Source organism: Humulus lupulus, chromosome 4 (genome assembly GCF_963169125.1).
Source record: "Humulus lupulus chromosome 4, drHumLupu1.1, whole genome shotgun sequence".
In the NCBI taxonomy this organism is placed as follows: domain Eukaryota; kingdom Viridiplantae; phylum Streptophyta; class Magnoliopsida; order Rosales; family Cannabaceae; genus Humulus; species Humulus lupulus.
In genome coordinates this window covers 222,711,044-222,783,132 of record NC_084796.1, presented here as the reverse complement: position 1 = coordinate 222,783,132, position 72,089 = coordinate 222,711,044, and the positions used below count along the sequence as shown (strand labels likewise).

At 34.7% G+C, this 72,089-nt stretch overlaps 2 protein-coding genes and 1 pseudogene across 2 annotated transcripts; all 3 read right to left on the bottom strand.

Moving 5' to 3' along the window:
• Positions 1 to 46,016: 46,016 nt before the first annotated feature.
• Positions 46,017 to 48,148, bottom strand: LOC133831244 (late embryogenesis abundant protein At3g53040-like). The gene is made up of 3 exons (XM_062261481.1): positions 46,855 to 48,148; positions 46,648 to 46,760; positions 46,017 to 46,425 (listed from the first exon to the last, which is right to left on the bottom strand). Exons 1-3 carry the CDS (start codon positions 48,109 to 48,111, stop codon positions 46,209 to 46,211), a joined length of 1,587 nt encoding a protein of 528 aa, XP_062117465.1. The 5' UTR covers positions 48,112 to 48,148; the 3' UTR covers positions 46,017 to 46,208.
• Positions 48,149 to 49,767: 1,619 nt separating this feature from the next.
• Positions 49,768 to 50,682, bottom strand: LOC133832931 (uncharacterized; annotated as a pseudogene).
• A 208-nt stretch (positions 50,683 to 50,890) lies between these two features.
• Positions 50,891 to 51,836, bottom strand: LOC133832930 (protein ALP1-like). The gene is made up of 3 exons (XM_062263205.1): positions 51,753 to 51,836; positions 51,447 to 51,672; positions 50,891 to 51,348 (listed from the first exon to the last, which is right to left on the bottom strand). The coding sequence occupies exons 1-3, from the start codon at positions 51,834 to 51,836 to the stop codon at positions 50,891 to 50,893; spliced, it is 768 nt and encodes a 255-aa protein (XP_062119189.1).
• Positions 51,837 to 72,089: the final 20,253 nt, after the last annotated feature.

Here is a 72,089-nt window from a genome sequence, read left to right as displayed (position 1 = left end):
TTGCAGGAGTCCTTGGGCTAAACTGGGGAGGTCCATATCAAATTGAATAAATTTTTCAACAAGGAATGTATAAACTTGCTCGCTTAAACAGAGATCTCATTCCCCGCTATTGGAATGGAGAAAACATGTGCAAGTATTATCAATGAACATTTCTTTTTTAAAGAATGGGTTGTATTAATTAGTTTTTATTTTTACAAGTTTTTGAACAAAGGCTGGCCAGTTGTTTGGTTGGTCGCATATAAGTATAAGATCGTTTGATTACTCCTACAAACACGAATATTTCCATTTTTTAACGAGAAATAAAAGGAATTGTGCGCAGCCAGTTATTCTTGCCAGTTATTGTATTTTTTACAAGTATTTTATTATTATGTGTGTTGTTTTGCTATATTTTTATAGTTATTTATAAGTGCGAGAGCAGTAATGTTCAAACAGATATTGGTCTACGGCAAGTGCCCGAGAACCTTAAGCTACTCAACCACTTGGGGGGGCATATAAGATACTAAGGCAAGCAAAGCATATAAAAATATTTAAACACATGAGCAAAATAAGGGAAAGAATGCAACAACACTTAGAATATTTTTCAAATTTTTTTAGAGTTTGCACAAAAATATAAACTGTTATGATGAGTTCGGTCATGCAAGCAGATGCTATAATAACAATTATAATGTCAAAATAGAGATGTATTTACACCACGAGTAGTACTGCTCGGATGTAATTAAAAAACTAGCATAAAAGTAAAACTGTCTTGGGTAGTAAATGGTTTCAACACCACAAATAGGTTGTTCGAGTGTTATAATTAGAAAATAAAAGGAAAGAAATAAATTCACTGAGCAGGAGGGTCTTGATGAGGCTCTTGGTCGACGGTCGCTCCATCCGCCTTCTCTCCATCGATCCCCGTGGCCAGAGAAATCTCAGAATATGCAGGGGCATTCTTTTCCTCCTCCAATCGAGTAGCACATCAAATAAGCTCAGACTCCCTTATCTGTTCGAGAAGATAATCAAAATTTTCACCTTGATTGTTCTTCCATAACATGTAGAAGCATGTATAGGTTGTGCCTTGAAACCGTTTATTTTTTATCATGTGATTGACAGTGCAGCAGAAGCATGGGATAATATTCTAATGTAATAATAACTATTATTAAAACATAAGAACGAATCACTCTAGTAACCATAACTAGAATGAGATCTTTCTCATACGCATGAATCTGAATTAAATAGAAACTTATAAATACCTTTTCTAGATGTAGAACACATGTTGATCAAATAGCGTCTTAGCCTCCTAACCCACTATCTTCCATACTATAGCTCGCACAAAGAGAATGAGATAGGTGGATGTCTATGCTATTTGGTAGGATACACAAGAACACACTTTTGAATCTCAACACATGAGAGAGTTTTCTTCTCACAACACAGAGAGAACAAAGTCTCTATTTTCTCTCTTGGCAAAATAACGTGAAATTGCATATGATGTCTCTTTCTCATGATGTTATGTTATATTAATATAACAATCAAAAGAAAACCTAGCTCTAATCACATTGGATCTCTGCGTGGGCCACATTCCATTTTGACTGTGCTTGGTGCCAACTACAGGGCTTTTGGCCCTGTGGTATTTTATCTCTATAAAATGCTATTTGTTGGGTCTTTTATCATATTAATTTATGTAGTATACAATTATACTATAAAATTAAATATGATTAAATTAATTTTCAATAAAAATTGATTTCACAAAATTATTAATATAATTTTACTTGCCATTAAATATTATTTATTTCACAAATAATATTAATTTGTGAGATTAAAAATATTACTTTATTATTTCCTTTTAATACTGAAATCCTACCTCTGTGTCATCGAGCTAGTATGGGGACACTATGGAACTGTAGTTCTAAACTCCAATAATTTAATTAATTTCACTAATTCTTAGTTCCATTAATTAATATATTAACTAAGAATTATTCCACTAGAAAATTCATAGTTGAACTCTCAAAACTACAGTTTTATATTATTATAAGTTACAACTATAAAGTCGTCCATTGATTTAGTCATTACATGAGTTATGACCCTCTGCTAGTTGTTTATAATTAATGCTAGGTCTTGATGTTCGTTAACCTCTTTAATTATGTCTTTATCAATTAGTTCCATTGATCCTCTAATGAACATTATTCTGCTCTCTAACAGAATTTGAGCGCTCTATGTTCAAGCCTTGAATCAACACTAAAAGGAACAACTAATATGCTTTCATTTAATTAAGGAGCGAATTCCATATCTATGAAGTATGTTCCTAGCCACTTGTAGTTCTATGACTCCAAGATATCAGGAATTCGATCGTAGGAATATTGAACCTTACCCGATAAGTCAAAAGTCTTAAAAGCACAAATAGGAGTTTATTACTCACTTTAGGATTGAGGTCAAGTCTCAAACTACCATCGATTGATGAATCTTGAACTTCTATATTTTAACAGAGATTATCAGAAGTTCTTTCTTTCATCTTGTCCCAGTCCAATACAATCTATATTGTATATGGTACATCTATCTCTCTGTGTCGCTACACTTAACAGTCTGGATAAACTGTTATGTCATAAACAGAAAATAGATCGTACTCATAATCTTTATTAAATAAAGCTCCCACTTTATTTAGCAATTATGGACAATTTTTATATTATATAAATCATTATACATACACTTAATTCAAGACTACATCAACAATATTAGATCTTCATGATAAATGACATGTATAATTAAATACAAATATTAGTGCAAAATATTAACTTTATTTAATTAACAGTAATCGTTCATACAGAATTATGCTTTAAGGGCACAAATCCCATTGAGAGCCTTGATCTAGTCCTCTACTAATTCTTGCTCCTCAGCAAATTTGGAGCAGCCTTCTTCAACACGATGCCACCCGTTATTCATAATTAGGATGGACTGCGAGCAGTATAAAAATTAAAGTGATTAGTGAAAGAAAAGACAATAGTATTGACCAGAAAAACAAAAAAAATTAGAAAAAAGACTTACGTCGAGCATGTCGTTGAAACCGCTAGCAATAACCTCTTTGCTTATTTGCTACGTCAGTTTTCAGCAAAGGAAGAGAGGCGAAAGCCTCTTTGCTGAGTCAATGCTTGGCCACTTTTTGCAGCTTGTCTATGGTGGAGCTGGAGGTGTTGATGAGCATCTCGTTTACAGAGGGATCTCCTACATGCTTGGTGGAAGATTTAGGTTGAGGAAAGGGAGGAGGAGTAGTGGTCTTTGAAGGAAGATGAGTTTTTGTTGATCGAGACTTCTTACTCGGAAGTGCCCCACTGGTACCACTGGCTTCTCTCTTGCTCGACTTTCTTGAGCTAGCAGTTTTGCCCCCCGAAGTGTAGATGTCAAAGGCGTTGTTGGCTTGCATGACTGAAAAAGGGGCGAAGAGATTAGTTAATGTGTCCATAAGAATTCATAAAGATCAACAAGAAAAAATTCTAAGTATTATACCCGAACTACAGTTATTCGTCGCTATGTTATCTAAGTTACTACTGCTACAAACATTATCATCCTCAAAGAAATCTGAATTAAAGCTACTTGTGGGAAAAATAAAGTTTCCATTCCTATCGAACAGACTATTAGGAATGAGCAACATATTTAAAAGAGTTGTGAAATCCATACCATTTCTGTCCTCAAACGACTCATATACCCGACCAGGGTACTCGGGTAGTTTTTGTTTCCCCTTCCTGTGGGAAGGAGGAATTGGTTCTGGTCAGGGATTGGAGCTTGGCTCCCTAATATTGACCCCTACCGATCAACGCCTGGGGGCTTGGGAGACATCTTGTGGCTAGTCGGAAGAAATTTTCTCCTCAGTGCCTTCTCCTGTGGCACTCCCAATAGTCGATTCCCTCACATCTTGATGAGGCTTCAAAATGCTGACTAGCCTTGGATTATTTTTGATTACCAACTCCTTGACACTCTTCTTAACAGAGGTCTTCCTGGCCAGGGCCACGACCCTCTCTACCATTCCTTGGGTAGGCTCTGGTCGGAACCATGGGCCTATATTCGACAAAACAGACTAAGACAAAGAAGAACGAAATGACTGAAACTTTGAACAAATTTTGGAAGAAAAAATTACCTCATCAGGTGAAAGACAAGTTGTCCGCGATGAGATCGGTGGTGAGGAAATACTCTTGGAAGTAACTACCCACATAGAACTTGTAGGTTATATCGTTCAGGAATGTGCTGGCAGATTATTTGATGGCAGAAATGGAAGAACCCCGTATTATTTTGGTTAGGGTTGGGTTTGAGATCGAACAAGTAGTTTATCTCGTGCAGAGTGGGCTCAGGCCATTTTTTATGATGGTAAAGAATATAGAGTGCATACAATACTCTGTACCCGTTTGGGGTTATTTGGAATGGAGCAATGTCAAAATAATTCGCCACCCCTCAGAAAAAATTGTGTCGAGGCAAAGTTGCCCTTGCCTCGATATGGTACCTCGACCAGGTGCTGTAAGCGCCACTAGGCACGTTTTCCCTTTGGTCGGGTGTTGGCTTGTATAAAGTAATCCTAGAAAGGTCATACTTCTTAAAATATTTGGCCACCATCTTGCTCGATATGACACTAGGAGAGGCAATGTACGAGGGTACATCCTTTTTTATGCCCTCTTTTACAAGGGCATGGGTAAGGAGCAACTCAAGAGGCTGCTCGGTTCTTAGGGGTTGACGGATGGTCGAAGGACCCTCCACATATGTCGTGTGCTGACCAATGTGAGGATCGGGGATCTTTTTCTTTCCCTGGGCCACATGCTTTACACGAGCCATGGGTGGTTTGGCTCTTTGTGAATTTCTTCTGGTTCGGTTAGAAGAAGGATTTGGTTTGGGATAACTGGTCGGTGGTATTGGCTATGGTGGAGCTTGTTACATGAACAAAGTAGGTTGCTCGGAGTCTACGACAGTAAAGTTATGAGATCTTCGTCTATTGGCCTCTCACCTCCCAGGGTTCGTGCATGAATATCTGAGAAGAAGAAGGGGAAGTGAGAATCTACGACCAATAAAGTAAGGACTAAGAAAAATAAATATTGCTCGTGGAAAATAATTCAGTCTTTAGTCGACCAATAGTATTTAACAGCAAAGAAATTCTAGTATGCGAGCAGTGAATGTAACATATCAAAAAGTGAAAATGAATTTTTTTTTCAAGAAAACTTTTCGCCTTCGTTACAGGCGGAAAAACCGAGATTTCTTCCAAGACCTAAATATCATATTTTTACTTCGATTTCAGACCCAAAATTAGTAATTATACCATGATAAAGCCTTCCTAAATGTCTTTACACTCCTAAATATTACCTAAAACACTCATTTAAACCCAAAATCATACACATTCCTACCTATAACTGATTATCCTCAAGAACATACCATGAACTTCAATATGACAGTTACGAAAAAGAGATTATTTCTAGTCAAGATGCAAGAAAATTACCAAAAAATAGAAGGGAGTATGTCAAAAACTTACTTGAAGTGAATTGTTGAAGAAATGTCGTTGAAACTGCTTGGAAATGCTTGAAAATTCCTCTCGAATTGCTTGGGAGAGTGCTTGAAACTTTGAAGTTCATGAAAAGAGAGAAAGTTGAGGTAAAAAATGAAGGAAAAGGAAGAAGCATATTTATACTGATAGTTGTAGTTGAAAAGTCATGAGTGAAAATAGGGATTTGGAGCATTGGAAAACGCAAAGTCGTCAAATCCTTCCTTGGAAATCGTAAAATCATGATTATTTACCTTTTCGAGGCATTAAAAGTACGGTTGGGCATGACAGGTCGATGATTATGGTCGAGTAAGTTTATTTCATGTTGATCGCATCATAATAAACTTGGGAGGAAAATATTTCCCTAAAAATTATCATGATGACGTGGCATAAACATAAGGCATGTGAAAGGCACATGACAAGTCATTTATGGAAAATTGGTCGACCCACAACCAGCCAGGAGAAAAAAACATGCTATCAATGGAACATAGTTAAAGCTCAAAATTAACTAAATGTATAGATATTTGTGGAATATCTGTTATTTCAAATGTAAAGTGCATTATTTACATATTATTTTATTATTATAGATACCCAAGTTACGCAAGGCCCAAGGCCCATCTGTGTGCGTCATTGAGTCTATAAATAGATACCCAAGGATTCATTATTCTAGAGGCTATAATTCTTTACTTTCGGAGAATTCTAAGAATCTAGTATTCTTATACATCTTCTTGTATCATCTCTCTTAGCTTGTGAAACTTGGTTGACTTTAGTCATTTGATCGCAGGTTTTGGGAATTTACATAAATAAGAGTACGTAGACGTAGGTCATTACCGAGTAGAAGGGCCGAACCACTATAATTTTGTTTGTCGTTTATTAATCTTAAGTTCAATTCTTACTTTATATCATTTATTTGACTTTGTGTCGTTGGCCAATTTGTGATCAACACTTAGGTCGATTATTTTTGTAATGTTTAATTAACTATATCTTGTTTATAAACTTTTGGGATCCCATGTATATATTCAAATAATTTGATGAAAAGTTTAATTTTATTGACGAAAATTTTTGGTACCTAAACCATCGTTCAATTTTAATTACACTTTTGAGTCTAAGTGACTCACTTATCGAATTAAGCACTATTTTAAACACACAATGTCGTGATCTTAGATTAGTAGGACGTTGCAGTATGAGTGTTTTGCAGTTGCTTAAGTCGTAGTCTCTAGGTTCCTTGGCTGACGTATTGGTGTTCTTATTTTATAATTGTGATGAGTCTACGTTTTAGTTGGTTGATGTTACTTTATGGTGGATTTGAGGCGATAAGAATGTTGTTTTGTTTGGTGGGGCTATGTCTAGGATTGATTGTGTGGACGTGTTAGCTCGAAATGCTCTAGAGGAATTTTAAGGATTGCATCGGCGGGGTCTGTTGGGTTCTCTTCTAATTCATGTTGCCACTGCTCCTCACGCTTGGCTGAGTGGGGATTCTTTTATTAGAGTGGGTGGAATGATTAGAGGTGATGAGGGTTTTGTTTGGGCAGCCCTGGTTGCTGGAATTTTTTTATTAATGTCGTTGAGTTGTTGGCATTACGACAGGGCCTACGAGTTGCATTTTATCTTGGGATAATATATTCAAGTAGCTCAATGTGATTCTACTATAATGGTTGCATGGCTTGCTAAAGGACACGTGCTAGTTGTTTTAGTTTTGTTGTGGTTGATGTTTATTTGTTGAGTGTTGTAGGTGGTGATTCTTGTCCCTCTATTCGCATGTTGCCAATAGAGTAGCACATGAGTTGTTACTTCTGTTAGTAATTCTAGAGGTGAATATCTTTGGACAAAGTTATGTCATCGGATGTTATGTTCACCTGATTTTGTTTTTTAATATACGGATCTTTTCTCAAAATATATATAAACTGTTTAGGAAGAAAAATCTTAAGATTGATAAATAATAATAATAATAATAATAATCTAACACTATATTGGCAAGAAGAATTTTGGATATGGATGACCAAAATGAGGTACGTGGTTAGAAGTGATTGCTTGGAGAGTCAAATTCATTGGTGGTCCTTACGTATAAATTGCATATGCAACCATCAACATTGAATATAAAAGATATTTGTTTATTTATTATTCTATCTTCAATTAAGTTAAATATTTACTTTTGAGTGTCGAATAAATAAATGGTCCGTTATTAAAATTTATAATATTTTAACTAGTTTCTAGTTTTATGTAACTATTGAAAACAATATTATGGCATTTATATTCTACATAAATACTGTTGTTCTGTTATTATTTATTAAATATATTATGTGTTTATTTTTCTTTATTTCAATATATAATGTTATACGTTACGTTCTCACGTTTGTTCTTGTAATACTATTTTATGTACGCACGTCACGGAAATAGAAACAAATATAAAAAAAAATCCAATGTTATTATAATTTATAAATCTCTTTTCGCAAAACTTGACTAATTTTTTAAATCTTATTTTTATTGGTTCAATCATTGATATTATTATTTAGGCTCTTTGTATAATATGCACATTAGATTTTTGTACCCAAAAAAGAAGAAGCAAGAAGCTAATCTTGTTATCACCTTTTCAAATAAGTTTTACCAGTGACAGAGCCAAACTAACATATAGACGAATTTTTTAAAAAAATTTAGAGAATACTTATATACATTGTTTACATATATTTATAATATTTTTTTAATAAATATATGATAAAAAGATATATATTAAAAAAAAATAGAAGGACTGGAATGCTCTGTCATTAGGTTTTACATTAAAAAGATGTAAAACTCACTTCATATTTTATTTTTAATTGTATAAAATATTTAAGGGTTTTTTTTTTAAATACATATTCTTTTACTTTTCTTAATTTTTTTTCCTTTAAAAATACGTACTCAAGTTTTAACGAATACGGTCTTAAGAAAAACAACAAAAAAATAACTTGTAAACAACTGAAAAATAATTCACTGTATCAATCAGAAATAAACTTTAAAAAAATACAAAAAACAATATATATGAGATGAACTGAACATCAAATAATAATAAAAAAAACTTATTAAAATAGCTTGAAAACAACAACAACAACAACAAAAAAATACAAAACCTTAAAAATGTAAAAATTTCCTTAAAACTATCAAATTAAAAAAAAAAGATATCACTGTGAAAATGTAATTTCTTTTATAAAAAATAAGTATTTTATGTAAAAACAAATCCGTTACAAAGAAAAGTACAATATCTTATTTTCATACAAACAATAGCACATACCAAACATTTATGAATGTCTTAATCATAAACAATTTAATTTTTTTAATAGACGAGAAAAATAAGATTGTCTTGTGTGCTGGAAGTAAAAAAAAAAAAGTTTTATGTGCTGAAGAACATAACTCACCAAAAATAGTCCAATGGATCACGGATACGCTAACATGAGTGTGTGCTTGCAAATAATTTATAAGAACATTTATTGGAAAGTTTATGGTCCTTTCTTCCCAGCCTATATCAGCCAGAAAAAAAATCTAAGAATATAATGAGTTAGAATTTATAATTCATATTCAGGACAATTTTTTGACACACTCTACAAAAATAACAGTCTCTAGTGACTACACCTCTAGCGACAGCATGGAATAAGTCGTCACTAGAGGTTATTTCAGACACGTGGCACAGTTGTCCTCTCGTTTCGCGTGAAACCAACCCCCCAAATTTTTTCATTTCCCTCTCTGTCTCTCACTTTTTGTCTCTCTCCCTTCACTTTCAGACCCAAACACCAAACATAGAAACCCCCAAACCCTAAACGGAGAGACCCAAACCCAAACGCTGAAACCCCACCAAATCGGAAACCAGTGTTCAGCTCCCACTCCCTTTTCTCCCTCCCTCAGTTAACGTAAGGTATATTCTCCCTCCCTCATCTCTTATTTTTAATTTTTTTTTCTCAGTTACTTCTTCTTCTTCTTCTTCCTCAATCATCTTGTTCTTCTTGGGCAGCAAGGTCATTTGGTTCAGCCATCTGCGGCTCTTCCGAGCTCTATCGGATACGACTCCTCCCTTCTCCTTATGCATTTGCACGACTATTCAGGTATATATATTTAGTTTGATTTATTATTAATATTATTAACTTAATTTATTTATATACTAATTTATTTAGGTAAAAGTGTCGTCGCTAAAATCCTTCTTTTTTGTAGTGACATTATAAATTATATACATTGTTTGTATAATTATATTCACAAATTAATTAAATTATTTATATTATGTGTTAGTAGACATAGGATAATGATATTACAATCCTTATCACAAGTAAGAAATTCGAAGTTCAAATTTCCTTTCCTTAATATGAAAAAGAAAATAATTATTAATATTATGCAATAAATATATTTGTGGTGTTATATTATTTCATATAATATAATGTTAGATTAAATAATGTGACAAAATATGAATTGTCGTATCTTATAATATATTATTGAGAGTCACAAAATCAGTTACAAATTTGTAACTCTCAAATATCACCCAATAATGTGTAGATTGTATGTTACACATTTGAGATTGGATTATACAAACTCATTATGAAATATGGTTGTTGGAGATATATTTTTAACTTCCATTAGGTGTTTGAAGGTTACAAAATCATATGAGAAATGATTTGAGACGTTTTGGAAAAATGACATTTTGTGCTAAAAATAGCCCGTGGCCGCGGCCACTGACATTCCCTGGCCGCGGCCTGGGGGACAGAGGCCAGTGGTCGTGGCCACTAATAGTCCTGGGCGCGGCCAATGAGGTTGACAACCATTTTGTTTTTTCAATTTTTTCCAATTTGAACAGTTCTAACATCTCAAGTTACTCCAAAATCTCCATTTTAATTCCATAAACATTCAATTAAACATTGGTAACAGCCATGGGGTTGGTGGAATTTGAAACTCAAAGGTTATCTCAAACTCTATAAATAGGAGTCTAATGCTCACTTGTATGACACACCATTTTCTATCTACAAAGCACTTGGCTGGAAAATACACCATAGAGGCTTGATAATTCTAGAGAGCTATTTCCTTGAGAGATCCCTTAGTGCTTAGAGAATAGGAGGAAATAAACTTTTGGACAAAGGTTTTGAACCTTGTGTCAAGTTAGTGATCCCACTATTTTACACTTTGGTTGTGTGAGAGTTTATGTTTTTCATTGCTCTTTTCATTCTATTGTTCTTCTTGTTCTTATTTACTTATATTATCATTGTTTTGAGTTTGTAATCTTCTTCTTCTACATCTTTCTATTTACTTGTATTTTGAGCAATAGAGTTGTAACACTTGTTCTTTCTATCATCTTGACTTTTGTATTATTTTGGTTAGAGTTGTATTTTGGTTTTACCATTTCCATTGAGTAAAATATAATATATTCTCTAACATGTGGTAATAATAATAAAGCAAATTTTTTTATAGTAATAATACTAAATCTTTACTTAAATACCAACCCATTTTTTTTATAAGTCGCCCACAACATCCAACATCACCTAATATTGATTGGTGTAATTTAGTTTCGGGCCCGACATTTAAAATACGTGGGGTCAAATGCTAAATTACACTAAGGGAGTGTTTGATATGAGAGTTTGGTTTGGTGGGAATGAGAATAATAATGTTAAATCTATCTCATATTTGGTAAATTTATTTTTAATGGTTTGGAGGTTTATATTTCAAAGTGGGTCTCAATTTTTAACTTGATTTGAGAGTAATCTTAACCCATTGAAACACTTGAGTTTCACATTTTCTTAATCTAAATCATCTCAAACTCTAATCCTACAAACTCAAATCTCATAATAAACACCCCTAATAGCTATTTCTCTTGTTTGGTGGTGTAGTGCCTCTTACTATACTCCTAGTATATTTGTAGTGTTGTATATGCAATATTTTCTTTTTCTTTATGTGTCCTAGTGAAAATAAGTACTGTTAAAGTGGACACAGTACTCACATTAATTGGATAAATAATTATAAATTAAGTTAGATTGAAGTTGATTGTTCCAATGTGAATAATGTTCAAGACAAAGTGTCATGGACTATTAATGACATAATTGTCTAATGACTAGAGCTAACCTAACAATTAAAAAATATATAGATTGTGTTTGTGATGAAACAATTGACAATATTGATTTCTTTTTCATGTTAAATATGTTAAATCAATTATAATTGCAATAACAATAGATCAATGGCTCTTACTAAACTAATTGGTAGCCAAATAAATTAATGACTAATTATGGAAGAGAGAAAGAGAAGAAAGTGGAAAACTTTTGGAAAATAATTCATATAAAAAATCTGAAAAATCCAGAAAATGAAAGGGATAGAGTAAGAACAAAAATAATTACAAATGTGGGAAATGTTATAATAACTTATAAAAGTGGTGGGTGGGCCGTGGATGTTCATGGCCATTAAATAATATGATCAAACAATAAAGTATACGATTGTGGTGAGACTAAAATTATATCTAAAGAAATAGTCAAAATGCACCATATTGACTGTGACATATGACATTAAATTTTTGGTTATTGAAAGATTGAACCCAATAGCTGGGAATATTGGGATCTCTTTTACGATGTGTTTTTTATGGATTCAAATTTGCTGTTAAAAATGAGTATTTTAATCTGTATTTTTATTCTCTATCTGACCTATTAGATATTACCACATCAATTTAACTGCTCTTGTTTTTTAGAGTTGATTACAAATGTTGATTTACTTTTTTTTTTTTTTTTTTAAATTATTTAAAATACAATGAAAAAACAAACACAATGACCCATAACCTAATAGATTTTTATTTTGAAAAAACGACTATCTATAAGAGTTGCCACCATAAAACTGATAAAAGAAAGAAATTAGAACAACCCACTAGAGGAAATGGAACAACTTCATATAATCTATTAATGAGAAAAATAAAAAATAAAGCACCCCATTACATAAAGATAATTAAACACACAAATATATATATATATATATATATATATTTTATAAGCAAGTTAGACTAAAGAGATAAATCAATTATTATTACAGAAAAAATAGTAAAACTAAGAAATAATTTAGAAATTTAAATTTAGTAAATCAATGAAATAGTATATTTTCATCATAATTTCAAAATATGCCCTGTTGTGTTGTATAGTTGTCACGGGGCAAAATCTATTTAATATAATCTCAAATTTATTTATTTATTATAAGGTAGGTAACTATTGGTATCACAACAACAAAAGGTAGTATTACCGGCGGAGGTTTCCGCCGGTAATGAATATTACCGGCAGAAGTCCGTCGGTCCCCGTCGGTATTATATATTAATACCGGCAGATTAATAAAGGCGGGACTCCACCGGTGTAAAATACCATAGTCAACCTCGTTTACCACATTTAATACCAACGGATCTCGCCTCTATTAATCTGCCGGTAATAAATTAATAATATTAAAATATAATGATTTGTTTGATTTTATTTCATAATAAATATACATATAATACTTATTTAAAGATAATAATATTTAACATAAATTAAAATTAATAACACAATTAATATTAATCAAACAAAATAGCATTATTATTAATCATAAAATTAACATAATAAAAATATCAATTATCTCATTTTAATTACATATAAACTAATTATAAAATAAACATAATAAAATGTCAATTTTCTTAATATAATTAAAAAACATAAACTAATTATTATTGTTTGGATCGAGCCAACTAGGTGTAAAATGTTCATTATTATTCAGGTCAATATCTTGATCACCAATGTTAGGGCACGGCAATGGTGGTGAAGTAAACTGTGGTGCTGGTGGTGGAGGGTAATATGCTTGTGGAGAGTGTTGCTGCGAAGATGATCCAAATTGTCGAGTATGTGGTCGCGTCGAGGGAGACTGATGCAATAAACTCTCAAACTGACCATACATCTGCTGCTGCGACGAACTCACAATTGACCATATATTTGCTGTGGTTGTTGCTGCTGCGATGAATCTCCAAAGTCACGACGCCTAGGATGTGACGTCTGAGATCCTATAGGGACGTCGGGGTAATAAAAGGAGGGGACTGGGAGGAACGTCCATACATGTTTGGATAATTCTGTTGAGGTGGATGAAAATGTTGTTGTTGTTGTGGCATCGACCAAGGAGGTGGACTTTGAGAAGATATAACACCTTCAGGTTGTGATGGTAAATATCGTTGCGGAAGGCTGTCAAACCGCGACTCAGTTTCTGTACTGGTATGTTGAGGATTACCAGATGGACCTTGTTGAGATTTCAACATCCGGATCTCTTCACGCATTGACTTCATCATCTCCGCCATAGTAGTCATGTCTTCTTGAGGCGTATGAGCAGGTTGGGCTTGTGATTGACTTTGACTTGTGGAGCTGGAAGCTGATTTTTTTCCCTTCGCCTTTGCTGTAACCTACTCCTCTTTGAAAGTCAGACCTCTCCCCAAGTACTTTGCTCATAATCTCGTACTGATCGATTGACGAGGAATCAGCAGCAAATCCAGTTTCAGATCCCTCCATAGGTCCTTGAGACTGGCTTTGAAGTCGTGCCCTCTCAAGCTCTTCCGTCATTTTTTCCTGTTCATAAAAAGTGTTAGAAACACAACAGTAACATAGTTTAATGAAAATAATAACACAAAAGTTTCTCGAGCTGCGTCGTTGACAAAAACTTTTGTAGATTTTCTCAAATGGCTATCTTTCCAAGTATCAATAACATGTTCATCAGGGTTCGCCTATACAAATGTAGAGATATGAAGTTAGAATGTAAAATTTTGTTAAATTAAATTAATATTTTTACAAACAAATCGGTGACGCTTAGCTGCCAACGATTTTGTGCCTTGCGTCGATGTATACATCATTTCTTTTCTGTTTTGGTTGGATCGTGCAATAAATTTTGTGCTAAAAAACAACTGAACAATATATTTCCAACTCTCCTTGGTGCAATGGTCAGGTGGGGCAATGAGAACACTCTCCAAATCTTTCGGCTTAGAGTAATATTTTTTGAAGTGAGTATGTCTGATGTTCTTTCTCTCAGAATATCTTTTGTGCATCTCTGTGTAGATAGTTTTCATAAATCTCTCGGGTTTTGGATGACCATCAACATTATAAAAATGCTACATTAAAAAAATAACACGTTAGTTTAGTTTGTAAATGATTTTAATAAAATATTTATACCACAAGACTTGTTCTAAATTTTTACCTTCATCTTTTGTACGACTTGCTCCTTAAATTGTTGAGGTACATCAGCAAAATCCAAGTAATGTCATGGCAGCAACGAGGTGACTTGGAGGCCTATCTCGTGGACAAAAGCTTGGTCCTCTAAGCCAACCACTTTGTCTGTCCTAGGATCAAGCTGAAGATCTAGTGGTTTCCCGGCATTCTGCCTTCGAATTTCAAATGGTATGTTATTAGTGTTAGGAAAAATTATTTTATACTCAATGGAAATATGGATAAACCAAATACAACTCTATGCAAAAATACAATGGACAAGATAATATTGATTAAAGAAATATTACAACTCAATTGCTCAAAATACAAGTAAATAGAAAGATGTAGAAGAAGAAGAAGATTACAAACTCAAAACAATAATAATACAAGTAAATAAGAACAACAAGATCAAAAGAATGAAAAGAACAATAAAAAGAACACAAACTCTCACACAACCAAAGTGTAAAGTAGTGGGGATCACCAACTTGAACAAGGTTCAAGACCTTTGTCCAAAATCTTATTTCCCCCTATTCTCTAAGCACTAAGGGATCTCCCTAGGAAATAGCTCTTTGGAATTATCTAGCCTCTATGGTGTATTTTCCAGCCAAGTGCTTTGTGGATAGAAAATTGTGTGTCTTACAAGTGAGCATTAGGCTCCTATTTATAGAGTTTTGAGACACTCTTTGAATTTCAAATTCCACCAACCCCCATGGCTGTTACCAATGATTAATTGAATGTTTATGGAATTAAAATAGAGATTTGGGAGTTACTTGGCTCTTGGAAACGTTCAAAATTGGATAAAACTGAAGTTTGGAAAATGTTTTCAGTCGCTCAGGTCGCGCCCAAAAAAACATGAGCCGCGGCCCACGATGTTTTTTGCCTCTTGGGCCGCGGCCTGAAAAACATAGGCAGCGGCCTAAGACATTTTTTCAAAAACCAATTTTCCAAATTTGCCAAAACGTTCCAAATTCATTCCCACTTGATTTTGTAACTTCCATACACATTATGGGAGTTAAAATCACATCTCTAACAGCCATATCTCTTATGGCTTTTGAGAAATTCAAATCAAAATGTGTAATATCATATCTACACATTATTGGGTAATATTTGAGAGTTACAAGTTTATTTTTTTGTAACTCCAAAATATGTCACATTTGCCACACACATGTATCTAATTTTTGTGACTCTCAATAATATGTTACAAGGTGTGACAAATCACATTATGTCACATTATTTAATCTAACATTATATTATTTAAAATAATATAACATTCCCCCACTTATATTAAATAATCACTTTTTGTAACACTTATTTAATCAATCAAAGCATTATATTAAAATATAATATTCCCCCACTTGATTAAATAACTACTCTCTATAAAAACATTTGCATTGGTGCATAAAGTAAAATGTCTTTCGACTTGAATTTTACCTTAGTGTAACTATCACAAAATTTGTTGAAATTTTGGTTTTCGAAGCATTGAACCACTATCCCTTGATAACAAATTGGTGATAACACACACTCCTTTGCTATGTTCACTTGAGACCTCATTGTCTCGTTTTTGCACCGTTAATGGCCATGTGCACATTCCATTCATAGACTTTTCTTGAGAATGACTCTCAATTCTCATGAGGGGCGGCACTACCCCTAGGTCTATATAGGTAGAACTTTTACAGTATTTTGTTACCCTAAAATACTTGTCTTTTCAAGACCGATTTCTATTAAAAAACTTTTCGGTTTTAACCCTCATTTTGGTAACACACTAGTACTCATATCTCAGATGGGACAAAATTTGAGTACTACTACTATTCACTTGATTGATTTGTTATTACCTATTGAACCTAATACTAGTTTGGTTACTAGTATTAAGATATGTTACCATCAACTGTGAATCTCTTTAGGGAGTCTAAGTCTCATCCCTTGAGATGTAGAAATGATTCATTTGAATCATTTTTCTCATGTATGCATACTTAGACACTCTTCATTATTTTATTCAAACTTTGTTGCTAGCCATAGTTTGATTAAAATAGTTACCCCTTTAAAATAGTGATTTTGACCATAGTCAACACCCCCACTATTTTATAGTTTAGTATCCAAGATAAATATTTGAATATTAATTCTAGAAATCTCTTTGTTTCTATAATTTATGTTTTAAATTGATTCATTCTTGAATCAAAATATTACAAACAATAACTTTAGACACCAAGCATATCTAGATTTGTTCATTCTATACACATATAGCCAATGTGATTTAGAATATGGAATTCCAAATCACCTATTATATAGGATGACCGAATTAATCAATTATTATCAACAAAATAAATTGATTAACTTTTGGAGCTTCACCCCTACATTTCTCTCATAGTGATAATCACTTTTAAGAAGAAATTTCTTCATTTTTATTAAGTCATTTATCCTCCAAGATAAATCTAGACTTATCATTCTCAAAGTTCATCATGAGTCCTCTAAGACACATGATAAACTCTCAATAGATCAAGATAGAAACCCCAATGTTTATCTTGATTTATTTACTTGCTAAAGCAAGGCACATCTCTTTCAAAGCATCTTTCACTTAGTTTCTTTATGTATTTCACAAAATAAAATATGTGAATACATATGTCATGTGAAAATTTCTCAAACAAATAATCACTAATTTCACTTTTAGTTGTCTAAATAATCTCAAAATCACTTAAACAACTTTTGTGTATTTCTTAAGAGTGTCTTTGAGATTCTTTTGAAAACACTAATTTTACATCCATTGATTTTCTCATCAAAAAAAAATTGAAGATTTCAATTTTTTAAACACTTTAAATCAAAGAAAATAAACCCTCATTGATTTATTTAAGCACTTTAATTTCTTATGTTTTAGTTTAAAATTATCTCCTCTTTGAGATTAATTTAAACACATCACCATCTTTAACCAAAATGAATAAAGTTTACTTTAATCTATTCACTATTGGTGTAAAGATTCAAATTGTTTCTCCAATTTTACAATGTCTCCTCATTGATACATTGAATATTTAAGAATTATTGTCACTAAATAATTCTCAAATATATTTCATTTGACCACACTCAAGACTTCAAGTTTATTGATTCAATATGTCATCCCACAATTTTTTAATCCACCTTGATCCATTTTTCTTGCAATAGCAAGACACAACAATTAAAAGATGTAACTCCCTTAGGTTCATCTTTTCTTATCTCATAAAATGAGATGCTCATCTTTTAAATGAGAAAATTTTAAATTCTCAAATAATTATTTTATTCACAAATCACATACTAACAATAATATAGGATAAAACCTATTGACATCTTACAAATGTTTGCATGATTATAATTTCACATAGTTGTCAACATATATGACTTATATCATACTCACATGACTCTTTATTAATAGGGTTTATACCTTTTTGGATCCTGTGTTTTGACAAATTACTTTTTGGACCTTATGTTTTGTAAAAGGGTTAAAATAGAACCCTAAACTCAATTTTGATGAAGAAAAAATTGAATATAACAACACAGTTTTTAAGCAGAATGATTATATTTTTCTTCTGAATTGTTAGTTTGATCAATTATTTGTGATTTTAGTTGAGAAAACATTAACCGAAATTGGGTTTAGGGTTCTATTTTAACCATTTTACAAAACATAGGGTCCAAAAAGTAATTTGTCAAAACATAAGGTCCAAACAGGTAATGGGAAAAAACACAGGGTCCAAAAAGATATAAACTCTTATTAATATGTAAACATAAATTACAAATATCATACACATATGATTTCATATTTTTTATTGATTCACAAAATCAATATAGTTATGCATGTCATATAAAACTCATAAAATTTTCATTATAATAATATCTCATTATCTCAAAATAAGACAACTATATAACATACTAGCATATTGCCCAATAATCTACTAGATTATTTACACAATATGTTAATTAATCACATATAACAACAACTCAAGATGTTGAATTATCTTCTAATCTAACCACTATATTTGAAAAAACAAAGGAGATTAGAAAACAATGAACCTCATTTATAAAATTTTCTTTTTCTCATTTCTATCACTATATGAAAACCATTAGATCTTCTAAGAAAACTAAAGAAGAACATTACCTTATCTTACCATCTTTTCAAAGTTGGATCCTCACAAGATCTCTATGGTTTCTCCTTCCATTGAAAAGGAAGATAAGCTTTTGATTGTTAGGAAAAATTATTTTATACTCAATGGAAATATGGAAAAACCAAATACAACTCTATGCAAAAATACAATGGACAAAATAATATTGATTAAATAAATATTACAACTCAATTGCTCAAAATACAAGTAAATAGAAAGATGTAGAAGAAGAAGATTACAAACTCAAAACAATAATAATACAAGTAAATAAGAACAACAAGATCAAAAGAATGAAAAGAACAATAAAAAGAACACAAACTCTCACACAACCAAAGTGTAGAGTAGTGGGGATTACCAACTTGAACAAGGTTCAAGACCTTTGTCCAAAATCTTATTTCCCCCTATTCTCTAAGCACTAAGGGATCTCCCTAGGAAATAGCTCTCTGAAATTATCTAGCCTCTATGGTGTATTTTCCAGCCAAGTGCTTTGTGGATGGAAAATTGTGTGTCTTACAAGTGAGCATTAGGCTCCTATTTATAGAGTTTTGAGACACCCTTTGAATTTCAAATTCCATCAACCCCCATGGCTGTTACCAATGATTAATTGAATGTTTATGGAATTAAAATAGAGATTTGGGAGTTACTTGGCTCTTGGAAACATTCAAAATTGGATAAAACCGAAGTTTGGGAAATGTTGTCAGCCGCTCAGGCCGCGGCATGAAAAACATGAGCCGCGGCCCACTATGTTTTTTTCCTCTTGGGTCGCGGCTTGAAAAACATAGGCAGTGGCCTAAGACATTTTTTCAGCAACCAATTTTCCAAATTTGCCAAAACGTTCCAAATTCATTCCCACTTGATTTTGTAACTTCCATACACATTATGGGAGTTAAAATCACATCTCTAACAGCCATATCTCTTATGGCTTTTGAGAAATTCAAATCAAAATGTGTAATATCATATCTACACATTATTGGGTAATATTTGAGTTACAAGTTTGTTTTTTTGTAACTCCAAAATATGTCACATTTGCCACACACATGTATCTAATTTTTGTGACTCTCAATAATATGTTACAAGGTGTGACAAATCACATTATGTCACATTATTTAATATAACATTATATTATTTAAAATAATATAACATTCCCCCACTTATATTAAATACTCACTTTTTGTAACACTTATTTAATCAATCAAAACATTATATTAAAATATAATAATTAGCTAGGCCACGACCCTTTCTTCTCGGCACTTTAGCTATCCACATTTTCAACAATCACCAAAATTTGAAATATTAATATATATTAAACATTCATTGAGCTTGACTTTCAAGCTATGAACAAAATTTGAAAATTATCATTATCCTGACTCGCAGGAAGATGGTACTCTACTAGGATTTGACGGGTCTAGACCACCATCATCTCCTCCGTGAGAGGTGGCTATATCCGCTGACATTGTACTTAGGAACAAAAGTTATTAGTTAGTATTAAATTATTAGTTGGTATCAAATATCACCAATGGAAATGAACAAAATGATTACAAGTCTCATCTATTATATTTTAAACGATTGTCTTTATTACAAAAATATAAAAACTATGTAGAATAATCACTATCATTTTCATCATTAATTAAATTAACATCAATCGGAGACACATGATTAACATCATCTTCACAAATATAAACTAGCAATTCATCTTCTTCATTGACTTCTTCTTTGCCTAAGTCCTCATTTATGAAATTATCATCCAATTGATCACTAGGTGAATTTTGTATAGTGCCAATATATGTTGCAGGTTCATGAGATTCCATAACTAACTGACCGAGATCCACGGTCAACACAAAATTTGATGAGCTTTTATCATGTACAACATCAACATCTGCATCAGCTTCATCGTCCTCGATGTCCTAAATTTGACGATGATTAACATCCTCAACAATTTTCCAGTGTCAACCTCTAAGTAGATCATCAAGATAGAATACTTGCTTAGCTTGGCTAGCAAGTATATACGGCTCATCTTTGTACCATTCGGTACTGACGTTTATACTAGTGATATTATTTTCAATGATTGTTTTCTTCTTGCTTGGATCAGTGTTAAACCATTTGCACCGAAACAATGAAACTGAATATGCACTAGTGGAAGATAACACCAGTACTTCTTGAAGCGTGCCATAATAGTTAAAACCTTCAGTTCCCACAACAGACACTCCACTATTCTGTGTAGTGCGCTTTTGATCTCGGTCGTAAGCGATAAATCAAACACCGTTAACTATACAACCTTCGTAGTAGGTTGCCAAGTGATCTGACCCAGATGCTAAAGCTAGCAACTCATCACCATTCTCTAAAGATCCAAGCTTGTGCAAATCATATATCTAAATAAATTAATAAACATATATTAGAATGACAAAAATATCATTACAACAATAAATGTTTAAAAATAATCTCAGTTTTACCTTCTTATGAAACCATCGGTGAAAATTTTTCTTGTGTAAAAAATTATGATCACCATCTGGGTATTTCAGTTTGATCTCTACTAGGTGTTCGCTGTAAATTTGAATGATTTGACTATAGTAGATAAAATAATTTGGAATGAACATAAATTTCACTTTAAAGGGAATAAACTTACTCTAAGTAATCCTGAATTTTGGGAGAATTGTCAAGTATGAACCATTCAGCCATTTCACGAGTCGCAAGGTTGAGAGGCTTGAGAGTTCCCTTTGTCAGGGACATACACCTCATCTTTATTGCGATCAAGACGGTTAAATTTTATTTCAACCCCTTTGAAATACATCGAACAAAATGTCAAAGCCTCATCAACAACATAGCCTTCAGCTATCGACCCTTCAGGACAAGCATTATTTCTCACGTAGTTCTTCAAATTTTTCATGTACATTTCAAAAGGATACATCCACCTCATAAATACCAGTCCACCCAAAATCGCTTCTTCCGGCAAATGTAAGACCAAATGAATCATTATATCAAAAAAATCCGGAGGAAAAATCAACTCCATCTTGCACAATATCATAACAAGGTCTTTTTGTGCTTCCTCCATATCTGTAACATTTATAGTCCTTGAACATACTTGCCTGAAAAAATCACACAGTTCAGAAATGGTGGTCGATATATCTTTTGGGAGAAACTTGCGAAGACCCACTGACAGTAATCGTTGCATTATAACATGACAGTCGTGGGATTTCAACCCAATGATATTTGTTTCATTCTCGATTACTTTTTTCTTCAAATTTGAACAAAATCCATATGAAAATCTCACTTCTTTAATAAATTGACAAAATTGTTGTCTCTGAGCAGGAGTTAACACATAAGAAGCATGCGGCTTCATCAACTTTCCATTCTTATCTTCATAAGTCCACAACGATTCCCTTACTCCCATCTTCTTCAAATCATATCTTGCATTAGTGGTGTCCGTAGACTTGCCATTGTCCAAGATTGTGTCGAGGAGACTATCACACACATTTTTTTTCAACATGCATGACATCAATGTTATGTTTTAAAATGTTTGTACACCAATAATCAAGCTCGTAGAAGATGCTTTTTTTCCTCCAATTTATGTCTTCCGCAACTCTTCTACGTTTCACACCTCCAAACTGCAAGTGTTTTCCCAGAACTTGGGGTGGAAGGTTGGTCACTTGTTCTAATATTTCCTCACAAGTAAATCGTCTCGGAGGACGTCTTCTCTCAATTTGGCCGTCGAACTCAGTGTCCTTTCTGATTCGATGTGTACTGGGCAAGAATCTTCTGTGACCAACATAAGATGTCTTACTGATCACTCGAATGGAAGATGTGTCTTCATTACATGTGGGACAAACTTTGTATCCCTGACCACTCCATCCAGACAAACTACTTCGAGCTGGAAAATCATTGACTGTCCATAAAAAGGATGTGCGCAGCTTGAACATAGTGTTGGTCGTACTATCTCTCGTAATAACTTCGTTAACCCACAACTCCTTCAACTCATCCACCAATGGTCTTAGAAATACATCTATGTCCTTACCCGGTGATTTTTGACTAGGAATAAGGATGGTCAACATCAAATTATTGTCTTTCATACATAACCAAGGAGGAAGATTATAGCTCGCCAACACCACAGGCCACATGTTGTATGCTAGGTTCATGTTGCCAAATGGATTAAATCTATCGACGGCTAAGCCTAAACGAACATTCCTAGGATCACTTGCAAAATTAGGATGATTGGCATCAAAGTTCTTCCACGTCGTCCCATCCACCGGGTGTCGCATCACCCCATCATCTTTCGATCTCCCAGTGTGGTGCCATAGCATGTCCTTCGCTGTAAGCCTTGAGCTGTATAGTCTTTTCAACCGGGGTGTCAATGGAAAGTAACGCATCACCTTATGCGGCATCTTATTTCCTTTAGTTTTTTCAAAAGTAACCCATCGACTACTTCCGCAAACTAGACTTTCCTCTTTGTTTGCATGCTCTTTGTAAAATAAACAGCAATCATATTGGCACACATGAATCAACTCGTATCCCAACCCTAATTTCTTCATTCTCTTTTTAGCCTCGTAGTACGTTGATGGAATTTTATTTTCCTTTGGAAAGGAAAGCTTTAACAACTTCAATATTTCATCGAATATGTTGTTAGGAATCTTCCCTCTAACTTTCAAATGTAATAGCTTAGCTAAAAAGTTAAGGGAAGAAATCCAATCACATATAGGATACAACTCAGCTTCAATCTCCTCAAACAACTCGTCGTAATACTGACTCGCACTGTAATTATTGTCTACTTGCTCAGTTGTCATTAAGAGGAAGTCCTTCACTATGGGAATCATCTCATCAACTTCATCATCATCAACCACCTCATCAACAACATCGAGTTCCGCTTCCCCATGATAAATCCACCTCTCATAACCTTGATAAAATCCCCTATCGAATACATGTGCTTCGACAACGGGTAAAATTTCAAGCCTATTATTTATGCATTTGATACACGGACAACTAATTCTTCCATCAGAATCCTTATGTTCTGAGGCCATCGTCAAAAAAGATTGTAGACCATTCCAATATTCTTGACAAGCACGATTTCTCAATATTGTCCAAGTCTTGTCAATCTCCACTAAGAGTCTGTGAGTTTTAGTAATGTGAATAGGAATGGATAACAAAAAAAAATTGTTATCATTTTTGAAATCTTATGCAATATTATAATATCTTATGTTATTTTATGATGTTTTATTAGATAATGTTATTCAAATTAAAACAATTTCATTCATTATTTTATTATTAATATTTTAAGCTTATCATTTCTGCACAGATATCCCTGTAATTGATAGTTGTAGTCAACAACCTTCAATCACAAGCATACCGGGACAGAAAAAATAAATTAACTTCTAATTAAATACTAATTAATTTTTTTAATAAGTTTCAATTAATTATAAAAATAATAATTAACTAAATTAAATAATATTCATTACAATTCCCATTAAATTAAATTATTTAATTAAATAATGTTATTTAATAAAAAATAAAATAAAATAATTTAATTAAATAATGTTGTATAAAACTTTTATTATTTAATTAATTAAATTAATTAAAAATAATTTTAAAAATAAATTATTATAAGATATATAGTATTTTTTAATTAATCATTATTAATTTTAAAAACTTTTATTAGATAAAATTTTCAATTTCTATATTCAAATAATTTAATACTAGTTACTATTAGATAATAATATTTAATAAACAAATTAAAAAAAAATTCTTAAAATAATTTATTATTTATTTAATTAATCATTATTAATTTTTAAAACTTTTATTAAATTAAATTAAATTATTTAATTAGATAATGTTATTTAATAAAAAAAATTATTTAATTAGATAATTTTGAATCAAACTTTTATTATTTAATTAATTAAAAATATTTAAAAAAATTAAAAAATAATTTATTATAAGATATATAGTATTTTTTAATTAATCATTATTAATTTTAAATACTTTTATTAAATAAAATTTTCAATTTTTATATTCAAATAATTTAATACTAGTTAATATTAGATAATAATATTTAATAAACAATGTTGACGCCGTTTTTCATCAACAGTAAAATAAGAGCACGAAAACTATAAGTAATTATGGCCAAGAAAATATGATAAAACAAATGGGATTTTTTACGTGGTTCAGCAGTTAACTCTGCCTAGTCCACGAGTCTTTGTTATTAAAACTTAAGATGATCTTTGGAAATTCTTCAAGAATGAATTCTCCAAAGTTTTCTCTCAAGATTACAAAAATTTGGTCATTTTTCATGGTGCATGACCTCTCTATTTATAGAGGAAATTTCATAATACTATCCCACATATTTCGGGAAATTATTCTATATATGTAAATAAATTTAATGGCATTAAAAGCCTGTAATCCTATATACAAGGAAACGTCCCTTGAAGATCAGGGGGCGTATAACTGAATAATAAATATCCCTTTATTATAGGGGATTTACAACAATCAATGTAGACCGCGTCTCTTCAAAATGACTCACTAGGATATTCAGAGTTATCAATCTACATTGTCAGTGCTGTTCCCACCCAGGTCTCTTACTGACTTTCGAGCTATGACATTTCCCGGAGATCATGCGACTTCGAGCTCATACTTATGTCAGGCTCGGAGCCCCTGATTCGAGGCCATCCGAGAACAGACGTGTTTTGATGTCTGTCTTTCGAGCTTGTAATGGTTTCGAGGCTACCATCTTCGAGGCTGCCCGCTGCTTGTAGTTCCGGTGCCTAGGTTGCGAACACGAGTTCTAGACATTACGAGCCCATTCCTAACAAATCCAGCTTTCGAGATCACAATTCTTAAGGCTCGAAATCTGGGTGTAACATTTTGCCCCCTCAAAAGTATTTGTTCGAATCCTATGAGAAGGGAAATTTTTGAACTACTTTCTTCGGGGAACCGCACCGTCACACACTTGAGAGTGGACACGTGTTAGTTGGGTATTGCTCATTCAAGGTACTTGAGTACCTTGGAAATCCGCCCACGATCGTTCGCCTGCCACCTTTTCGGTGCCATCATGTCATTAGTCCCTGACCGTCGGATTTTATAAGGATTCTGGCCAATGGCTCAGATTAATCCCTTTTTTACCACTTTTTACCATCTATATATAAGGCCCTAGTCATCGTCTTCCTCTTATTTTACACTCATCAGAAGAAGAAAAAAAAGAGGCAAAACCATAAGCCATCTCAGAGAGCTTTTTGCTTTTGCATGTTCTCCTTGCCAAAGAAACAAAGAACTGCCAGTTTGTTCGAGACCGTAAGGTTAAACGTGCAGCCTCTCCTTCAATCAACGATTTCTCTGCAATCGCCATCATTGTGTAAGTATCTGATGATCTTTTCGTTTTCCTTTATGTCGGTTTCTGTCTGTGTTGTTCTTTTATTTATGGGAATGCACTGGTTTGTTTTCTTAGTTTGACACGCTAGGAAGCTCTGACCGATAGGCTTTCACGTTTAAGTCTCCATGCTAGGTTTAAGTCACTGGTCCCAAATCCATTTTTGATGTAGAACAAGGTCTCTTTTTTCTGGGTTTTCAAAATTTAAAAGACATATCTTGCACACCAAGATATCGGGTACAAAATCTTGGTTTTAAAGAATGCACGATACCCAAGATTACCATTTCTGAATAACCGTCACCCTTTTTCCCTGATATTTCGGGATTTTAAAAAAAATTATCCACTCCCCTCCTTTTTCTGGTAGAATACACGTTCCGACTCTCAATCGGGTTTTTAGTATCAAGCTCATTTCGTACCCAAGCATTCTTCGAGTTTGTCTTGTCAAGCTCGCAATTCTTGAATCCTTGCATGCATGGCCCTCACTATTTTTTCTTTCTCGCTAGATGTCACAGAATCTGGAAAGACGGTGGGGGTCGTTGCTGGCAATTCCGTATTCGCCAAAAACCCCGAGCCTAGAGTCGCTGTTTGCTCGGAACCAACGTCTGATTCGTGAATACGATCTCGCGCGCGAACAGGAGGAAACCCGAGCTCACTATCGCCGCCAAATCGTCGAGGTCATAGAAAAGAAGAGGAGAACCCTTCGAGAGGCTCTTTATCCGGAATCTGATTCAGGGCCCAGGCCGATCCCCCTCGACCCTAAGTTAAAAGTGACCATCACGTACAGCCCGGGAGAGCTCCAATTCTCGCTGATGGGTGAGCCTTCTACCTCGCAACCGAGGAGGGATTTCTTCGAGGCCGAGCACTACTGGAGCTCGATTACCTCGCTAGCCCAGATAATTGATATCCTGGCCTTCCACGGTCTCAGGCTGTCAAGCTCCTTAAGGTGTCGAGCCCCTACTTCCAGCGAGCGAAGCTGTCGTGCCCCAGGAGATGGAAATCCTGATAACAAGCTTAGGTACGCGGCTTGGAGCCAGGAGCATATGAAGGCAGGAGCATTACTGCCTTTGAAGTCTTTCTTCAAGGACTTCACAAACTTTGTTGGGTTGGCTCCATTCCAACTTAACACTAATTCTTACAGGGTCTTGTCTGCTCTGAAGTTGTTGTACCACGAGTTGAAGTGGGAAGGACCCACGCCAGAAGAGATCTTCTATCTCTTTTGTTTGAAAAGCAATCCCTCCCGAGCTCGGGGAGGGGACGGCTTCTACTATCTTTCGAGCTACCCCAAGGAGAAAAAGGTGTTCGAGGATCTTCCCAACCATCCTCCTGACTTTAAGAAGGCCTTCTTCTGGACAGATGGCCTGTCCCCATCTCGATACTACTCATTCAGACGGATTCGTAAGTACCTTAACCTTCTTTATCTCTGTGCTCAGACTTTTTTCTGTAGGCTCGTACTTAGTTGAAATGTGTTTTATTTTCCAGCCAACTATCACCATCCTACTCTCGATGACGTGATGAAGGAGCATAGAGAGGCTCTGCTCCAACTCCCTTATGGCAGGAGGTCTCTCTCATATCTTTTACATGAGAGTAAGCTCCGAGCTTGCAGGCTTTTGGGAGATGGCCAGTCCACCTCGGATTGGTCCAACAAAAAGTATGACCTCTGGGAGCTCGTTCCTTTGCCAACAGGCATCCTCCCTCTAAGGAGAGAGGTCAGGCCCCCGCCTCCGGTTCGCCGATGGAGCCCGCAGTCGGGGAACGAGGCCAATGACGAAGCCTTGAGCTCGGGCTCGGATGATCAAGGTATAGTCATCCTAAGCTCGAAAATGTGGCCCCCCACCCTGTTAAAACACAAACCCGATAGGTTAGTATTATGCAAGGACGATAGGGACCATTTCTATATATGGACTTGGGTAGATGATCGGGTTCATAGGTTTGATAGTTGGCTCGGGAAGTATGACACTATGTACAGTCTGAACGAGGTGTGGGACGGAATAGCCGTCCAATACAGGACCAATGATTATAGGGACCTTTCGAGGTTGACATCCACATATAGGGAAGGTACTCCCCCCGCCTCCTCTGAAGATGGGGGAATTTCATGGTCTCCGAGCTCAAGCTCGGGGGAGAGTTCCAGTTATGTAACGCCCTGAATAGCCAAGACAGTTACACTGTGTGTTTGAAGTAGTGCAAGACTTGCTAATCAAGTCATTTGGATCAAAATGTGTAACTAATGGCATAACAAGTTAGGTTAAAAAGAATTTTAATTTATAAACGGTTAAACTTTCTTAAAGCTGGTGTTTGTTACATGGGATCCCAAATCAGGGTTTAAATAACGTAAATACAAAACTCTTAATTACAGATAAATGACCAAGCCACTCTAATGGAAAAATATACGTTTTAGGTTCCCGTTCCTGTACAAATTCTCGACCGTGGTGGCCGTGCAGCTCACAATGTACAACTCGCCCCCAGAGCTCTCCAACCCATGGCCAACCTGCCTTACCTGCACCATGTAGCACCCATGAGCCGAAGCCCAGCAAGAAAACATGATATCATAACATAACAGTATTAACAGCTAAACAGTTCACAGAGCATAATCCAATAACCACAAAGCATTACTCGTTTCCTTCAAGCCATAAAATCCACTCAAGACAACACATTGGTCAATAACCAATAATCCAGCTCCAGATACTCATTAAGTCATAGACAATAATCTACAACAGATATTCAACACGTACATTCAGATTCAAGATACAATCAATCACATAATACACTCTTATCACATAATATTCAGGGCCGACGACTTAGGCCGCACCCTCTGTTTAACCCACTGACTCCGGCCTGCTTAAACCGAGCTCAGTGCATAATAAGATGTCCTCGGATACCAGTGTCCGAGCCGCGCCACGTGCGCAAGTGTGGATTTCGGCACCCTTAGGTCGTTACCACATGTCCCTGTGGCATAATACCACCTTATGACATTCATACCATTATAGGGAACTCTTAGTCCCAACATATTCACATGGTGTATCGCAATCACATAACAATACATTCAAATATAGGGAACACTTAGTCCCATCCTATCCACATACACAGGTGTGGTTTTCTTACCTTAATGCCAAATGCTTTAATTAGAAAGAACGACCCCCGAGCACGATCCATTGCCGATCCCTAACTTATCACCTAGTCACAACCAAGGTAATGGATTCCATTAATATTCACATATAGGTTTTCATGAACAAGGCTAGCTTCCGGGATTCCAAATTCCACCAAGCACGGTGGTGAAACCAAACCCGAGCACACTAGACCACTTTCCCGTGCCTAAAACCCTCAAAAATTCATGTGTGCAACCAAGGGCTGCGGCCCCTGAAGCCTAGCCAAGGCGCTTCCCCAAAACAGAACCAACATCCACGCTGAACCACACATGCGCCGCGGCCCTTGCCTTGGGCGCCGCGGCGCCCTCCCATGGCCAAGCCTTCTTGGCTCTTTTTCATCCTAGGGCCACAGCGCTCTAGAACAGAGCCGCGGCCCTTCCCTTCGAACCCAGAAATTCCTCCATTTCTAAGCTTAAAACCTTACCCAAAACCATCCCAAAGCTTCCTAATTCAAAAACAATCACTCCCAACACTTCCAGAACAACTTTAGCAACATAATTCAACAGAAAACTTAGCCTAAAACTCATAGAAATCCCATCTTAAATTTCTGAGACCCAAGAACACAAACACCCAAAACCAACCAGTCAAAACCTAAATTTAAACTTTTAAATCATGAGTTAGAGTTTACCTCTTTCGTTGAACACCTTTTCTAAGCCAAACCCCAGCTAGTTCCCAAGCTTTCAGCTCAAATTCAACCTTAAACATTAAAGTTACAATTATCTCAACACCCAGCTAGAACTCAGAATTTTCTAACCAAAAGAAAGGAATTTACTGCTTACCTTAGTGCTGATTCAATTACTTGGATAACCCTTGAGTTAAACCTCAAAACCCCCTCTTCAATTCCCAGAAATCCTTAGCTCAATCCCCTCAAAATCCCACTTGATTTTCTCTGTTTATTTCCCTTGTGTTTCCCTTGAGAGAGAGAAGAGAGCTGAGAAAGAAAGGTCGGTTCATTTTTGGTTCTACTGTTTTCTATTTTTTAGTAAGTCTAACCTTATCATTTAGGTCAAGCCCGAGGCTCGGGGTGCCAGAACCGTCCCCGAGGGCAAAACGGTAAATTTCCCCAATATTCCCGCCTAAACTTCCTAACCTCAAATATATCTCCATATATTTATTTCCATAACCCGATAGTCTAAATAACCACCCGATACCTATAATATCCCTGACTTATCCAAAGTCAACTATTAAGCCCCATTGTGACTTTTCCCGCTATCAAGCTCTAGGATCGCCTCATGCCGAAAGCTACAAACACACACATATACATATATATATCCACCTATCCACATAATAATGTGGTCTCAACAATTTATCACACACATTCACATATATGCCCTAACGGGTCAAAATTACAATTACGCCCTTACCATCCAAACAGGGCCTGCATTACTTATCCAATACCCATATTCATGCTTTCTTACCATTAATTCTCTTAACCTCCAATTATGCCCTCCCGGCACACTAATCAAGGCCCTTAAGCCTTATTAGTAATTTTGGGTCGTTACAAGTTAGGTCTTTCTCTACTTGGTTTTTTTTTATCTTCCAAGTTTGTTAGCACTATGTTTAACTTCAATTGGAATTGTGCAGGTGCTATGGATCCCGACCTCGACGCCGTGCTTTTCAGCGATGAGGGAGCTCAAAAGAGTAAACGCTCGAGAGGCTCGCGGAAATCCGATCGGCCATCCAAAGTCCCCAGGCGCACTGAGAAAACCCCAACGGCTCAAACTGCTGCGAGCACAGTTGAGGAGCCGAATGCCCAGGTCGATGCATCTATTTCGACCGCGCCTGCCATGCTTCCTCCAGCCGCAACTCAGCTAACAATCGGCCGACCTCCGAAGAAACCCTCGATTTTCAAGGCACTCCTGCCGTCGGCCTGACCTCATGTTGAAGAGTTCGTGCTTGATGGTACTGCCGGGACCCAAGGAGTTGTACTTAGCTCGGACATCCTTTCTCTAGTGGGTCAGAGTTTTTCAGGGTTCGATGCTGACCACTGGGATCTTGTGCATAAGGCCCCAGACTGTAATACTCTTTATGATAAGAGTATTGAACTTACTGCCGCGGTAATTTTCGCAACTCTCCTTTAACTGCTTATGTCTTGGCTTGTGCTCTAATTCATCCTTTGTGTTTCAGGCCCTTGTCGTTTGGGTACAACTTAATTATAAGCTGACCAATGAGGTGCATACGAGCATGTCTCTGGCCCAAGCGTCGAGGGATCTCCAGATTAAGACGGCTGATGAAATCAAAGACTCAAAGGCCGAGCTTGAGAAGGTGAAGGTCGAGCTTGAACAGGTGAAGAGTCGTCTTGCGGAGCTGGAGAAGGCTAATGCCAAACTCGAGGAGGAGAAAGCTACCACTTTCAAGATAATGGAAAATGAGAAGGCCCGCCTCCTTGACGAGTTCAAAGAGAAAAAGGAAAAAGCGGTCGACCAAGCCATGTACAAAATCTGGGTCGATAATGCCGATCTCGACACCATCTTCCTAGGTCCTCTTGAGGCGAAGTATGTAGAGCGGTGGAATGCCCGACTTGAGGAAAATGAGGCTGCTCGGGAGGCTGCTCAGAAGGATAGTCATGCTATTCGTCCTGAGGGGTCTAGTGCCGCTGATGCTGAGAAGGCCAAGGGAACTGCTCTTTCCTGAACCTCACCTCGGGGCTGCGTCCCTTTATTTTTGTAATTACTTTAATTTATGCCCGTAGGGCTGATACAATTTCTTTTTATTTTAATACTTATGCTTTACATTTCTTGGTTTTGAAATATTTTGCACATTTTATATTAAAGAATCGTATATGTTTATTTATTCGTACAAACATAGTTTGGATTTAGGCTCAAGACTCGATGCATTCATGCACCGTTAGCTCGAATCATCCGCTTCCGATCTCGTTAATTATCAAGGTCGGATATTACTTTTACCATGAACCTGAAAGTACTTATATGGTGGGTAATGCAAATGGTTTAGTTATATCTTATTGCTCAATTACTTTTTCTCGTCCTCGGTTATTTCTCCAAGGTTATGAGTTCGAAACTATTTTTATAAGATACTCCAGCCTCGATCTCGACTTATCTCGAAGTAGGTTTAAGTTCCAACTCATCATCGATTATTTTTAGCTGGTTTGCTCCAAACCTTTTAAGGTTGTGATTGGTTTGCAATCCATACACTTATATGTTTTTGATAATTTGGTTTTATCCAAACTACCTTAGCTCGCGCATTTGGTTATAGCCAAACACTTATGTTTTTCGTATATCTTAATTTATTTTTCAAGCTGGTGGTATTTATACATATGTCAATGATGCCCCCTTAATATCCTATGAATGTGACCATAGGTTATTAGATTAAGAGAGATTGCAAAAATAAATTATATCAAACGAAATAATTCTTTATTTAACAAAACCCAAAAGTAGGTAAAACAGTACAGATAAACAAGCATGGTTACAGGCAACATCCTTCCTATACTATTGAAAGTAAGGTCTTAGGTGCTCGCCATTCCATGCTCGCAGTACCAAGCTCCCATCCAATCTTGCTAACTTGTAGACACTGGGGCGGATGATTGACTCTATCTGGTAGGGTCCTTCCCAATTTGGCCCGAGCACGCCAGCTGCTGGATCTCGCGTTGCCAAAAATACACGCCTTAGTACCAGATCTCCCACGCCGAACTTTCGATCTCGAACCCTCTTGTTGAAGTACCTGGTAGCTCGCTGCTGGTAGGCAGCATTCCTCAGTTGAGCTTCATTTCTTCTCTCTTCGATTAAGTCTAAGGTTTCTTCAAGCTGAGTGTGGTTCGAGTTTTGGTCATAAATGTGAGTTTGGATTGTAGGAATTTTGACCTTGATAGGCAACATAGCTTCGCAATCGTATGCTAGAGAGAATGGGGTATGTCCCGTTGATGTTCGAGCTGTAGTCCTATATCCCCATAGGACTTGGGGCAATTCTTCGGGCCATCGTCCTTTTGCTTCCTCCAACTTTTTCTTTAGCAAACTCTTGAGAGTTTTGTTTGCAGCTTCGACCTGGCCATTCGCCTGAGGATGAGCTACTGACGAAAAACTCTTTATTATTCCATTCTTCTTGCAAAAGTTGGTGAACAAGTCGCTATCGAACTAGGTTCCGTTGTCGGATACAATTTTCCTCGGCACACGATGTTTTTTACCACGAAGTCAAGGACCTTTTTGGAAGTTATTGTTGCTAACGGTTCAGCCTCTGTCCACTTTGTGAAGTAATCTACGGCGACTATAGCATACTTCACACCGCCCTTGCCAGTTGGGAGAGAGCCTATGAGGTCGATTCCCCATACCGCAAAGGTCCATGGGGAAGTCATCATGGTCAGCTTGGATGGTGGAGCTCGAGGAATCGTGGCAAATCTCTAGCATTTATCGCATTTCTTTACGTATTCGAAAGAATCTGATTTAATGGTAGGCCAGAAATAACCTTGGCGTATGATTTTCTTGGACAGGCTATGCCCCCCACTATGGTCTCCACAGAACCCTTCATGAATCTCTTCGATGATCTTTTTGGCTTCGGGTGGAGTCACGCACCGAAGTAATGGCATGGAATATCCCCTTCTATACAGCTTTTCGTCCAACATGGTGTAACGGGGAAGCTGATACATTAACTTTCGAGCCTGGTTCCGATCTTTTGGAAGGACTCCGGTCTCGAGATATTCGACTATCGGGGTCATCCAGGTAGGCTCGGACTCAATCATACACATGTCTTCCTCCTCCGGCTCGTTAATGCTAGGTGTCGAGAGGTGTTCTATGGGCACAACGTTTAGCTCATCATTCTCGGTGGAAGTAGCGAGCCGAGCTAAGGCATCTGCATTTGAGTTTTTCTCTCGGGGAACCTTTACAATCGCATAAAACTCGAAATGTTCCAATGCGGATTTTTCCTTCTCTAAGTAAGCTGCCCGTGCCACGAGCTTGGTATTCTCCCAAGATTTGATTAACCACAAGCTGGGAGTCGCTGTAGCAATGTATTGCTTTAGCTTTGAGCTCTTTGGCTATACGAAGTCCCGCCAGTAAAGCTTCGTATTTGGCCTCGTTATTCGACGCCTTAAAGTCGAATCTTAAGGCAGAATGAAATCTGCTCCCTGCGGGGGTAATCAAAATGACCCCTGCCCCCGATCCATTTTCATTAGATGAACCATCAACGTAAAGTTTCCACAGCTCGTGGGTTGGGGTTATAACTTCATCGTTGGTCATGCCAGTACATTCCACTATAAAATCTTCCAATGCCTGGGCCCTAATGGTCGTCCTCGAGTGGTAAGTGATCTCGAACTGTCCGAGTTCAACTGCCCATTTAAGAAGTCGACTTGAAGCCTCCAGTTTAGACAGGACTTGCCTAAGTGGATGATCAGTCAACACATGGATGGGGTGCGCCTGAAAGTAGGGTCAAAGTTTACGAGATGAATGAATTAAGCTAAGAGCCAGCTTCTCCATCAAGGGGTATCTCGACTCTGCCCCCAGTAACATTTTGCTGAAGTAATAGACGGGTCTCTGTATCTTTTCTTCTTCTCGCACGAGCACTGCACTTATCGCATGTTCGGTGGTGGAAAGATACAAGTACAGTACTTCTCCCGTAATAGGTTTTGATAAGACGGGAGGTTCTACGAGGTGCTTTTTAAGCTCCTGGAAGGCCAGCTCGCACTCCTCCGTCCATGCAAATTTCTTGCCTCCCCTCAAAAGGTTGAAAAACGGAAGACAACGGTCTGTAGATTTTGATATGAACCTACTTAGGGCCGCCATCCTGCCGGTCAAACTTTGGACATCCTTGTGTCTTCGAGGTGAGGGCATGCCAATCAGGGCCTGGATCTTGTTGGGGTTGGCTTCTATTCCACGAGCGTTCACGATAAAGCCCAGGAATTTTCTTGAAGATACCCCGAAGGTGCACTTCTGAGGATTTAGTTTCATGTTATACTTCCGGAGCACGCCAAAGCACTCTTCCAGGTCATCAACATGGTTATTGTTAAGTTGAGACTTGACAAGCATGTCGTCAACATAAACTTCCATGTTGTTCCCTATTTGTTCTGAAAACATCATATTCATGAGCCGCTGGTATGTGGCCCCAGCATTTTTGAGCCCGAATGGCATGACATTATAACAGTATAGCCCCTTATCCATTATGAAGCTCGTATGTTCCTGGTCGGGGGCATGCATGGGAATTTGGTTATATCCAGAATAGGCATCCATGAATGACATCAGTCCATGCCCCGCCGTGGCATCCACGAGCTGGTCAATCCTCGGTAAAGGAAAACAGTCCTTCGGGCAAGCTTTGTTGAGGTCTGAATAGTCAATACAAGTTCGCCACGTCCCATTAGGTTTTGGGACCAACACCGGATTGGCTACCCAGTCAGGGTAAAAAGCATCCCTGATGAATCGGTTTGCTTTTAACCTATCGACCTCCTCCTTCAGTGCCTTCTTTCTGTCGTCATCCAGCTGTCTTCGCTTTTGTTGCTTCGGAGGGAAGCTTTTGTCAATATTTAGCGCATGGCTTGCTATGTTCGGACTTATTCCTACCATGTCCAAATGTGACCATGCAAAGACGTCCTGGTTTCTCTTCAGAAAGCAAATTAGTCGCTATTTGGCTTCTTCCTGGAGGTGTTTTCCAACCTTTACCTTTTTCGAGGGATTGGACTCTTTGAGCTGAATCTCTTCGAGCTCTTCTAAGGGTTCAAGGTCAGCTTTCTCCTCAACCCTTGGATCGATTTCTTCATCAATCTCCAAGACCGTCCCGTCTTTACTTTGAACAATGACGAGTGCTTGTGCGCTCATCTGTTTCTTTCCTCTTAAGGAAATGCTGTAGCATTCCCTTCCAGCTAATTGATCTCCCTTCAACGTCCCGACGCCGCTAGGGGTCGGGAACTTAATGGCCAGATGCCTTACGGACGAGACTGCCCCCAGCCCAACCAGGGCGGGTCTCCCGAGCAGCACGTTGTAGGCCAAAGGCAGGTCTACTACCACGAACTCCATCATCTTGGTTGTTGAGACTGGGTAGTCTCCCAAGGTCACGGGGAGTTCGATGGACCCCATGCAGGCGGTTCCTTCTCCTGAAAAGCCGTATAGCGTAGTCGCACATGCTTTCAGGTCGCAAAGGGAGAATCCCATATTTTCAAGGGTTGCTTTATAGAGAATGTTAACTGAGCTCCCATTGTCTATGAGAACTCGGTGGACCCTTTTATTTGCCAGCTGGAGAGTGATGACCAGCGGATCATGGTGAGGAAACTGAACATGGGACGCGTCTTCCTCAGTGAAGGTTATTGGTTGGGATTCAATCTTTTGACTTTTTGGAGCTCTAGGTTCGAGTTCATAGGGAGACCCATCCCCAGTCTTTAGCTCGTTAACATATCTCTTTTGGGCATTTCTGCCCATGCCCGCGGGATGAGGCCCTCCCGAGATGGTTATCACGTCTTCTCCATCTATCGGCGGGGGCCTATCTTCTTCCCTAGCTCGGGAATTATTGTTTTGTGTGGGCTGCAGCGTGGCTGCTCTCTGGCTCGCGGTCGCTTGATTAGTACTCTGGTTCTTGACATATTGTCTGAAATAACCTCTCGAGATCAACCCTTCGATCTCGTCTCTCAGCTGTCGACATTCATCAGTAGTATGCCCGGTGTCTTTGTGAAACCGGCAATATTTGATGGAGTCCCTCTTGGACTTCTGATTTCTCATTAGGTCTGGACGCCTGAAGGGGACCTAGTTTTCATTAGCCAGGTATATGTTCTCCCGAGACTCATTGAGCTCGGTGTACACTCTGTACACGGAGAAATATCTCTCCCCCTTCTTTTTCTTTCCTCCTTCGGCCTCGGGGTTACTCCCTTCATTCTTTTTTCTCTTGGAAGGGTTTTCTGCAGCAGGCTTTCAAGCTGGTGGGTCCGCCGAGGTTGAGGCAGAGTTCACGTTTATTGTTGTAGTTACGGGCTGGGAAGTCACATTAAGTGTCGACCTCGCTTCCTCTACATTGATAAACCTCTGTGCCCGTTTGTTAAACTCGGTTAGAGACCTCACCGGTTTCCTCTGCATGTCGTCCCAGAGAGCACTTCCTGGCATAACTCCAGCTTGGACAGCCATTAGGTGACCGTTGTCATCCACATTCCGAGCTCGGGCAACTTCCAAGTTAAACCTTGTAAGGTAAATTTTCAATGTCTCTCCTGGCTGCTGCCGAACGTTAGTCAGGGTTGACGCCTCAGGTCTAACCCCCATCATGGCTCTGAACTGCTTCTTGAAGTCTTTAGACAGCTGATCCCAAGAAGTTATTGAGTGTCTTTTATATTTTCGAACCAGCTTTTGGCTGGTCCTGTCAGTGATGCTGGAAATAACATGCATCTGAGCTCGTAACCCACGTTACTTGCTCTCATTATGGTATTGAATGTACTCAAATGGCTGTACGGGTCGGACTTTCCCTCAAACGTTGGGACGTGAGGGATCCGAAATCCTTGGGGAAATGGAGTGTTGGAAATATGGGGAGCGAACGGTTCAAGCTCCTCATCAGAATCTTCATATCGATCCTGACCTTGCTCATTTTTCAAAAGTCTGAAGGCCTATTCTAACTGATCAATTCTTTCCTGGACTGGGTCCGCGAGGGGTCTTGTCTGGAATCGGTTGTCGTCGATCACAATTCCAGGTTCGCGCCTCCGCAGGGGGTCTTTACACCTATTTAAGCGATCCCTCAGGTCCGGGTTTATCGGGTTAACATTACCCCGACTTAGATTCAAGTGTTCCCGTAGGTCGGAGCGATTCCTGCGGCTCCCAGTATTCTTTCGACCTCGATCATGCATGCTGACCGAACTGGTATCTCCAGAGTCATCACTAGTAAAACTTGTCGCATGATTATTTCGAGATGGGTCTTTTTCGTGCCTCCTCGTTTCTGTCGTACGAGACCGAGACGTTTGACTTTTTTCAGATAGGGCACCTCTCCGCTCTTGGAAAGCTTCCCTGTTTCCTTGTCTCCTCCCCGCACGCCTTTCGTCCTGATCTCGAACTGGTTGAGCATTCCTGCGAGGAGGTGAAGGATATCTTATAGGCGATGGAGGGAACCGTATGGGTGACGGTGGCTGCCACCCATTTCGTGGTCTGGACGGTCCGGAGTTTTCCCGAGGGTACTTCTCTGGGGTCTCGAGGGAGCGGATGGCTCTGCTGGTGCCGGAGGTTGTTTCGGCCTTCTTGTGGCAGCATTCTTTCGTGGACGCCCATGAGGCCTGCGGGGAGGAACATGCACGTCCCTCGGAGGGGGAGCTTGGTTTTCACGCGGAGGCGGGGGCTGAGCCGCCTGCGCCTCTGCGGCTATCCTTGCTAACTCCTCATTCCGCTTGTTGGCTTCTGCCAACTGCTGTTTCAGCTGCCGGTTTTCAAGTTCCACAATGGGAACGTACCGCTCAGGATTGTAATACATATCCTCATCCCTTGGTGGTGCGGGTGGTCCCTGAGAATCGGAGGATTCGCTTCTCTCTTCAACATCTGGGTTTACCATCGGCTGTTTCCCAGGGCGTCTCGGATAATTTTCTTCATGAACGTTCTGATCATTAACGGCCATAACTTGTTCAGGGACTGAATGCTTAAGGCTCTCAATGAAAGCACCAAACTGTTGACGCTGTTTTTCGTCACAGTGAAATAAGAGCATGAAAACTATAAGTAATTATGGCCAAGAAAATATGATAAAACAAATGAGATTTTTTACGTGGTTCAGCATTTAACTCTGGCCAGTCCATGAGTCTTTGTTATTAAAACTTAAGATGATCTCTGGAAATTCTTCAAGAATGAATTCTCCAGAGTTTTCTCTCAAGATTACAAAAATTCGGTCCTTTTTCATGGTGCATGACCTCTCTATTTATAGAGGAAATTTCAGAATACTATCCCACATATTTCGGGAAGTTATTCTGTATATGTAAATAAATTTAATGGCATTAAAAGACTGTAATCCTATATACAAGGAAACGTACCCTGAAGATCAGGGGGCGTATAACTGAATAATAAATATCCCTTTATTATAGGGGATTTACAACAATCAATGTAGACCGCGTCTCTCCAAAATGACTCACTAGGATATTCAGAGTTATCAATCTACATTGTCAGTGTTGTTTCCACCCAGGTCTCTTACTGACTTTCGAGCTATGACATTTCCCGGAGATCATGCGACTTCGAGCTCATACTTATGTCAGGCTCGGAGCCCCTGATCTGAGGCCATCCGAGAACAGACGTGTTTTGATGTCTGTCTTTCGAGCTTGTAATGGTTTCGAGGCTACCATCTTCAAGGCTGCCCGCTGCTTGTAGGTCTGGTGCCTAGGTTGCGGACACGTGTTCCAGACATTACGAGCTCATTCCTAACGAATCTAGCTTTCGAGATCACAATTCTTAAGGCTCGAAATCTCGGTGTAACAAACAAATTAAGAAAATTTCTTAAAATAATTTATTATTTATTTAACTAATCATTATTAATTTTTAAAACTTTTATTAAATTAAATTAAATTATTTAATTAGATAATGTTATTACATAAAAAAAATTAAATTAAATTATTTAATTAGATAATTCTGAATCAAACTTTTATTATTTAATTAATTAAAAAATAAATTATTATAAAATATTTTTTTTTTTAATTAATCATTATTAATTTTAAAAAATTTATTAAATAAAATTTTCAATTTCTATATTCAAATAATCTAATACTAGTTAATATTAGATAATAATATTTAATAAACAAATTTAAAAAAATTCCTTAAAATAATTTATTATTTATTTAATTAATCATTATTAATTTTTAAAACTTTTATTAAATAAAATTATCAATTTTTATATTCAAATAATTTAATACTAGTTAATATTAGATAATAATATTTAATAAACAAATTAATATGTTATAATATTAGTTATATATATATGATTTAAATTATTCTTATTCTAATCAATATGTTTCATTTTATTCTGCAATAATATATACGTGAAGTATATATATCTATTCTACTCAATCATGCATACATCAATATATACCAAATTTAATTACGATTTTTTTTTAAAAAAAGCTCCACAAGAATAACACCACCAACCAACCAAGCAAATATTGGTCAATATATATATATATATATATATATATATATATTTATATATATATACTTGTCTTCATCAAGCTGTACAAGAAGATAAATATGGCTTCTTTCTTTCAGTCACTACATTGAGCTTAATTAGTTTTGTTACATATTACTAGAATAGAATCTTTATATATATGAATTCTCTTGTAAGACAATACCTGACTTCCACTACACATCGAAGGACCAGTCCATTAGACGTCGAACACCTATGTTTGAGATCCAATAACTCTTTCAAAACCAAATCCTCACTGCGTAAAAGACCCAACATTGCTTCAAAATAAAGAAATTAATTAAAAAAAACGCATAATAAAACCCTCCCCTACCTTGTTCTCCACAAATAGATTAAATATATTAAAAAAAAAACAAAGGCAATTATCCTATACGACACTAACCACAGAGGGGCGTGGGGGCAGTGATGGTGCTCGGACAGAGGGGCGGACTGAGAATAGGGGTGGCGGTGCTCGGACAGAGGGGTGGTGGTCGTGGTGGTGCTCGGACTGAGAGAAATTTGTCTGAGAGAGAAGAGGAGAAATGGGAGGGACGGAAGAACCAATTTTTCATATATAACATTATTACAGGCGCGGACCGCCGCTATTAATATTCGCCCGCCGGTAATACACTATTAGCGGCGGGTCCCGCCGCTATCAGTATAACCCACCAGGACAAGGGTTATTACCGGCAGATATAGACCCGCCGCTAAGAACATTAGTAGCAAATAGTCTGCGCGGTAATTAGGGAAAATATCCGCCGCTAATAAATTTGAAACCGTCCTCTTTATTGTTTCCCAGGCAGTGTATTAGCGGCGGACTACCCGCCACTAATAATGGGTAACTCCGCCGCTAATAAAAAAATTAATTTTTTTACTTAATTTTCCCATTATTAGCGGCGGACCCAGTACTTCGCCGCTAATAACCCATACATTACCGGGGGACCAAGTCCGCCGGTAATTTTTTTGCCTCTAAAAACGTTTTTTCTTGTAGTATATCCTGTGTTTTTGTAAAATATCATTTTAGTTCCCTGTGTTTACAATAATACTCATTTGATACCATGTATTTTGAAATCGTATATATTTAGTACCCTGTATTTTGAAATTATACATCTTTGGTACCCTAAACTCATATTTAATTAATAATTTTTTACCAATATAATCAAACTGCTCTCAATTATATGAGTTTCAAATTTAAAATTGATTACTTAATTACATATAACTTATGGCAGTTTGATAAAATTTATTTATCATAACTGAGTCTAAGTCACAAAATAAGTATGATTTTAAAATACAAGTTATCATATGAGTATTATTGAAAATAGAAGGTACAAAACCATACTTTGCAAAAACACAGGGTACCAAGTGAGTAAATTCCATTATATGATTTTGTTGTTAAAATAATAAACACGGATTTACAGAGAACTAAATACAAATTAAGGGAGCTAGATTAGTAAAAAGAACCCTAGTCACCAACCTCCTTTTCCTCTCTTTCAGACTTTTCTTCTCCTATGAAACCTAAGAGTTTCCTTGATTCTTCCTCTCAGCTAAGGTGCCGCTGGTGTCTTTTTACATGTTGGCTCTGCTTTGGCCGAGATGGCTTTTTTTTTTGGTAGAAGCTTCAATCGTCCTCCTTGGCATGTATCCCAATTTCAGCATTTTTGTGTTCTCCCTCCTTCACATCGTGTAGTGTGGTCAATTTGTGCAGGGGTCATTCCATGTTGGCGATGGATCTTCGACTTTTGGCGTGGTGGACTTGTTCTCTTCTCAATCGTGAGATGAGGCGTAGATTCCTTGGCTTGACTTCCGGCCTCTTGGTTCTCCTTGCCAACTTTGTTGGTTCCGACGTCCATGGGGAGTTTTACCCAGAGGTTGGGGGTTGAGTTCAATGAAGGATGTTGCCTCACTCTTGGTTGAACGACCCATATCTACTAATGGGTTCCTTATGCCTTCTTTTGGATGTTCTTACTTTGTTTTGGTTTTGTTCTTTGTTTTATGTTTTTGTTGGGTTTGATTTGTATTGTTAATTTCTTTTGGATTATTCCTATGTGTATGATTGGTAGTAAGTATCCTAGATTTGTATTGCTAACTATCTCTGATAGTTTGACACTTGTTAATGATCATGACTTGGCGTATGTGTCATTGTTTATCAGTCTATTGAATTTTATTGCTGTTTGCTCGTCCTTTTAGGTATTAATTTGCCATTTTGGCTTATCGAGTATTAGACTTGGTCCTATATTCTTTATTTGAATGAAATCTTGGTCTAGCTTTCAAAGAAAAAAAAATTTCTTTGATATAAATTATTCTTGCCATAATAATCTTGGTCTATATTCTTTATATAAATTTTAATCTAACTATTTGTGAATTTAAACTTTGCATTGAAATCCGTTGTTTTCTTTGATATTTTCTTGCCAAGTTTTATATTCTCTCTTTGTGCTAGCTATTGAACGATTTCATATAGTCCATTTCATATAGTGGAATCATAATAAATAGAAAAGAAAAATTGAAGAAGAAGGAAAGAAATGAAAAGATAAAAAATTATCGTTTGAATTTTGTAATAAATTATGTTAAAACCAAGTCCATATTTAAAATGATGTGGTGATGTGTGTCCTAAATAAAAAGTTGTATAAAGATTGAATTATTTGTAAGAATATAGTTTAATCCACTTGTTACAAATTAATTTTAGGATGAAACCTAAATATATATTTAGGGAATTTTTATGGTAGGGGCTAGAAAAAGAGTCCTATCGGTGGGGCTCTTTTGTGTTCCTAATTCGTGAACTATTTTCGGTGCGATTTTTTTATGATTGTATATATTGTAGTTATTTAGAGCATCCTGCAAATTTTTGAAAAATTAAGAATAATTTACAATGTCGAAAACTAGTTTAAAAACAGGTTGTTGCACTCGTGACTAATTTTTTTTATGCTCGTGGAAAATAACATATTTGAACCTAGTTTTCGGTACTATAAATTATTCAAAATTTTCTAGAAAATTTGTAAGATGCTCTTAATTACTACAATATACACAATTATAAAAAAAATTACGTCGAAAACTGTTTGCTGGTCATGAACACAAAAGAGCCCTAGCGATGGGCTCCTTTTCTAGTCCCCACCATAGAAACATCCTATATATTTATAAGATACTTCTATGGTGCATACCTTTAGGTGTTTCTGACTCGTGAATAGTTTTCGGCGCAATTTTTTTTATGACCGTGTTTATTGTAGCTATTTAGAGTATCCTGCAAATTTTCAAGAAATTCTGAATAATTTATAGTGCCGAAAACTAGGTTCAAATATGTTGTTGCACGCATGACTAATTTTTTTTTTGCGCGTGAAAAACAACACGTTTGAACCTAGTTTTTGGCATTGTAAATTATTTAGAATTTTTTGAAAATTTGGAGGATCCTCTAAATAACTACAATAAATATGGCCACAAAAAAATCGTGCTGAAAACTGTTTACGAGCTGGAAAATATAAAAGGTATGCACCGATGCATACTTTATAATTCTATAGTTAGTTATGGACCATAAAATTATCCTATATTTATATACAAAACTAAAAGCTATTGTATTGAAAATAAATATTATTACAAAAATAATAAATAAATAAATATAGCCAACGCAATAAAAATAAAGGTTTCAATAATTATAATTTTTTTAGAAAATTATTAAGCATTATTATTTATCTTAGTCACATCAATAAATTATTATTTTTGTTTTATTCTTCGTAGTACTTTTTTGTGTTATTAATTTTTGAATAGTTTTTGGCGATTTTTTTTTTTAATGACCATGTATATTGTAGTTATTTACAACATTCCGCAAATTTTTAGAAAATTCACAGAATTATCCTATGTACTAAATGTAAGTGTAATATTCTTATATTTTGTTTAATACATTTACCTTATTGATAGATCCAGGAATATAATTTCAAAAGGAATATAATTTATTTCTCGACTATAACTAGTACTATCACATGTGGTGAAACGTATTGGGGCTGAAGAGTTTTAGTCTCATTTTGCTTCTATTAATTTTTTAAAATTAACAAAAAAGACAAAACATAACATATGTATACCTGACAAAAAAAAAACATAACATAACATGTATGATTATTCTTTCTGAAAGCCTAACTTATTATAAGTACAGATTTTCTGTATCAATTGAAATTGAAACTCTTTATCACTAGAAAATGACACTACATCTTATTCATATTTATGGTCTAACTGGGAATTAATGTCTCAAATTATTTCACATTAAATCATTATATGAAATTAACCCTACTTATTATTGCTTTTCTTTTTCTTCAATAATTTCTTAACTGATGATAAGATTCATTATCTAACGTACACGTGTTAAGATTGCCAAATGGCATCGAATAAAAAGAAAAACATCCAACATTAACCTTGACTTGGACCTTAGCTGAACTAAGTTCCAAACCTAAACGATTATTTTTCTACAAAAAAAAAAAAGCAAATAAATATTTGAGGAAAATTGATAATTCAAACCATGCCTGGCGGCCTAGCCTATTATGGTCTCTTATCTCTTGTGATGTGTTGCACTAAAAAGTATGGACTAACCGAAAACAAACAAAAGAAATCGAAGTTGGCTTGAACATGTAAAGATACCAAGGTTGATTAATTAATTATTATTTGAGATGTCATAATAAAAATAAATTTGGGCGCTTAGATGGATTAATTTTTTATTTTCTGACCTGAATCATTTTTGGTGTAGTTTTTTTGTATGACTACGTACAAAACAAATTTATAAAATTCAAATATACTAATTACAAATTTATAAAATTCAGACATGCTAATTGCGCCCCTTTTTCTCTGATTAATTTGATTAATACAACTGAGATTTGTCAAAATGATCTATCATTATTTTATTTTTATATTATTGACCCAGATAATTTGCACAATATATCTAACAAAATATAATATAAATATTGAAAAATACTAAATACACTATCTGAATATATTTTGAACATTAATTAATATCAATAGTTAAGCTGAATATACCTTTACCATTAATTAATATTATAGTAATAATTTGTGCACCAAAAACATTAACTTAGTCTAGCCATTTAATTTATGATGTGGTGTTTTAAAAAAAAATAATGTGGGTGCATATTAATGTCCATATTATGTGGATCAAGAGATGAGATTCAATGATAAAATAGAGATGTGGAACAAGCTGTTGTCTTGCAAATCTATTGAGAGACACAAACTATGGTTAACTCAGCAAGAATATAGATACAACTTTTGTAGATGCTCCCTACAGAAACAATTAGGAATTATTTTGTTTGAATCACTAAACAAAAGCTCCGATTCAGGATTTTCTGAATGAACAAGAGGACGGGATTGGTCTTTGAACCACATTTTATTTAAGGCTTTAAACTGTTATTATAAGGTTGATCTGACATATTTTAGGTGTTATGAATATACTCTACATTAATTAATATCAAGAATTTTCTCAACACTCCTCTCCTCCTAAATACTTGCAATCATTGATTTGTTTTTTTTAATATAATTTTAGCCTCTCATCATGGTGGATTGTATTTATTTTAATTATATATTCCCTTGACCTGAACAAAATAGAAAAATGGATATCCTCTTGACGTGTCTCGTTGTGTAAGGTGGTGTGATTAAACCAATATTGCATTGAAAACAACGACGTAACAAGTTGAAACCATGATATTAATAATTAATTAAAAAAAAGATTCAAAGTTAAAACAAACCACAAAGACCGAGAGAACATAACATGGAAATAGGGAGAGATTGAATGATGTCAATCTAAAACCCGAGCTATTAGCTTTACAATCAAAAAGTGATTCAACCCAAAATGAGAAAAGCCCATTCATATGGCCCAGCCCAATATACTGAAATTGATCACATCTTGCCTGGGCGGTCTTTGTCCGTACGTTCCAGTTTAATGGGTCCCTCATCATCGATAGGGCCCACATCGTTGAAAGCCTGGCCCGTCAACTGGTCAGCCGTTTTGAAGGTGGTGGCCACGTATCCGGGGCGAGTATCCTCCGCAGCAACCACAACACCCTCTCCAGTCCTTACAGCACCGCCGTGATCACGTGCTGCACGTGTTTCAAATCTAGAATGGAGTAAAGAACGACATGCCATTTGTCAAACGACAGTGTAGACACAACGAAAAGCAACATGAAAAGTCAACAAACAAAGCGTACAAACCACCTTAGATAGTCTGAAAAGCAGCAAAACGACATGCAATTTCGCCAAAACTCCCACTTAGCCAAAAATGGAATCGATAAAACGACATTAAAAATAAGAATATATGAAAATGGGGCATAAATCTTACTTCACAGAACTCGGGCCTTTGATTTCACCGGGCTTTTGGACAGTCTCATAGCCTTCTAACTTCAAGTTTTCCACCTTTCGCCTCGTTTTTTCCTCTTCTTCGCTCAACTTCTCCTGCAAACGACATCAAATTAATCAATATTGCGAATAAAGCAAGATCAAATAAGAGATTTGTAATAATATAAATATATAAAGACCTGAGGCTGACCTTAGCTTTCTCTTCTGATTCGGCCACCTTCTGCTTGGTTTCCTCTTTCTTACCCGAAAAGAAATCAAGAGCCTTCCGGGCAGCTCCAGTAGCGGAATCCTTAAGCTCACCAAGCTTACCCACTGTCATATCTTTGTCCTCCTTGGCTTTCTCAGCAGTATAATCCTTATACTCTCCCGCCTTCTCCACTGTCGCATCTTTCCCTTGCTTGGCCTTGTCAGCAGCAGCGTCCTTTGTCTCTACGGCCTTCTCAACTGCATAATCCTTGTACTCACCGATCTTTTCCTTCCCTTGCTCCGCCTTCTCCGCGGAATATTCTTTTGCCTCCGCCGCCTTCTGCGTGGCCGATTCCTTAGTCTCCTTCGCCTTCTCCACTGTAGTATCTTTCGCCGCCACAGCCTTATCTGCCGCATAATCCTTGTACTCCCCTGCCTTCCCCAATGTAGTGTCCTTGGTCTGTTTAGCCTTATCCAAAGTAGTGTCTTTGGCTTGTTTAGCCTTCTCCGCCACAGCATCCTTAGTCTCCTTCGCCCTCTGCACCGTGTAATCCTTCGTCTCCGCAGCCTTCCCCACGGTAGTATCCTTGGCCTGTTTTGCCTTCTCGACCGCAGAATCCTTCGTCTCTTTCGCCCTCTGCGCCGCGGCATCAGCATACCCTCCTGCTTTCCCTTTGGTCGATTCCTTCGTCTCCTTTGCCTTATCCGCATACTCTCCCCTCTTATCCTTCGTAGCTTCCTTGGCCCCTCTCGCTCTCTGCGCAGCTGAATCCTCATACTCCTCCATCTTCCTCGCAGCCTGGTCCGTCGTCTCCTTAGCCTTCCCTGTAGCCGAATCACCTTGTCTCGCTAATAAACTCTCGTCGGCGCGATGGTCATGGCCTTCTCTCGACTTATCTGCACCACCTTTCCCGACGACAGCTTCTTTGGCATGCTCGTAAGTGTCCTGAACGGCCCTAAAGACAGAGCCTATAACACCAGGCTTCTGCTGCTCTTGTTGTCGTAGACGAATGTCCGTCGTCGTCGTTTCCATCTTATCACCAGTACCACCACCTTTTTCTTCTTGTTGTGTTTTTTCTCTGTGAATCTTTTCGAGATCATCAGCTGCAATCTTCACCGCTGCCTCAGCTTCATCAATCTTCTGCTGATTTGACGATCGTGATGCCATTGTCGTAAATATTTTTCGAAAAAAAGACCCGTGATGATTCTCAAAATGTGTAAAATAACTCGATACGAACTGTAAGTGTTTCTTTTGAAACATAAGCTTCTTATAGTACCAATATCGATTTGGATTTCGCTTTGTGTGCAGCTACTTGTGTTCGGTTTGTACGTATATAAATATATATATATATAATATAATATAAAATGGCCGATCGATCGAGAACGACACATAAATCTTTAGGTGAATTCTCTGCTTGCCACGTGTTCAAGTCATCACAATGATGTGACACGTTTCATGGTGATGATCATGATGGGCGACGTGTTATGTTACATTACATGCAAAGACGGTTTGAGATAACAAAAGGATTTTAGTTATCTTATTTTATTTTCTATATAGACAAAACGCAAAAGATATAGAAAATGTGTGAATTCTAGAATGAAATAATTTATATATTTTCTGGACTGTTGTCGGTGTTATATGGCAGATGGGTTGTATCCACGTGTCCGTGACGCGTGATGTTGAGATTGCTTCACTTGTGTCTGAGGAGTACTGTACTTACTGACATGATAATACTAATGTTTTGGCTGAAAAAAAATCTGCCATTCCTAATTCTCTATCTCCTAAGGCCACGTTTACTAAATAGTAATCGGAATTGGAATAAATCAATGAGAGAAATGAATGGAAAAAAAATGTAGAAGAATTGGAATCATTATTGTATTATGTTGTTTACTAAAATTGAGTGAAAAAGGAATTAGAATCATTTTATCTTGTTTATATAATCAAGAAAGGGAATCGGAATGCTTTAATCGACAAAATTATCCTTTTAAAAAGAATTTTATTTTATTTTTTATTTATTAAAATAAATAATTAAAAAGTGAGTAATGAATAAAAATATATATTCATAAATGTATATCATATGGTATGGGTGGTATATATTTTTAAAATACAATATTATAATTATAAATGTGTTGTTTGGTAACAATTAAAAAAATAGATTTTTATTTAATTAATTAAAAATTTGACAATTAAACATAAAATAGTGTTTGATAACTCTATTTTTATTTATTATTTTTTTAAATTTTAAACAAAATTTATTAAATTTTGAAAATAGAAAATTTTCACTTTTAAATTTTTTTTAAACTGTTTTCCATTTTTAGTTTCTTTTTTTTTTCTTCTTTTCTTCAAATCAGCACATCATTTTATATTGTTAAACAAAACATAAATATAAAAGTTATCAAACACATTTATTATTTTTTGTTTTTAAAAACAAAAATAGTTATCAAACATATTTTTATTTTTTAAAAATAAAAATAATAATTCTATTTTTGTATTTAAAAAATTCAAAAACAAAAATTTTATCAAACACAGCCAAAATGTTACACATAAATATAATAATATTTTTTAACGTTATTTATCAAATCCTAGACTTAGACTTACTAGATTAGTATAATATTGTTAATAAAAAAGTAAATATACACATTATTTATTTATGAAGTCAATATAACCAAATCAAAAAAATTATAGCTAATAACAATCTTAAAAAATTTCAAACTTAAACGCAAACACAAAAGTCTAGGTTGTAACATAAATAGTAATGTTCTAATATCTCAAAATAACTATTAGGCATCATTTTGCAACATATTCATAATATATTGCATTTTCACCTCATCTGACATTGCATAAAACACTCGCATCAATGAGGGCTTTTCTGCTAACATGTTGGTGGCTTTAATACATTGTATTGCAGTTAGGCTGTCAATCTTGCTTATTTCTGTATATAAAGGCCTGCATATCAGCCACTTCTTTATCATTTGATAATGCATTGATCAGTCCTTGAAGCTTGGGGACGATTTCTGATACAGATTCTGCTAATGCACCAATATTAGCCGACATACCATCCATTACCTTTGACCTTTTCTTTTTATTACGTTGTTGGGCACTAGTAGTACTCTCAGTGGATCTACGACGCATATTACTAGGGTGTTGAGTATTTGAGACACCATCAAACTCATCTATTTCTTCATCATCCCCTCCATCAGCTATATTATCATCAACTCCAAAATCCACACCAATTGTATCCTCTTGTCGTATTTCCTCTTCATCATCGTCAGCATTACCAGCATTTGTTCCAGTAGCACGATCTCGACCATATATTTCTGCTAGCTTGTAATAATAAGGAAATGGTTTTCCATATAATCCACTTGCATCTTTACGTTTCTGTGTATTCACAAAACAATGCAATCACATGTTATCATAAATAACAGACATTAATATATATATTATTATATATAAATATATGTCAAACTATATTGTATTTACCTTCACCCACTCATCAAATGCACTTTTTTCACATAATAACATCATATGCTCATTGTCCCAACCAAAACCACTTAAAGACAACAATTCAGTCAAGCAACAATACTTTCCCTTCAAAGTTTTAATACGAGATTCAATATGAGGTGAGGCCTTCAATCCAGAACGCTGTAATTTTGTTTCTAACATAATCTCTATTTGTTGCAAATATCCATTTTTAAATCCACAATCAGCTCACCATGTAGGATTTTGGCTTAACTCTAGAAGACAGTCGATCAAAGCATTGTCTTCCATTGGAGTCCAGTAATGTTTATTTTGACCTCTCCCTCTTTGACCTACATTAGAGTTAGAACTCATCCTGTACATTCATATAAGACTTCTCATGAGTATAAAAACAAAACTCAGAAGAATTAAGTACTCATAAATCAATATGAATGAAATTAAACTCAAACAACTTGGACAAAAAGTACGAACATTTCAAATTAATGTATATATGTCGTTAATACATCAAAATATGATCAAAGTGCTCAAATACAAATAGTAGAATAATAAATACTAAAAAAAATTATCCTAAACCTCTATTTGCTCGCCATGTATTCCACATTTCTTCTGCCAAATTTTGTCTCCATGTGGTCCAAGAATTTGAAGACTCAACACTATTTATATAATTATAATTTGTTGTAGTATGATTTTCTGGAAAATTATTCATCTCATTTTCCACTGGATCAATGTTCATCTCTTTTCGAATAAAATTGTGCAACATACAACAAACAGAAATTATACGTCGTTGTGTTTTCAAGTCATAAAAAGATGGACTTCTAAGAATTGCCCATCGCATTTTCAACAATCCAAAGCAACGCTCAATTACATTCCTAGCACTTGAATGTTTCATATTGAAGAACTCTTCCGGTGTGTTTGGAAGGTGTCCATCATCCCAATCATTAAGATGGTATCGTGTTCCTCGAAAAGGTGCAAGAAAACCTTGACCATTGGTGTATCCAGCATCAACTAAATAATAATAACCTACCACCAACATAAAATAAATTTTGTTATTCGATGAAAAACTACATTATTAGTTTGAGATTAAACTTTTACAAGTTTACTATAATTTATTATTTTACCGTTAGGGACTTTTAACCCATTTCTCCTAGTCACGGCATCTCTCAATACTCGTCCATCATGTGTTGAACCTTCCCAACCTGGTAAGACATATATAAACTGCATGTCTTGTGAACAAACCCCCAAAACATTGGTTGCGATCTCTCCTTTTCTTGTCCTATATCTTGGTTTATCAGCTTCACGTACACGCACTCTTATATAGGTTCCATCTAATGCTCCCAAACATTTCTACATCAAATTCATTCCACTTATTATAACAAATTTTAGTTAACAATCAACAACTAAATTTTGTAATCCATAATTCATACCTTAAACCACTTCCACCTTGGATCGATTGAGGTCTCTAATACTGGCTCAGGTGTTTTCCAAAATTCTTTTTGGCAGCGAATCATTGCTTTTAAACATTCGTGAAAATATTTACTAACAGTTTTTCCCGATCTCTTAAAACTAAAACCAACAACACGATTCTTATGGTGGTGTGCTAGAATATATAGAAACATTGCTACCATCTCCTCAATCGATACATTGCGTGTCCTTCTTAAATTTCCTCTTGTAGTGAGTATGCTACATAATTTTTGAAAAGTTTGTCTATCCATTCTTAATTGTGAAACACATTTGACATCACTTTCATACACTAAATCATGTAAGTTTTCTAATTGTCTATAGACTCTCATAATAGATAACGGATAATTGAGACGTTTTTTGTAACCTATCCATGCGCACATGTAGTTGTACATACACTCAAAATAATTTGTAATAGTACAATCAAATTTTGTACTACAACAATAATCTTTTGTTTCCTTGTCAAACTTAACGAAGTCATTCGTCTACAAAAAAAAAAAACATAAATTAACAAAATGTTTTGGTATAAAAAATAAATATTCAAATTCTCTTTTCAAAATATAAAGATAGCAACCAATTAATTAACAACATACATATATATATACTATGTATATATATATATAAATAATTTGGTTATCAACATTCTTTTATCGTTTTGTTTTGTTTTGTTATTATTTATTTTTATTTTTTTAATTGTTTTTTCTCTTTTCTTCTTGCCACTATATTGTACATAAATGAGTTAGACTTCTTTTATTAAAAAAAAAACTACTGTGCCACTTTATTTTGTTGTAACATTTTGTAATAATTAATTAAATAATAATTTAAAAAAAAAACTATTATTTCTTTAATAAAAATATCTTACATAAATACTATTATTATAATACAATACATTGCCTATTATTCTACTACTTTCATTATTATTATTATTTTTAAAAAAGTGATATGTTCTTAGAGCAATTTAAATATTTTTATTAATAAAAGTTAGTTTTCTATTATATATTAATCTTTTCACGTCAAATTTTTTATCTTTCCTTTTTTGGAAAACACGTCAACTACATTTTTAGAACAAAAATAAAATATAATAAGTACAGTATATATAATATATAAATACATACAAACAGTAATTTGGTACAAAATAATAATAATAATAACTTAAATAACTAAAAGCTATTTAAATTAATAAATTATATTCCACGAAATATGAACAAAAAAATCTATCATATATACATTATCACATATGTTGGACCTATCAATAATATTTATGCAAAGTTGTTGCTTATATGAAAACATTAAACACCACCTACCATGAATACATGAATAGGCTTAAGAAAAAAAAAGAATCAATCATAAATATGTCCATCATTTCTCTAATAAATTAATTAAAAAAATAATAATTTAACATTCTTTTGCAAAAAAATCAAACTTAAAAATTAGTTACTTATGAAGTATAAATAATAAATTTGAATGTTAGTTAAATATTAATTATATATTTCTTAATTTTAAGATATATGGAATCTTTATACTTTGTATGCTATGCATGATGCTGGAAACATTATGATATTGTATGTATGCTTTATATGGTCCAATTATGATTATGAAAGTCTATGTATGCGTGATATGTTATGAATGGAAATATTATGCCATGTCTGTTACAGTTCTGAAGTTGTGAGTAATCAAATAAGACTATTTTAATAATAATACAAATATAAATAACATCATCATTATATAAATATATATATATATACTAGTTAATAGGAACGTGCCTAAGGTAATTTTAAAAAATATGTTTTTGTTAATTATTATTTTCTTAACATTTTTGTAAAAAAAGTTGTCATTTTTATTTGTTTAGATTATATTAATTTAGTTTTAATTCAATTTTTGAAAATGAGAAATTATAACAAATAAAATGAGTAATTATCTAAATAAATAATTATCAATTCAATTATTACAATTTTTCATGTTATTATTGATTTTATTTATTTATCCATCTCTTATTATTAGTGTATTACTTATACTAATTACATAATATTACTCAAAATGTATATACCTTACTTTATAATAAATTAGTAATTTATTTTATTAGGTTATTTGTAATTTAATATTTATATTATATAAAAAATTATAATAAACAAAGTCAAACCTAAAAAATACTGCATAGTAAATGTAAAGTTTGTTTAATAATATATATCATTAATAACTGAGTTTGAGATTGTAGATTAAAAATTTGAGAATGAAACATAAAAGTAATATCTAATCCCAAATTATAATTTCTTTCTATTTTATTAAGAAAATAACAATCGTGCATTTATATATAGTAAATTATAAACATAGTAAATTAATATATAAAAACAAATGAAAAAAAAAGATAAAATAAAAAGAGCATATTTAAAAAAAAAGTACATTCAATTAGAAAATAAAATACATGACAAGGTGGTGAGATATATCATCATAAAAAAAATTATATGAACTAAAATGATGAAACAAAATTAAATATTTTTTAAGAAAGTTATCTCTTTAATTGCCTACACAGTCTTAAGAAGTATAATAAATTGTGCACATTTTTCATATAATAATATTTAAAAAAATTATATAATAATATTTATATAAAAGTTTTATTTTTTATATAATAAAAACAGTTTTAAGAAGTATAATGAATCAGTACTTGTGCATTTGTATATAATAGGTATATAGAAGTTTTATTTGTATGTGTATCTAATATATATATATATATATAAATAAGAAACTCAAGTGGGTATCTAATATATATATATAAATATATTCAATATGAAATACATAAAAATATTATATTTGTATGTGTAGAGGCATTAAATATTGTGACGTGGGTATATATACAATACTTGACCTGTTGTTTGCAGTCAATGTTATTCGGATAGAATTAGTTGATCATATCACAAATAATAATAATAATAATAATGTGAAAAGAAAAATTCGAAAGAAAAAGTAAAGTGTTGTGTAGTGTAGTAATATTATTATTAATATTTGTTTGGAGTTTGGAAAGTTCTGATCTATACCATTCTCATTTATTTGTCCACTTGATCCATTAGTAGAAATTTGCTTAGATATTTTTTTTTGAAACTAACGTGCCTACCAATTTTTTTTGAATTTATTCAAAACAAAACTCATTATTAGTTGAGATTTTATAGCATTCTAGTTATATATGCATCTTTATTTAAATTTCTAACAAAATATTTATCCTAAATAATAATAATCACAATAACAATAATAATAAAAATAATAACGTTTTAAATTCAAATTCTTAAATATCAGTTTGAATATCCATATGTTGATTTTTTTTTCTATTTTATTTTTTTTATATAAAAAACGAAGTAAATTAGTTTTGATTAAGATCATTTAAATATACTTCTATCATGTATTGTTTTGAAAAGTTGATAATAAAAAAAGATTCATAGAATTTAATGTTCATTATCTATATATGTGTAAATAATTATAACGAGTTAACATGTTGGGAATTGAAACTATTTATATATGTATCATAAACAAGATGCAAGAAGATTAATTACAACTAAAGTGAAAAACACAAACACAAATCTATACCATAACATAATATATCTTTAATCTAAAAGAATTAAAAAATAAAAAAATACAATATGTTACCTGAATGTGAAGTGCACGTCTGGAATAACCACAATGGAAGTAATTTGATTGTGTAAACAGAAGTCAAGAAGAAAAATAAGAAGAGAAAAAAAATGATGAAAGTACAATAACAATAATGAAGAAGAGAAGAAGTCAGAAGAAAAACGATAAGAAGAGAAAAAAAATGATGCTTCCGTTAGATAAATTAGACTGATATTTATAGGGTAGAATTGTCTATTAATTTTTAAATATAAAAAATAAAAAGTAAAAAATCAAAATAAGTTTTCAGCGTAATGACATTCATTGAAGAGATGAGAGAGAACCTTTCCCTTACTTTTCTCCTAAATTTATGTGGGTCCTATTACTCTTTCCCATTCCTAAAATTTAGTAAACATTTGAATGGAAATAGTTAACATAAAGTGATTCTCATTCTCTCTAAGTAAACATGTCATTAATGTTTTGGCTGGTCTATCTTTGGGGGGACTGGATAAGAATGTACATTTTGGACAACTACTTTGAATGAAACATGTAAACAATTCCATCTTTTTTTTATCCTATATTTCTCAGGTTATTTCTTATTTAGTCTTTTAAAGTGGTAATGATATTTTATAATATTGATGAGTACTTAATTCATCATATTTTTATGTATAAAAATTGGGAAAACATGATTTAGTAAAATAAAAATAAAATTTTAGAAAATTCAGTAGTTAATGTATAAAAATTATTGGGCAATAAAAAAAGTTAAAAAATAAAATATAATATATAAAATATTGGGAAAAACACGATGTAGTAAAATAAAAGTTAAAATTTTAAAAACAAAATTGGTGCAATAATTTACTAAACACAACTATCCCTTAATATATATCACCGATAATTATTTATATATAATTAGTTTAATTACTTGAAATAAAAAAATATTAATGAATTGTAATCACATAATATGTTAATAAATAATTTATTAACTTTTTATATGTAGTAATTCAATTGTATTTCCAAAACTAAAATCTAAAAATAGAATTTTATATACTAACGACATATTAAAAATTTCTATAATAAGTAATTAAATATGTAACCCAAATGTAACCAGTAAAAACTCTTCCATATATATATTAAAAACATTATTGAATAGTTTAAGATTACATATATCATTATAAATTATAGAATAAATAACATTTTTGCCCCTCAAACTATGTCCACTATATGATTATATCCCGTGAATGATTCGCGATCTTGAAAATTCCCTTCGAATTATGCACGTTATTGAAATATGAGACTTCTGTTAGATGTTGTCCTTGGTGACTAATAGATTGATGATATAACATTTTGTTTGTTGATGTGACACTGTCATATGTAGAATACTTAGTAATTTTGTACCCCCTCAAAATTTTGAATACTACCAATGTAACGACCCAAATTCGCTAATAAGGCTTAAGGGCCTTGATTAGTGTGCCTGGAGGGCATAACGAGATTTTGTGTGTGACTTTAATGAGTGTAATGCATGATTATGATTTAATGCACGTTATATGACTATTTGATTATTTGAGATGCATGACTATGTGAATTAGTATGCATGTAGACCTGATTATCTTAGAAAGAGCATAATTGTAATTTGGCCATTTTGGGCATGACTGTGTTGATATCTGTGATCTATGACTCGAGACGATCCTAGAATGAGCAGGTTAGCATAAAAGTCAAAGCGGGAATCTATACCCGGCTTGGGTTAAGCCTGGGGAGTTTAAATGAGAATTTGGAAAATATATTGAGGTTAATCTTGATAATGAAGAATGTATATTTGGTGATTAATCAGGTATTGGGTAGCGAGCGGGAATTATTAGGAACACTTGAGGAATTAGTGGGAATTTGGGTAATATGACTAAAATGTCCCTTTATGGGCAAAAAGGTTTAGAATTATTAGGGAGGGCATTTTGGTCTTTAGGCTTGTTAGAGATAAGTTAAAGGGAGCTTTATACTTAGTGGATTTTGTAGAAAAAGAGTTAGGGCTGAAAAAGAAAGAAAGAAGGAAGAGAAAGGAAAAGAGAGAAAAGCTGAAGGGTTTTTGTTCCAAAGAATCGGTTTGTGGCTCTCCCAACCATTTTCCTTCATTTTCTTGGAGTTAAGCTCAGTGGAGAGCTAGGGTAGGCTGAGCATCAAGGATCCTAAGCTAGACTTGAGGATTGGCAAGGATTAGCAAGATCACATCAGAAATTTGAGGTAAGTTCTTGGGGATTTCAGTTTTAGGGCTTGGCTGGTTTGAGCTGTGTATTTGAGCTAAATAGATGGGATTTTTGGGGAAATCAGGTCAAGGTTGTGAAGGAGCAAGCTAAGGTGGTCTAGGGTTCAACTCAAGGTCGAATTTCTATCCACGGTATGATTTCTAAGACTTTATCTTTGTTGTTTGAATGAATTTCTGATTTTTGGGTTCATTATGATAGATTTTGAGTTTTGGGTTGCTTGAGCTTGGGGTTGAGTTCTTGGGATGCGTGGGATGAGTGTGGGGCGTGGATAAGTTTGTTTTAGGGTTTGGAAAAGGTTTGGACAAGTTTGGGGTCGAAATGGTTGAAGGAAAATCGCTGAAGCGATTTTTGGGTTTGGTCTGGCTGCAACTAGCGCTACAACGCTGGTCAGTGGGCGCTGTAGCGCTAGCCCCTGTTCTGGGGGGGTGTGGTTCTGCTTGTAGCGCTACAGCGCCCTCTTTAGAGCACTGTAGCGCTGCACTGTTCACAGAAGGGGATTTTTGGGCTTTTGTTAAGGGATTTTGACCTAGGGTTCGGGGCTCGATTCCACCACTTTGTTTTGGGGATCTAGGACTTCCGGGGGCTCGGGATTGGTCCCGAGGCTAGGTTTTGGACTTGAGGTTTGGTAATGACTTTGACTTATGGATTTTGCTTAGGTAAGCGCTAGGGCTCGAGTAGGATCGTGCTCAAGGAGTCAAGTGATCAAGGCTATCGAATTTAAAGGTAAGAAAACCGTAACACCCGGGATCAGGACAGGGGCCCACAGTGTTATTGCAGGGCATGGCCCTAGATTGTGTTTACTTGCAAATGTATGACCTTGGATGAATTATTATATGTTTGAACAATTATTTCAAAATTTATTATGCGTGCGATTATAATGAAATGAAAGGCTAAGGCCGAGAGCGGCAAAGGCCGGGTACGGCCTTGGGGCCGGAAGTAACACTCAGCACATGGGATGCTTATAGCCAGGGTGGGACCCAAGGGATACAGGAGTTATCCTTACGGTGAGGACTGAGACCCCAGGTTTTGGTAAGGCCTCTGGGGCGGCATGGCCGTGCTTGATCAGTCTGGTGGTTTTCCTATTTATCAATGGATTATATGTAAGCTATATTCTATGCATATGTTATATACTGTATGGGTTTTCTTGCTGGGCTTCGGCTCACGGGTGCTCTGTGTGGCAGGTAAAAGCAAGGAGTCAGTCAACCGGCCATGAGTATGGAGAGCGTGGGGGCGGCACATACATGTTCGGCCTGCCCGACTGCTTTGGTTGGGGGCATTTTGTATATGGCTGTATTAACTCATTCTTTTGATAGTTAACCTGGTGTAAATCTATTTTTGAGTCGTAAATATTTTGTAAACCTTATTTTTGGGATCCCAGATGTTTGATACTTAATGTTTTCAATGAAACTAAACATTTCCAAAGAGTACAGCCTTAAATTCTGGTTTATTCACACTTTTGGTTTTAGAAACCACGTAGAGTCAGTCAAAAGCACGATTTCTGTTTTAAACTCACTAAGTAGCGGCTCTAAGGTAGTAGGGCGTTACAACCAAATTGTGTCATTTTTATTAAAACTAATTCTTTTTTTTAAGAAAACCTAATTTTAAAAGATTATATCCTTAAAATTAATAATTTAATAATTATATCCTTAAAAAAAACAAAAAATCATTTTAAAAGATTAAGAAAATAAAACATACTAAGAGTTTCAAATTAATTAAATAAATTTTCAACTCAAAAATTAAAAATCTAATTAATAACAATTAACTTTTTTTTTACTTTTTCTTTTCTTTTACAACATAAAATAAATATATCTTAAAATAAAAATTAAAAATAAATCCTAAAACAAAGTTTGTTCTCATTCGTCCTCATCTTCTTAAATAAAAAGTTTTTTTATTGAAGCCCATCGTCATTCGTCCACCTCTTTAATTAAGTGTTTTTTTTTTGTTTTAGTACTTATTTTAAATTTTCATTCTAAAATAGATTTATTTTATATTGCAAAAAAAAAACAAGAAAAGAAAAAAAAAAGAAGAGCTATTTGTTATTAATTAAATATTTAATTTTTTAAGGATTTAATTATTATTTTTTTAAAATTAATTTTTTTTAATAAAAGGGGTATTATTTGGTAGCGATCAAAGTTCGGGGGCGAAATTGCTAATTATTCTACACATAACAGTGCTACATCAACATAAAAAATGTCACATCATAATTCGTTAGCCACCTAGGACAAATTTAATAGAAGTTTCATATTTTAATAATGTACATGGTTCGAGAGAATTTTAACTTCATGAATAATTCAGAGAACAATCATATAGTAGTTGATGGACCCAAAACGGGTATGTTTTAAATATTTATAAATCGCAAGCGCACGAATCGTTCATATAGAATAGTGATCGTGTAACCAAGGATGTCGAACCCAAAGGAGTTGTCTAAAATCGAAAAGAAAACTATTTTAAACCAAAATTAACAAATTCTAACCTAGCTCCAAAGATTGAAGAGATTTTTTAATAATGAAAATAAAATAAAAGACAATAATATAGAAATTAAAGACAATATATATTACTAAATTAATAATTGTAAACAAGATGGTAAAATAAGATTATTAAGGATTAGAATCCACAAAATACAAGTTCAATAATATTTATAAGTACATTGATTCACAAGTTTTAGTGATAGTTAAAATAAATCAAACTACCATTTTCCAAATAGATTTATAATTTTAAGCACAAATTACTTCTAAAAAGATAAGATTTTTCTTCACTTTTCAAAATTATAATTTCAAATCATTTAGTGTAAATCAATCTAATGAAATAACAAATAAATCAATAAACATTATTTATAAGGAAAAACATAATATTTTTGTTCTAAGCATGGATGTGTACAATTTAATGGCACATCTTACACAAAGAATATTATGTTTTTGCACTAATGAAGAACAAAGTGTAAATATGTGCTAACAATCCAAAATACATGATATTTAAGATAAAAGAAGATATTTGAAGAAGAAAATTCCATAAACTTTGTTGCACAAAATGGGAAATCAACATACAAAATAAATAATATCTAGTTACATATTGTTTCATCATCACCTTAATAATCTTTAAAGGATTAGAAACTCATAACTAGAATAGCAAATACAAACTAAAAATTACAAACATAAATAGGAAAAATTGGAGGATGAACCCCCAAATTTTTTCTCTAAAAACACATAGAAAATTTACAACAAAGAAGAAGAAAATAGAGAGGTCTTGAAATGTGTAGAATTTGTGGTATGGTAACCTCTAAAAATTGACACCCCTCAATGGTCTTCAAAACTCCCTATTTATAGCCAAAATGAGTATATTAAAATAATTAATTTAAATTAATTAAATTAATAATAATATGGAAAATATGGGTAAATTATAGGGTGTAATGATGATGTTTTGGGATAAAATGTGTAGAAAAGTTTCGATAAAAAATTGATATTTTTGGCAAAGGGGACAAGGATACAAAAGTATATTTGTTGGGCTCCATGAGAGAAAAAGCAGCTAGGTGGCAGGCCTAGGCGGGAAGAGAAGGGCTGGCATTGGGCTTGGGGCGTTGGGCCTTGGGAGCTGGTGCTTCGGTGGGATGCTTCTGGCGCCAGAGAGCTTGAACGTGGCTGATGGAGTATATATGCAAATTTCCCTCAAATTAATGAATTGGCTGGAGGAGGTAGTGTGATGGGTCGAATGGGCTGGAGGGCCTTGGGTGAATTGGGTCTTACTTCTCAAAAATGTCACATTTTCCTTCTCTTTTTTAGCTTCTTTTCAAGAGCAAAAGTGTCATAAATTCCCTACAAAATAAATAAAAAATAAATCATAATAAAATATTTTCAACTATAAAATAAATCAATTTAATTCTTTGAAACTAATAATTATAACTTATGTTGACGCCGTTTTTCGTCAACAGTGAATAAAGAGCACGGAAACAATAAGTAGTTATGGCCAGAAAAATAAAATAAAACAAATGGGATTTTTTACGTGGTTCAGCAGTTAACTCTGCCTAGTCCACGAGTCTTTGTTATTAGAACTTAAGATGATTTCTGGAAATTCTTCAAGAATGAATTCTCCAGAGTTTCTCTTCAGATCACCAAATTTTCCTCATTTACAAAGGTACAGGACTTCTCTATTTATAGAGTAAGTCTCAGAATAATCTCCCACACGTTTCGGGAAGTTATTCTATATATGTAAATAAATTTAATGGCATTAAAAGCCTGTAACTCCTATATACAAGGAAACGTCCCCTGAAGACCAGGGGGCGTATAACTGAATAATAAATACTCCTTTATTATAGGGAATTTACAACAATAAATGTAGACTGCGTCTCTCCAAAATGACTCACCAAGATATTCAAAGTTATCAATCTACATCGTCAGTGTTATGCCAACCCAGGTCTCTTAATGACTTTCGAGTTGTAGCATTTTCCCCGAGATCCTGTGGCTTCGAGCTCATACTTATGTCAGGCTCGGAACCCCTGATCCGAGGTCATCCGAGAATAGACGTACTTCGATGTCTGTCTTTTGAGCTTGTGAGGATTCGAGGTTGTTGGAGATGTGCCCTGAAAGCATATGTAGTAGACATTGTTTTTATGAAATAAATAAATAAATTGAATTTGTTATGCATATATTTTATGGACTATATTATTCTATGATAATATTATGTAAATATCAGGAAAATTCCTAAGTTCATGAATATAATCTCAAACACGTATTAGTACGAGAGGATTGTGTTTAAGATAAATGAACTTGAATAGTTCGCAGTAAAATAAAGTTATGGAATCTTTAGATTAATTACTGCAAGTACGGTCCACTAGTATTATAAATACATGTGATCTAGATCCGGATCACTAGTGTGGTAGGACACTTTAGTGGAGGTGCTTTATATATTAGAGAATATATAGAACTGGACCAGATATGTTTATTAATACTTAGTTAAATACCGTTTCGAAGTATTAATTAAATATATCAACTGATGATCATATACAAATAGATCTTAATCCTGAGGTTACTATGAACTCCTGTTTATGTTATATGAGTTCTTTGATTCACTTGTTAGGGTCTGTCAGAATGATCAGGCTAAAATCTTTTGTTTTGGAAACTCATTAATATAGATGGCTGGGGACATAGTATACAGATATGGAATCTATACCTTCTCGCAAGAGATTGAATGATGGTTCTCTTAAGGGTTGACTTTTGGGACTGAAAGGTTATTGAGCTCAAATTCATAATTTAGTTATGAATTAACCTTCACTAGTAGAGTCAATGGTACTTAAGGAAACAAGACATAATTAAAAGGGTAAAACGGTAATTTTATTCCCGATTAATTATGAACCATTATTAGAGGGTCAAGTTGTATGCAATGATTAAATCAATGGACGCTTTATGATTATAAAGTACTCAGTAAATGAAATGTCTATAATTACAAGAGTTCAATCTCATATTTATAGTGGAATAATCATGAGATTAATAAATTAAGATTATTTAATTAAAGAGTTTAATTAATAATCTCAAATTTATTAGAGCTTGGAATTATAGGTCCATAGGTCCCCATAGCGGCTCTATCAACACTGTTCAAGGTAAGAGTTGATATGAAGGGAAAATAGTTTAAAGACATATTTAGGAAGAAATTTGTTCTTCAGGCCAAATATGCAATTATATGATAATGGTGATTAATTAATTAATTACAAATTAGTTGTAGTTAACCAAATTAATATTTAATTATTATATAATTTTCGAAATTATATTAAATAATTAAATTAATTTTCGAAATTTAATTAAATAATTAATTAATTATAATTTTTTGAAATTATAATAAATTAAATATTTAATTTCAAAAATTTGGGTTTAATTAATTAGTAGAATTAAATAAATATCTTTATTTGAGTGGGAGAAAATAATCTGATAAGTTCAAATTGGATTTGAATTTAAAAGATTAATATTTATTCAAATAATTAATTATATTTGATAATTAATTAAATAGATAATTAATTTGAATTCAAATTTGAATTAGTTATCAGGTTGTTAGAACTTATCTGACAAAGTAATTTGAATAAATAATTAAATAAAATTTGAAAAACCAATATCCCTAGAAATTAGGAAGATACACGTTCACACACAGTCCAGGACTGTGTGTGGCGTGTAGAACAGAATTTTTCAAGGATGAGATTTTCAATTTTATTTAATTAATTAATTAATTAATTGATAATTCAAAAATTGGTTTTTGGATTTTTTCATTAATGGAATAATTAATTAATTAAAAAGTAAATTGTAAAATGGTTACAGATTTATTTTTAAATTTTGAATTTTTTCTGTTAAGGATGACTGATCAGAAAATTATTCAGATAAGATAAGTGAAGAGAGTGAGACTACTCTGAAAAATTCGCTCTGTGAAAAATAAAACGATAGTTTTCTCTCTCCCTGAAAATAAAGAACCAATTCTCAGGCCTATTCTCTTGATCTCATGAGTTGAGTACATCAAGAAGAATCACAAATAAACTATCATTCATTCTCTAAGTGCCCACACATTTCTTGAGGTGTAGAGAACGCTTTGGAAGATCTTGGTGTGAGTACGTGGAGCGGCTTGGATAGGAAGATCGTTCTAAATACGAAAAGATAGCAAGGACACTTGATAGGCTTCAAGAGGTATGATTTCTATTAGTATCTTGTTTATGATTAATGTATGTATATTAATTGATCCACATATTTAAAGGTAGTTTAAATATGTTACAAAATTTTTGTTGTACACTGGGCCAACAACACCACCTTTCCGCTTCGTATTAGGAAACTCGTTCCTAACAGAGGCTACCATCTTCGAGGTTGCCCCTGCTTTGTAGGTTCAGTGCCTAGGTTGCGGATACATATTCTAGACATTACGAGCCCATACCTGACGAGTCCAACTTTTGAGATCACAATTCTTAAGGCTTGAAATCTGGGTGTAACAACTTAATTTATATTTAACATTTAATTTCAATAATACAACATTTTTTTTACCTCAAACTAAACAACAATAATTTAAATAATTAACTATAACATTTTACAACAAAATAACTATAAAAACACACAAAAATATATAAAATCAAAATAAACCTAATAAATTCAAAATTACTTTAAAACTTAATAAATCAATTAAAAACTCAAGAATTAAGCAACAATTAGCACATAAAAAGTTGTAAAATAACTCTATTTTGTAGAGTTATCAGCAGTTATAATTTAAATGTAAAAAATGTTATTAATTCTAAATTATATAATAAATTCTTTACCGTACATATTTCTACATTTATTTTCAATGATCTTTTCATTTTCATCTCTTTTTTTTTAAATAAAAATAAAAGAGCGATAAAGAATATAATAAGAAAGATTAATGAATAGTTTAGAAATACACGCACATATAATATAATTAATATATACAATATAGTTTTTTATACTTATTGATATTGCTACAATTTTCTCTAACATTTTTATTTTGGTGTCTTTTTATTTAGTTAATGTGTGCTAAATAAATATATAATAAATACGTACATATAATATAGTGAATATATAATATATTTCTACAATTATTTTCTCTAGCTTTTTTTATTTCCTTATATCCTTTTCTTTTTAGTGAAACTTAATATATATATTAAAAATACTTAATATATAAATATATATAATAATAAAAAAAACGCTAATGCAGCAGAGTTTAGGAATATCATTAACAGCTACGGAGAAAGAAATAGAAAGTTGTAAAAATTGATATTTTTTAGTACTAATCTGTGGAAGAAAAAAATAGGTGTAAAGAAAAGGTGATTGGTACTATATGCAAAAAAACAAAAATAATTAAAAAATATATTAATATTGGTGATGGAGAGTGCTTGTACCGCATGTAGAAAAAGTAAACCATATAAGTGTTATTGACAACACTTAAAAAAAATAGTTTTTTTATTTAATTAATTAAAATTTTGACAATTAAACATAAAATGTTTTGGTAATTCTATTTTTATTTATTATTTTTAAAAATTTTAATTAAAATTCATTAAATTTAAAAATAGAATTTTTTAACTTTCAATTTTTTTAAATTGTTTTCGACTTTTTCATTTTTTTTTTCTTCTCCTCTTAAAATTAACACCTCATTTTATATTGTTGAAAAAAAGAGTTATCAAACACATTTATTATTTTTTGCTTTTAAAAACAAAAAACAAAAATAGTTACCAAACATATTTTTATTTTTTAAAAATAAAAATAAAAAAACAAAAATAAAAATAATATTTCTATTTTTGTATTTAAAACATTCTTTTTTTTTTCTTACCAAACACAACCATTAAAAGTATATTAATAGTATTTTGTTTATTAAGAGTAATAGATAGCTAAGAAGGGAGAGTGAAAAATTGTTAACTTATTAATTGAAATGGCTAAATGTTATTTGTTAGACACGGTTTAGGACATGGAAATTGGACAGAGGAACTTGAGTCCTATTATCGGATAACAGTACTCAGTTCGATAGTGAACTCTTTACTAATTTTTGTGAAAAAAATGGGATAATAAAAAGCTTCTCCTCTGTGGCCCATCCCCAAGTGAATGGCCAAGTCGAAGCTGTGAATAAAACCCTGAAGAGCTCAATGAAGAAGAAATTGGAAGAAGCTAAGGGAAAATGGCCCGAAGAATTGCCCCAACTCTTGTGGGCATATCGGACCACAGCTCATACTTCAATAGGACATACCCCTTTTTCTCTGGCATATGGATGCGAGGCTATGCTACCAATTGAGGTCGAAATACCCACCATTCGTAGCCACGCTTATGATCAAGCCTCGAACCAATCCCAGCTTGAAGTAAGTCTAGATCTGATCGAAGAAAGACGGGATGAGGCTCAACTAAAAAATGCAGCATATCAGCAGCGAGCTACCCGATATTTCAATAAAAAGGTTCGAGACAGAAAATTTGGTTTGGGAGACTTGGTGCTAAGATGTGTGTTCTTAGCTACGTGGGACCCGGCTACTGGCGTGCTCGGGCCTAATTGGGAAGGACCTTATCAAATCGAATCGGTTATCTGACCTGGCGTCTACAAATTGGCAAGATTGAACGGGGATTTGGTACCATGACCATGGAATGGCGAACATCTACGACCTTACTATCAGTAGTGTAGGAATGATGTCACCTGTAATCGTGCTTGTCTTTCTTTACTATGCTTCTGTTAATAAATTGTTCAATTCCGAATAAAGGTCCATTTTTGTCTCAATGTGCTGTATTTTTTGCAAACTCTCTTAATTTAATAACCTATGGTCAAACTCATAGAATATTAAGGGGGCATTAGTGGTATATATACCGTAAGCTTGAAAAAAAATAAAAAATAGCATACACATAAAGAATAAAAGTGTTTGGATATAACCAAATACGCGAGCTAAGATAGTTTGGACATAACCAAATTATTAAAGAATAAAAGTGTTTGGATATAACCAAATGAGCGATGCATGGTAATTTGGATAAAACCAAATGCGCGATCTAGACATAACTAGATCGAAAATATTTGTGTATGGAGTACGAACCAAAAACACGACCTAAATAGGTTTGGAACAAACCAGCTAAAACTAATCGACAGAAAGTTGGAATATAAATAAACCTACTTCAAGTTAAGTTGAGATCGAGGCTGAAATATCTTGCAAAAAGATAGTTTTGACCTCATAACTTTGGGGAGCTACCCGAGGATGAGGAAAGTAACTAGAAAAGCTGGATATAACTAAACCACCTACATTACACGCCATATAAGTACTTTCGAGTGCATGGTAAAAGTAAGTTCCGACCTTGATGTGTAACGAGATCGAACACGGATACATCGAGTAAACTGTGCATGAATGCATTGAAGCTCGAGCTTAAAATCCACCATGTGTTTGTATGAATAAACAAACATAAGGACACTTTTAATATAAATTGCTTTAAATATTTCGACTTAAGAAATGTAAAGCAAAAATATTAAAGTAAAGTCAAACACGGTATTATAAATATCATAAGAAAATAGCTCTTTTTACGAGCTATAAATTGTCTTAGCCCCAAGGGCATAGAAACAGAAGATAAAAACTATTACAAGGGGTTCAAAGGGGCGTAGCCCCGGGTCGAGATTTAGGAGGAAGGAGCGCCCCCCTTAGCCTTCTTAGCATCCTCCTTGGCCTTCTCTTCCTCCTCCCGAGCAGCCTCCTTCGCATCGAGCCGAGCCTGCCATTTGGCCACGAGCTCTTCCTCAAAAGAGCCTAGGAAGCTGGTATCGAGATTGACGTTACTGGCCCAGATCTTGTACATGGCTAGGTCAACCGCCCGATCCTTCTTCTCTTTGAACTCTTCGAGAAGACAAGCCTTTTTACTCTCCATTATCTCGAAGGTGGCCTTTTTCTCCTCCTCAAGCTTGGCATTGATCTTCTCAAGCTCCTCAAGCTTGGCATTCAGTTTCTCGAGCTCGGCTATCCTGACCTTCATCTGCCCCGCTTCAGCCTCCATCTCTACCTTTGCGGCCTTGAACTCGTCAACAAGCTTAATTTGAAGATCCTTCGACTCTTGGGCATAGGACATGCTCGAGTGGACCTCGTTGTTCAACTTATAATTAAGTTGATCAAAGGAAGTAAGAGACTGAAAAATAAACAAATCAAGTTTAAACATACACTAAGCACAATTACAACAAATAATAAGGTGAGAGAGGGTACTGCAGCAGCAAGCTCGACACTCTTGTCATAAAGAGTGTTGCAGTCCCGAGCATTGTTCAAAAACTACCACTGGGGAGCCTCGAAGCTGCTGATGCTCTGGCCTACCTGAGACAAGACGTTCGAGCCAAGTGTGGCCCCATGAGTCCCGATAGCATTGTCGACAACATACTCATCAACATGTGTAGAAATTGAGAACAGGAGTGTTTTGGAGGCCGAGGGCTTCTTCGGAGGTGGGCCGAGCGTTGAGCGGACCATGATCGGAGGAGGCAAAGAGGGAACACCTGTGGTGGATGCTTCGACCTGAGAAGTCAGATCCACGGCTGGGCTCATAACCATGGGAGCTGGGGGAGGAGGAGTCTTCTCGGTCCTCTTAAGGACCTTGGCAGGCCGATCTGACTTTTGCGAGGCTCTCGGGTGCCTACTCCTCTTGGCCCCCTCTGTTAGGAGTTTGTCCTAAAAGCATGTAAAGGCATTTGTTTTTTCTGTGAATAAATAAATATGATGGTTTATTCTTATTGTCATATTTAGATTGTTAAATTATTGTTTGAATAATTTTGTAAATATCAGAAAAAATTCCATATTCATTATTGAGGATGTGATCTTGTATTAGTACGAGAGAATTAAGATCACATGAATGAATAAAAATAGTCAACAACAACAAATTAAATTTATGGAATTCTTTAATTGGAGTTGTAAGTACGGTTTACTGAGTATCATAATGATACAAATAATTTAGATTCAGATTATTGATGTGGAAAGACATCTCCGTAAAGGTGCTTTATATAATATGATTATATATGACATGGACCGATATGAATTAAAGTCTTTATCCAAAAACCATTTAATAATAAAGACTTGTAATTCATATCATAACTGATGATCATTTATAGATCAACCTAAATCCTGAGTCTTCATGAACTCCTGTTCATGTTTATTAAATTTTTTGATTCATTCGTTAAGGTCTCTTCAAAGAATGAGGCTAATGACTTTTGTTTTGGAGATTTAATATCATGGATGGCTGGGAACATGTATCAACAATACGAAATCTAATCTTTCCTAACAGATCGTATATTAGTTCCCTTAAGGGTTAATTCTGGAACTGAATGATTTTGAGGTCAAATCTATAATTAGATTATAGATTAATTATTCACTAGTGAATTAATGGTACTTAAGGAATAAGAAGTAAATTAGAAAGGTAAAATTGTAATTCTTCCATTCTAATTTATGAACTAATTAATTAGAGGGTTGAACTATTGTAAGATGGTTATATCAATGGACGACTTAAGAAAATATTTATGTAAAAGTATATCTATAACATAAAGAGTGCAATTCTGAATTTATAGTGGAGTAATATCAGAATTAATAAATTAACTATTATAATTAAAGAGTTTAATTATTTAGTTTCAATTTATTGGAGCTTAATGTTATAGGTCCATGGTCCCCGAAATGGCTCAAACAAACACTGACAAAGGTAAATACAAAAATGGGCAAAAAGGACTTATGTGATAAGTAAAATATTTTTCTATGTATCAAACATAATTATTGCTTAATTATGTGCAATTAATTAATTATTTGATTTAACAAAAATATAATTAATTTTGAATTAATTTATTTTTGGGATTTTTGGTATTTAAATAAAAATTGGGAAAAATCACATGCCATCACAGGCATGTGGTACACGTGTGGCACAGTGCACAGGCACTGTGCTATATGCATAAGAGAGTGTACTCAGTCTCTTGATTCCACAATTTTAGTTATTTAAATATTAGATAAATAATGAGATATTTTAATATGATTAAAATATTATTTTTTAAACAAAAATCTGATAACTGATAAGTTATTTTGAATTTGTTTAAAATAAAAAATATTTTAATATATAGGATAAATTAAATATAGGATATTAGTTTTTTCATAGAACGTAACTTTTCAGGGATAAAAAAATATCTAGGAATCTCTCTCAGAGAAAGAGAACAGTGACATAAACAAAAGTCATTGTTCTTCACAAAACCTAGGTCCAAAACTTTATCAGATCTCATGTGTTGAGAACATCTGATAAATAGTTTATTGCCTATTATTTGTATAGCGAGCCCACACTCGTTCTTTGTGTGCCTGAGAACATTTTGGAAGATCTTGGTGTGAGATCTCAAGGATTCAGCTATACGAAAAGATAGCAGCTAGGAAGGACCTGAGGTAATTTTTCTGTTCATGTCCTTGATTCAATATATATATGCATGTGAAGAAGTAGATCTAGAAATCTTATGGGATTAATCTAACAATTTGATTGTTGTTCCGCTGCGTATAATCTCTGATTTGATCAATAAAAACCAACACCCTCGCCACTGGCGAGCACGGTATCGAGATCGGAGTCCATGGTACCTGCACTACCAAATCACATTAGAAGACGATCTCAGTAGGCGTAATACAGATAGTCAATGAGTAAAAGGACAAGTAATGAGGAACCTAGCTGGAACTCTCCCCTGAGCTTGTGCTCGGCGACCATGGAATTCCCCCATCTTCGGAAGAGGCAGGGGGAGTCCCTTCCCTATATGTGGAGGTTAACCTCGACAGGTCCCTATAATCCTTCGTCCTGTATTGGACAGCTATTCCATCCCAGAGCTCGTTCAGACTATACATAGTATCATACTTCCCTAACCAACTATCAAACCTATGAACCCTCCCATCTACCGAGGACCATACATAAAAGTGGTTCCTATCATCTTCACATAAGATTAAGGTATTGGGCTTATGCTTAAGTAGTGAGGGAGACCATAAAGCCGAACTAAGGATGACCGTACCTCTATCGCTCGAGCTCGAAGCCTCGTCATTGGCCTCGTTCCCTGAGCATGGTCTCCTTGGACGGCGAGCTGGGGATCGTGCCTTAGAGCTTCGCCTCAGAGGAACGCTACTGGTTGGAAGAGGCACGAACTCCCAATTGGTGTACTTCTTGTTGGACCAGTCATTTGTGGATCGATCCTTCTCCAGGAGACTGTAGGCTCGAAGCTTATCTTCATGAAGAAGATAAGATAGGGAGCGCCTATCGTAGGGGAGTTGGAGCAAGGCTTCCTTGTGCTCCTTCATCTTGTCCGTGGGAGTAGGGCGATGGTAGTTGGCTGAAGAATTGAATGTTATGAGTGGTCCAAGCTTAAAAAAAAATCTGAGCATGAAAAGAAAAGGATCGTATACTTACGGATTCACCTGAAAGAGTAATATCTAGAGGGGGTCAGGCCGTCCGTCCAGAAGAACGCGAGTTTGAAGTTGGGGGGATGGTTTGGCAGGTCTTCAAAGATTTTCTTCTCCCGGGGATAGCTCGAGAGGTAATAGAAGCCATCTCTTCCCCGAGCTCGGGAGGGGTTGCTTTTCAAACAAAAGAGATATAAAATCTCCTTTGGTGAAGGTCCTTCCCATTTTAGCTCATGGTAAAGCAACCTCAGGGCTGACAAAACCTTGTACGAGTTGGTGTTGACTTGAAAGGGAGTGAGCCCAATGAAATCCAAAAAGTCCTTGAAAAAAGACTTCAAGGGCAATAAGGCCCCTGCCCTCATGTGCTCATGGCTCCAAGCCGCATATTGCAACTTACTGTCGGGATTGCCATCTCTCGGGGCGCGACAACTTTGCTGGTGGGAAGTTGGAGCTCGACACCTCAGTGAGCCTGATAGTCCAATTTCGTGGAGGGCCAAGATGTCAGAGATCTGCCCTAGTGAAGAAATCGAGCTCCAATAATGCTCAACCTCGAAAAATTCCCCCCTCGAGGTGGGAATAGAGGTTGGCTGCGAAGT

Excerpts from the sequence above, each read along its gene's own strand:
- LOC133831244 (XM_062261481.1), bottom strand. The coding sequence starts at position 48,111 with ATGTTTCAAAAGAAACACTTACAGTTCGTATCGAGTTATTTTACACAT. Across the intron at positions 46,761-46,854 it reads AATCAGAAGAGAAAGCTAAG|GAGAAGTTGAGCGAAGAAGA; the intron begins GTCAGCCTCAGG and ends TGTCGTTTGCAG. Across the intron at positions 46,426-46,647 it reads AAAGGCCCGAGTTCTGTGAA|ATTTGAAACACGTGCAGCAC; the intron begins GTAAGATTTATG and ends ACTCCATTCTAG.
- LOC133832930 (XM_062263205.1), bottom strand. The coding sequence starts at position 51,836 with ATGATTCGCTGCCAAAAAGAATTTTGGAAAACACCTGAGCCAGTATTA. Across the intron at positions 51,673-51,752 it reads CAAGGTGGAAGTGGTTTAAG|AAATGTTTGGGAGCATTAGA; the intron begins GTATGAATTATG and ends AATTTGATGTAG. Across the intron at positions 51,349-51,446 it reads TGGGTTAAAAGTCCCTAACG|GTTATTATTATTTAGTTGAT; the intron begins GTAAAATAATAA and ends TGTTGGTGGTAG.